Source organism: Salvelinus sp. IW2-2015, linkage group LG11 (genome assembly GCF_002910315.2).
Source record: "Salvelinus sp. IW2-2015 linkage group LG11, ASM291031v2, whole genome shotgun sequence".
Lineage (NCBI taxonomy): Eukaryota > Metazoa > Chordata > Actinopteri > Salmoniformes > Salmonidae > Salvelinus > Salvelinus sp. IW2-2015.
Window position 1 is genome coordinate 14,217,119 of NC_036851.1, and position 61,469 is coordinate 14,278,587.

Consider the following 61,469-nt stretch of genomic DNA (forward strand, 5'->3'; position numbering starts at 1 on the left):
CTACAATAAATGTGGTATTATTTTGTCCCAACCTCAAATTGAATTTCAGGATCAATGTACATTCGTTTTCTTTCTCTGTCACAATGACTCAGATACAATAGAGAAGTGATTTAATGTTTCAATGTATGTACATTGGTTTGCTCCCCAGTGATCCAAGCCCAGAACAGGGCCTAGACAGGAGATCAGGGACAACGGCAAACGTTGAAGAGGATGGCTGACGGCCGGGAGGTCTTGGGGTCTCGGAGTTCAAGAGGAAAACAACATGTTATGTTTTACTCCTCAAGTCCTCAGTTAATCTGATAATTGGCCTCCTTGCTCTGCAGGACGTCATTTGAATTGGGTGCAAACCCAGGCCAAGCCAGGCCAGGGAGGTGTTGGGCACTTGTGCTCAGGGCATTATCACTCTGTCACGCCCTGACCTTAGAGATCCTTTTTATGTCTCTATTTTGGTTTGGTCAGGGCGTGAGTTGGGGTGGGCATTCTATGTTTTGTGTTCTATGTTTTCTATTTCTGTGTGTTTGGCGGGGTGTGGTTCTCAGAGGCAGCTGTCTATTGTTGTCTCTGATTGAGAACCATACTTAGGTAGCCTTTTCCCACCTGTGTTTTGTGGGTAGTTGTTTTCTGTCTTTGTGTCTGTACTAGACAGGACTGCTTCGTTTCGTTTCATTCTCTTTGTTATTTTGTTTAGTGTTCTGTTTTTAATAAATTAACATGAACACTTACCACGCTGCGCTTTGGTCCGATGATTCCTCATCTTCAGACGACGAACGTTACACACTCCATCTGTTAAATTTGTTATATCAAAGAACATCTTATTATTTCCTGGATGGCTCACTTGATATGTGTCTGACAGCATTCCTCACAAAAGCACAGTGTTGGATCTCATAGCTGTGTCAGGATAGGGGCAGGAGAATGTAAAACGAACTATGATCAGTATAAAAATTAGAATGAAATTATGGGCTTACACTGTCATATGATCATTTTTGTGTCGTAGAATGTCTATTTTTACGTAAATATACCTTACCTCCACCTGACCCTTTCCCTCAGGCTTGCCTGAATTTCAAGGCCTCATTTGACACATGACCCTCATTTTATTCCAACACATTACCTCCTGTATTTGCTCCTGTGGAGCATACAGGAACATGTGGTGTTTTATTTACATTTTAGTCAGAGTAAGTACATTTTTCCTCAATTATGTAGCAAAGTCAGAGCTAGTAATAAATAAAAGAGTAAAGTGTAAGTGTTAGTTCACGAAAGGCTTAGTTTTTTGGGGGGGGGGGGTGCAGTGGGATTATTTAAGATATTCTTTGAAGATGTTTTCGGAAGATGTGCAGGGACTCTGCTGTCCTAGCTTCAGGGGGAAGCTGGTTCCACCATTGGGGTGCCAGGTCAGAGAAGAGCTTGGACTGGGCTGAGCTGTAGCTGCTCTCCCGCAGGGGTGGGACGGCCAAGAGACCTGCGGTGGCAGAACGGAGTGTTCGGGTTGGGGTGTAGGATTTGAGCAGAGCCTGAAGGCAGGGAGGGGCAGTTCCTCTTGCTGCTCTGTAGGCAAGCACCATGGTCTTGTAGTGGATGCAAGCTTCCACTACAAGGGGTGACATGGGAAAGGTTGAACACCATGAGGGCTGCAGCGTTTTGGATCAGTTGCAGGGGTTTGATGGCACAAGCGGGGAGCCCAGCTTTTATTGCAGGCAGTCACCCCTAAATTGCTCAATAGAGGGAGATAACTCAATTTAAATGTAAGTGCAAGCTCTATTATACAGTAATAGAGATTCAGAAGCATTCTTTCAGACATCTGTGGTTTGTCCAGACTAGACTGCTGTTTTGCCCAGGCTCTTTCTCTGGTATGAGCTCAAGGCTCGCTGACACGAACCAGATGCTCAGTTATTGAAGATGCATCATGAAACTGATACTTGTCAAAAGAGATAGATAAATCACTGTGATACTGACGGATGATGACTCGGCTTGCCTTGATCTAAAGTAAACTGAATGTGTCTTACATTTAAATAAAAAAAATAAAAAAATCAATGCTAACCTTTGTTTGTTTAGTCCTCTCTCTCTCATTCTCTCTCTCTCTCACACACACACACACACACACACACACAATTAAATGTCCATAGGGGTAAATACCAAAAACAACACTATTAATATCAATTAATGGTACAGTGTCCTTCCTAACCTAGCTGAAATGCATGCACACGCACATGGAGGCACACACACTCATGCATGCATGGGCCCACAGACGCACACATACACACACACACACACACACCCTGCTCCTCCGTTCTGTTTAGCCTTCCAGGAGCGACATTGCCACCCCCCTTCCCGCAGCAGGTATTATTAGTCCTCAGCTGACAGGTTGTACTGTACAATTACACCCACAGAATGGCCCATGTGACGTGTAAAATTGACATTATGATTTCAGACTGATCTACTAATAGAGCTTACCTCCTAGTTCAACTGCATTATCTAAATGAACTACAAAAATAATTATTCATCTTATGGTGTTTTAATGAGGATATGGTTAGGCCCTGTATTCTGCATGAGTTTTAATGTGATGACATGGATCATGGATCATTTGAAATGGCATTGCTTGAATATGGAAATGCTCTCATGTGGGTGATGCATATTTGTTGACAGTTGACTTGTTCCAGACTAATTCAATCACAGAAATCAGTCCCTTTCCTCATTGTTGTCTCTCTCTCTCTCTCTCTCTCTCTTTCTCCATTATTGTCCATATGTTTGGTGAACTTGTTTTCCACTGTCAGAGTGATAAATGACTGGTGTGTGAATGCCCCTGTGCTGCTCAAAGGGACAGCACACTCTCCCCTCCCTTCCGTGGAAACAGCATACACTCCAACATGCATCAATACAGAAAGATGAAGGAAACAGTCTGACAGGAGACTTGCATATGATGCCATGAGAATCCTAAAGTGATATACAGTAAGTAACTCAACAGCTCCTCAGTAGTTGTTTGCAAGGGATGAGTTGCTGTTCCGGAAAGCTTTCATTTATTTCTGTCTTTTGGGGTAAGAAAATAGTAGATGCTTAGCTGTGTAGTTAAGGTGCAGCGGGCACAGCTTACATGAAAAGGCACAGTTCCAGCTTCGTCAAAGTTGAGCTGCCTCATGGAATACTCATCAGTTTGCCTCAGATCTAACGCTGACACGCCTTTTGATGTGCCTGCAGCTTACACTGATCAGCTGTGAAAAAGTTTCTCTCATTATAAATTCTTGAAACTCTCTGCTTCAAGTTGCATTAGTGGAGTATGACAGCCTCCCCAGTCATGTAGGCCACACAGTAAATATAATGCATAGAGCACATATTTTATTCAACTAGGCAAGTCAGTTAAGAACAAATTCTTATTTACAATGACGGCCTACCCGGATGATGCTGGGCCAATTGTGCGCTGCCCTATGGGACTCCCAATCACGTCCGGTTGTGATACAGCCTGGAATCGAACCAGGGTCTGTAGTGATGCCTCTAGCCCTGAGATGCAGTGCCTTAGAACGCTGCGCCACTCAGGAGCAATGAAGGACTGGCTTCGTAAGAAGCATTTCAAGGTCCTGGAGTGGCCTAGCCAGTCTCCAGATCTCAACCCCATAGAAAATCTTTGGAGGGAGTTGAAAGTCCGTGTTGCCCAKCAACAGCCCCAAAACATCACTGCTCTAGAGGAGATCTGCATGGAGGAATGGGCCACAATACCAGCAACAGTGTGTGAAAACCTTGTGAAGACTTACAGAAAACGTTTGACCTCTGTCATTGCCAACAAAAGGTACATAACAAAGTATTGAGATAAACTTTTGTTATTGACCAAATACTTATTTTCCACCATAATTTGCAAATAAATTTATTAAAAATCCTACAATGTGATTTTCTGGATTTTTTTTCCTCATTTTGTCTGTCATAGTTGAAGTGTACCTATGATGAAAATTACAGGCCTCTCTCATATTTTTAAGTGGAAGAACTTGCACAATTGGTGGCTGACTAAATACTTTTTTGCCCCACTGTATATACATACATATAAAGGAAACTATGTATTGGTCACATTACTGTATACCCTTAGATAAAGTTACTGGTGTGCACAATAACATATTTTGCTTATTAGTTTGCTTACCTTTTTATGTCAGTAGACACAGACTGTCTCCACACACAGCGGATGAAATTATAGTAAAACCCATGCCATTGAAAGCTAGTGAAAATCATTGCAAGGAGAAAAACACATTTCTGTGACAAAGGTTCCAGGATGTTCATCGCAATCAGGGTCCAACAATTTATGGAAAAGGAATTGCTGGTGAATCACTTAACGAGTGCTGTGAGTCCCCTCTCAACTCCATCCCAGTCTGCTGTCCTCCGGGTGTATCCACAGCCCCACAGTGGTCAACTCAAGAAATACGACAGCAATATGTTCAGGCAGTTGGTTTGATGCTGCTGCTTCTGCACAGTCACAACAAAGTCACAATAACGTTCTGGCTTGCCAAGTCAATAATGCATGTGGTTGCGTTAATAATTGATCAGGCACTTTATATAATTGCTGTTACTCTGTGTGTTGAATTATTGAGAGGATGGGGAGGATTCTGTCTATTTCTCTGTCTGGCACCTGAGGGTTCCTCTCAACATCTGGTCTGTTGAGGACCACTGGCATGAATGTCTGGAGACTGGGAAAACAGATATTCTTTCCTCCTCCTTAGATGCTCCACGAGATGTTTGGAAACCTTTAACCTAAATGTTACATCATTAAGCAAATGCTGCTGCCGTCTCAAGTTTTTGTACATACAGAATTCTGTACCGGATGACAGTTCGTACTGTATTCTAACATACGCACACGCGCACACACACACCCACACACACATTTGTGGAAATGCACATAACAGAGTTGGGGTAAATTCCATTTCAATTCAGGAAGTACAATCAAATTCTAACTCAAATTCTAATTCTCTCCATTGCTTTTCAATGACAAAAATGTGGAAATAGAATTTGCTTGATGTTCTGAATTGACTGTAATTGAAATGGAATTGACCGCAACTCTGTCACATATTATCATAGTGAAGGGATTACAAATCTGCTGATAATGCTTTGTGACCAGATACCAGACTCAATTCATATGACCAAACATCTACAATTCAACCAATATTAAAAGACAATTATTGTGATGAAAAGTGATCCTGAAAAGACACATCTCTACCCAATCCAAAATTAAACACAGCTAATTTACTATTCCTCTTTGCTTCCTTTGGACTCTCTCCAGTAAGAGTATAGCCTATTGGACTCTCTCCAGTAAGAGTATAGCCTATTGGTCTCTCTCCAGTAAGAGTATAGCCTATTGGACTCTCTCCAGTAAGAGTATAGCCTATTGGACTCTCTCCAGTAAGAGTATAGCCTATTGGACTCTCCTCCAGTAAGAGTATAGCCTATTGGACTCTCTCCAGTAAGAGTATAGCCTATTGGACTCTCTCCAGTAAGAGTATAGCCTATTGAGGCTGTTACACTCTTAACTTGATATTTCTATGAGATTTTGTGCAAACAAATTACACGGCCCCCGTCACACCCTGACTTGTTAACTGGGTGATATCTCCAAGTTGTAGACACACCCACACATCGAGACACAGACACCCTGGAGCCGTGACAAGACTCACATCTGCCAGGACGCCTAGCTGACGTCAGAGACAAGGAGCTGTGGGGAACGCAGGCCCAAACAACGCATAATTATGTCCTAAATAGTAGGCTCCTTAAAGCAATTTACAGCAGTATTACGGATGGTTTAGTCATTGATGGGAAAGCTGCCAGACTTGGCATCCATTTATGTGATATTAGCAGTGTTGAATTGCAGCGATGACAGAGCAATAAGCGTATTTCACAGGTGGGTTTTTTATTTCGGTAGAGTGTTGAAGTGGGCAGCAGTGAGATTCAGGCTGTTGACAGCTCTTCTCCCTATGGTTGCGCTTAACCTTCACACACAAGACAGCAACAGGGCATACCTGCTCCTACACACACACACACACACACACACACACACACACACTGCCATCTGTGCTTAATGCTGCAGGCCCTTCAACTATGGCTTTATGGGCGCTCATCACCATCACTATGTCATATCCTGTCTGAGCTGCAGTCCATCACCATGGGGGCTCCAGACACAAACATATGGTGTTTATTTATCACAGAGAGAGAGAGAGAGAGAGGACCCCCCTGGCCTGTTGGTAACCCCTCTACATATGATGTCTGTAGTGTTTGCAGTTATCACATGCTTTTACACTGCAGGGAGGCTGACTCAGAGTAGGTGGGTTGGCTCTCTGGACATACTGTACACTGCAGTGCATGGGCATATATGTTTTGTTTAAGGGTGTTACACTGGATGTAACATGGGATAAATTCCAATAATTAAATGCACAGTAACGTAGCTCATGCTCACTCACATACTAATATACAATGCTATGTGTACAGTTCTATGCTACCGTCCTCAAATCAACCGTTCCTATGAACCGTGAAGCTGCATTGACAAGGAAGGTCACCCAAGAACAGGACAGAATCCTTTAGCAGAGAGGAAGGCATCCAATTTGGGAATTTTTATCATCTCCCTTTGAGACAGGTTGACCAATATAAAATGCGGCATTGCACATTATCATCTGTGGGTGTTGATTGTTCAGGAAAAGCAATAAAAACTCTGTGAAGTGATATGGAACTATTTGAGCCAAATGTACAGTAGGCTCTGCACATTGATGCGTTATATCAGCGATTACCAACCCTCTCCTGGGGCGCCACCAGAAAATCCACATGTTTGTTAGAGCCCTGTAACTCATATAATAAAAGGAAACAGTGGAGAGAACAGGTATTTACCATCATGGTATTATCTTGGATTGACTGGGTCAAGATATCAAATACATTTTCAATACAATTTCCATCATGAGAAGAGTGAGCAGAGCATTCGACTATAACGTGCTGTGAAATAAGATAGCTCCATTCAAGGACAACATATTCCCTTCCCAGTTACATTTACCGACCAAGGAGGAAAGAAAAACAATATCAGCTATGACCCGGTTATGTTTAGAAAAATTGCTTAGGTCGGTGTAAGTAAAATGTTTTTGACAGTACATGATTAATGTAGAATACTTCACACTTGGATAAGAACAAATTAATCAAATATAATTATTATGGGCAGTGTTATTCATTTATCAGGGAGAGCAGAAGGACTAGAACCCAGCATGCACTATTCCAAACGTTTTTCTTGGCTAAATCCATCAATTTAACCATATCTCAGAATGTACACTATCTGTAATTCTTACCATTGTTTCGCATTCATTAAAACATTTCATTGTGCACAGTGCAGTCCTGTCAAATCAACATTGATTTACGTATTTGAGCAGAATTTACTCAAATTTGCCGTACTGAGAAGTAAATACTGTCTTCTTCATTTGTGCTGCTTGGATTGACTGCTTGGAATTATTCTCAGCATATGTCTGAAATGTGGTTAAGCTGCTTCCCATTTAAAACTCTTTATGACATTTCTGTCATAACAGGTTTGGGTTTCTAACTATGAAATTCCTTCACTTAGAAAAGCAGTAATGTATAACATCAACTATTCCTCGCACCCAGCTGATACCCTACAGACACTGCCACACAGCCACTACTTTGTAATCTTTCAGCATTTTTGCCTTTTAGCCCAGTCATCTATTTTGAGATGAAGGCAATGTGCCTCAGGGTTCTTCTTACGCTGTGACAGACATATCACCACTGTTTTTCTTTGAAAGTCGTTGGTGGGACTCTACAGTGGAAGACGACGTTTGAATTTCAAAAGGCCTGACAGGAAGGCATGGGTTATTTTACCAGAGGTCCTCCTGTCTGCAAAGTGCCTTCAGAATGAATAACCACAGATGACAGTCTTCCTGAGCAGGTTGACATCTTGTCCTGGAGGCAGAACTGAGTGATTTCCCCTTAGACAGGCCAGCTGCAAAGTCAAAATTGACTATATTTGAAAAATGTATGAAAACAAAAAAAATTGCTTTCTGGTCTTCATTTAAGGCAGACATGTCAAGATCAAGATCACTTTCGCAGTCAAAAAGCAAGCCGAGATCTACCACTCAGATGTTCTTTTTTAGATGACTTACATTTTTTTACATTAACCTAATAAGAACATTTCTGAAGGAATGAGGTTTGTGCAGTAGGCCTAATACATTATCACAGCATATTGTAGACTTGCGAGGCATAGCTGAGCATAAATTTAATTTAATTTTTATTTAATTTTACTCGACTGATGTTACCTGCATCTGATGGTCATGGTGCTTTCAAGACAACTGGGAACTCGAGAAAAAAACGAGGTATACGAGTGATCTTCAGGTCGGAAAGTCAGATCTCTAGAAAGATACCCAAGTTTCCCAATTGGTGTTCCCAGTTGTCTTGAACGCACTGACGTTGGAAGTCTGAGGTTTCCAACTTCCAACTTCCCAGTTGTTTTGATCACGGCATTAGTCTTAGCAGAGGGAGGGAGAGAGCAGCAGAGTGTCCGCCTCACATGGTCCCTGCTCTCTCCTTCTTTTCCTCCATAGAGAGGGGACAACTTCTTCCATCTGATTGCGAAACTCGAGTCGCACTGCATCTGTCTCATGCACTAATTGATGTTGTTCCTATGACCAGAGAAAGTTTAACATTCCTCAATATTAAAATGGACACGATGAGCTGCTAATAATAATAAAAACACAGGGCTGTCGATACACTTGGATACTCATTCATTGTAGTGATAGTGGAAGTAGGGAGAAGTGCGTTATATGTTTTCTAATAGTGTTAAATAAAAATAGTGTTGACAGTGCTGGCATTTCACATAGGCTAGTATCAGTCATAATGGCACCGAAGGAGATGGCCACCATTTTATGATTGCAGCGGTCTGAGGCACTGCATCGCAGTGCTGAGGTGCAACTACAGCCCCGGGTTCAATCCCATGCTGTGTCACAGCCGGGCATGACCGGGAGACCCATGGGGCGACGCACTATTGGCCCAGCATCGTCCGCGTAATGGGAGGTTTTGGCCGACCGGGATTTCCTTGTCGCAACGTGCTCTAGTGACTCCTTGTGGCGATCTGGGTGCCTGCCAGCTATCTTTGGTTGACAGTTGGATGTGTTTCCTCCAACACAATGGTGCGGCTGGCTTCCAGGTTAAGCAAGCAGTGTGGCTTGGCAGGGTAGTGTTTTGGAGGACGCACGGCTCTTGACCTTCGCCTCTCCCGAATCCGTAGGGGAGTTAAGACAAGATAAGTGATAAGACAAGAGGGGGGGGCAATTCTGATTTTGTGGCTTTGCCAGCTAGTGACCACTCTTCAGAGCTGCCTCCAAAACAAGATTCATGATGAAAAACACTAGCTTGCCTCTTCCTGGAGGCAGATGCAGCATCTTCTCGACAGTGAGAAGCAGAAAGGATGTGTAGGCATTGTGACTAGATGAGTGTTATGGTACTGAGTAATAAACACTCACAGTGAAACCTCAGAACACAGGTGAGTCCCTTCCTCCCATTGGTACACAGTTTTTAGACCAACCTGGCAGAGACAAAGGTTCTGTATTATATTCCCAATAATACGATCCTTGCTGTGAAGTCAACCCGTTTCTAGGTATTTTCTATTGATATACATTTGGTTAAATTCGTCTTATTGTGAACAATACCGCCTTTTGAAATGTTCAAATATGTCATTTTTTTAAGCGCCCCGGGGATAGGTAAAATTATCTGTATAAAAGCAACCTATGGCCCTGACATATGTGTCTCGTTTCAGGAAACTAGGCGTATGTCACACGTCACTACTTCACAAGAGAGCCATTTGAACGTAAACATTTTTTTAAATCAAATGCCTTCTGGAACATGTGAACTTTCATGTGCCTTAATACCAAACTTGTATTTCATACATAAAGATTAATAAAATTGTTAAATTACGAGCCTAGTTGGTTTAGCGACGGAAAAAGGTAGGAACCTTCCCACTAGACATGATTGGCTGAGATAATGAATGGGCTGGACATGCCGGGAGATGAGTTTGGATTGGTCTGCCATGGAGAATGCTTCTGTCTGTAAAGTGAGGTATTAAGTATGTGTTAATAGTCCTTTCTACCACGCTATTTTTGAAAGATATAACATTAGCGATCGAGAACTACAAAAGTTTTCCTACTTTTCTCAACAACATTGATGCCCTGAATTTAGAAGGCGCTATCCACAGATCAGTCATTAGCTAGCTACATGTCTAAACAAAAGACTCCACTTCGGCCGGATTATTACATGACCCATCAAATTAACCAGGGGTGTCTTGGGGGGATTACCGCCATCTATTGTATTTGATGAACATGTGTACATGTCTAGACAATAGTGACCCATCCACTTCGCTGGAGGGTGGTTATAGCATTTCCTTCACATGACCCATAAATTTAGACAAGTGTGTCAGGTAATCATCATCCAATAATTATAAAATATGTATAAAATATTTGTGTCTGTACAATTTCTGTTTTTGATATTGCTACTATGCAAGTAACCATTTCAGTGTACCATTTACACCTTCTGTATCTTGTGCATGTGACAAATTAACTTCGATTTTTTTTGATATAGCGTGTTTCCCACAAGGCTTCACATGTGAATCCTTAACTTCTCTAGGGTAGGGGGCAGCATTCGGAATTTTGGATGAAAAGCATGCCCAAATTAAACTGCCTGCTTCTCGGGCCCAGAAGATATGATATGCATATAACTGGTAGATTTGGATAGAAAACACTCTAAAGTTTCCAAAACTGTTAAAATAGTGTCTGAACAGAACTGATATGGCAGGCGAAAACCTGAGAAGAATCCATTCGGGAAGCAGTTTTTTTTGTGGTTTTGTAGTTTTCTATTCAATGGCATTACAGTATCCATTGACTTAGTACTCAAATTGTAGTTCCTATGCCTTCCACTAGATGTCAAGAGTCTTTAGAAATTGTTTCAGGCTTGTATTCTGAAAAATGAGGAAGTAAGAGCAGTCTGAATGAGTGCACCCTAAAGTGTCACAGAGTTTTTACATGCGCGCGACCGAGAGAGTGCCTTTCTTGTTTACCTTTTATATTGACGACGTTATTGTCCGGTTGAAATATTATCGATTATTTAGGCTAAAAACAACCTGAGGATTGAATATAAACATCGTTTGACATGTTTCTATGAACTTTACCAATACAATTTGGATTTTTTTGTCTGCCTGTTTTGACTGCGTTTGAGCCTGTGGATTACTGAAGAAAACGCGCGAACAAAACGGGGGGTTTTGGATATAAAGAGACTTTATCGAACAAAAGGAACATTTATTGAGTAAATTAATGTCTGCTGAGTGCAACCATATGAAGATCATCAAAAGTAAGTGATGAATTTTATCTCTATTTCTGACTTGTGTAACTCTTCTACTTGGCTGGTTACTGTTTGTAATGATTTGTCTGCTGGGCTATGTTCTCAAACAATCGTAAGGTATGCTTTCGCCGTAAAGCATTTCTTAAATCTGACACCATGGTTGGATTCACAAGAAGTTCATCTTTAAACCTATGTAAAATATGTTTTGTTTTCTGAATTTTTATAATGAGTAATTCTGTATTTGAATTTGGCACCCAGCAGTTTCACTGGCTGTTGAAGAGGTGGGACGCTAACATCTTACGTACCCTAGAGAAGTTAAAGAGATGGGTGGGGCTAAGGCTTAAGAGGGTGTGAACGATGCTGAATGGGTGTAGACAAAGAAGAGCTCTCCAGTAGGTGTACGAAATTATTCAAGGGAGATTTTCTCTGAAGTGGGGTTACACATTTATCAACTCAATTTATGCAATTTTATAGCTCTGAGTCTCTACTTTTATCCAATGTAAAAAACACTATTTCAAATTTTGCTACATAAGACCGAATTGAGGCGGTCTGTCACATAGGACACTACTCTGAACCAACAGAAGCCCTCCAGTCACCATCATTATGAGCTAATTAGCCATCATTAATGTGGATCTGCTTCCATTTATACTCACTTTGATTTACTGGCCTTTCCACATTACATCTCCATGGTGACAATGCACATTTTTATAGACCGTCTCTGGCGCTCATGCAGTAAATGGTGCTATAAAATAGCTTTTATAACTGCTTAGTACCAGTCAGGCGCCTCTCATAGGACAGCTTTCATATGTACAGTACCACTTTATATGCAGCCTCCTCATTAGCCCCCAGATGCTCGTCAGAACCGATCCAGATGACGACCATACAAAGTTAATATATTTTATTATTGGGACCAAGGCCTCTTCATCATGTCTACAAAGCCTGTTGGGTTGTCTGTTTGTTTACCACCACCTGTAAAACATTAGGCTTTCTCAAGGCTTTTTTTAGAAGAGGAGATGAACTGTGTCCAATCTCCATCAAGCCTTCCTGGTGTTTGCGATCTACATGATGGAGTTTTCTCTGCGACCCCGACAGCCTGACCCTACAGCTCATCTGCTGCAGTAATATCAATGGTCTGTTTTAAAGGAGTGATTCACACTCATGCTTGCAGTGCAGAGACCTCTGCTTCTCTCTAGTTCTCTCTCTCTCTCTCTCTTCTTGAGCCGAGGCACCGACCATGCGGGGGTCCAGTAAATGGTATCAATCTGCAGGCGAGGGACTGACACAGGCCCCATCGCTCACATACAGCCCTGCTCTGGTCGTGAAATTAAGCTGCGGGATGATGGGTGGAGTGTGACAGGGAAAGCCAAGGAGGAGTGATGGGGGCTCTCCAGCAGAGGCTCTGTCAATGCACTTTCCTATTCGACTTTAAGTCCCCAAAAAGAATTTCGCAAACTGCCTCTCACCAATTCCCATTTCCTGGTCCCTTGCTGAGTGATAAGAGGTGGGAGATCAGTCCGGTTCAAATGTAATTTTAGCTTAGAAGAGGGCCAAATGATTTTCTCCAGTATGAAACCAAACCAAAATGCACATACTGCAATAGAATAGAAACTCACATTAGTAACACAGCGATCTATGTCTTACTATATTTATTTTCATTTCCATCTCTATCTTGAGTTATGGTTGTGACATAGATGGATATTATTTTGGTTGCTGCCTGTTTAAATTCTCTCTCTCTTTGCAGACATCCATCCCTGGCTGTTAATGAGAAAGTGGTTCATTCAGTGCTGATAAAAGTGAACGGCCTTGTGAAGATCTCCTTGTGGGAGGAAATCAGTTGCTGCTGATACAGTCAACCTGGAATGAAACACTGTCTCCTGCCTGCCTGCCGCATCGCAGCGCTCGCTAATCGCCTGATCACCAAATCTCATTTGCTGTTAATTTAAATGACCTTTTTTATTCAATCAAAATGATAACTCATCTGGTGTGCACAGCATTCTAGGCCCATCTGGGGAGATTAGATAAATATTTTTGAAACACCATTTTATCTCTCTAGATTTTCCCTGACGTCTCTCTAACATTATTCTAAGGCAAAAATAGAGCAAAGATGAACACTGCTCAAAATATGCTTTTAATCAAAGTCTACCAGGTACATCTTCATTTTTGGAGAAGAAAATAGTTATATATTCCATTGAACATGCTGTATAGTATACAGCTACTGTCACTGTGTACTCTCTGACGATCTGTTAGACATATTCTCTATCCCATCTTTGACCTCTCTCATGTCGAATGAAGTTCATGATGGTTGGTTATAAGGAATGTAACTTCAATATTGAGTATCTTCAATATAGACAGCCTTCATTCAGGTCAAAATAGAAATGCATATTTATTAGAAATAATGTGGAATCGGCTCTGTCCATAACCCAAAGCACTGTGGAATATCTGTTCAGCACGCTTCCACTTAGGCCCTCCTGTTGTCAATAACAGAGAGCAGGAAGTTACCTCAACTAATGAATATGCTACATGTCATTCTGTATATGGACAGTATTGCAGATGTTGTAGAGTTGGCTGTCAGACCATAGTGTTCGAGGGAGCCCAATATGCCTCTCTAATCAAGGAACTAACCTCAGAGGCCCTTACTCTGTATTACATCCACCCAGAGACGGCGGCGAGAGCGTAACCATGTCAACCACACTCCGTCACAAACTGGCACCTGTGGTTTATTGGCTTGGACAGCGATCCATCTCTCCAGGAATCAAAGACACATCAGAGGGCCGAGGAGCCTGCTACAGTGTGTGCCAGGGATTCAAAAAAGCAAACATACTTTTGTGTGCGTGCATACACACGTGCATACACACGTGCACACACACATCACAAAGGTGAGTCTGCATCCCTGATTTTCTTTTATGGTACCATAAATAACCTTTTACTGCCGTGGGCTAAATCAGGGTCACACAGAGAGTTTCTTGGTAGTCTTAAACAAATACACCTGACACACATGGTTATAGGCTTTAAAACAAGAAGACACCTGTACCATGTCGGATATAGAGTTGAAATGTATTACATTTTGAGTTTGCATCCCAATATTACACTTTATATACAGTACATCACAGAAGACTAAAATATAACAAAACCGTTTGACATAGAAACATCAGATTACCGACGTAAAAAAGTATAATACATGTTTATTAATTATGAAATTATGAAAAATATTAATAACATTCCACCCATGAGGCCACTAGGTCATTTGAGTGCAGGAAAAGGACAGGTGCATCAGCTTCCCTCATCCAACTCTGAAGTCCAGCTGTAGAAGATTGTGTCAAAACAATGCACAATGTAACTTTAAGAAACCATATAATTAACGCTGTATAAAGCACTGTATGTCCTGTTTTAAAGAGGATCACTGTCTATTCTTCTCATACATATTTTCATCTAGGATTTTAAGAGTGCCTACTACACAGTATCTGAGAATTGCCTTTACGTTAGGTTAAAAAAATGTCTACCCTTTTTAATTACAATTTTAGCCATGTCTTGAGCTCTAAGCAGTGAACTGCTAGTTTGCATAGACCATAGAGAAGAAAATGTATGTTTGAAGGGGATTTGGTATTTCTGCATTAGTGTCAGAGACGTTTTTGTGTTGGGTAGCTGGAGGGAAAGCCTCTTATTGGAGGAGCAGAGGAGATGGAGTCCCAGAGGGAGGTACGGTAGGTTTATGTCTCCAGGGAACATTTCAGCTTCAAGTCCGGGTCGTATGCAGCTGAAGAACTATCACAAAGAGTCAACATTTTTAATCTCAGGTCACTTTTACGCTCAAGGTTTTCAGTGGTTGTATCGTTGGTCAAATGAAAAACAAATACTTCCCCTGTAGGGATGTGGTGTCATGATCGTTAGAATGAGTGGACCAAGATGCAGCGTGATATGGTTCCATCCTCTTTATTAGTTAGTGAAACTCAAAGAAAACAATAAATCTCAAAAACGAAACGTGAAGCTACTATAGTGCTCACAGGCAACTATACATAGTCAAGATCCCACAAAGGGGAAATGGCTGCCTAAATATGACCCCCAATCAGAGACAACGATAAACAGCTGCCTCTGATTGGTAACCATACCAGGCCAACATAGAAATATAAATCACCTAGATGACCCACCCTAGTCACACCCCGACCTAACCAACATAGAGAATAAAAAGCTCTCTATGGTCAGGGCGTGACATGTGGAAAGACAGCTGTCTAAATCATGAATTAAAGTTGATGGGTCATTTACAATAAAACTTTTAGATTTTTCCTATCATTTCAATAACTATTTCACTAGTAAAGTGAAAAAACTCAGAAGTGAAATGACAAGAGTGAAAAAACAAATTTTTGCATAAAATCTCTAATAATGAAAGAGAAGGATTGCTGTTTTAAATTTGGTCAAGTTAGTGTCGGGGAGGTGGAAAAACGATTGTTATCCATCAATAATGATAACCCACCAGGGATAGACAACCTTAATGGGGAACTATTGAGAATGGTAGCAGACTGTATTACCACCGCTGTTTGGTATATCTTTAACCAAAGCCTAAAGGAGTGTATGTGTACACAGGTGTGGAAGGAAGCTAAAGTAATTCCACTGCCTAAAAATAGTAAAGCACCCTTTAGTAAAGTCTAACAGACACCCAATCAGTTTGCTGACTGTATTTGGTAAATTGATGGAGAAAATTGTGTTTGACTGTCACGACTCCCACCGAAGGTGGCTCCTCTTCCTGTTTGGGCGGCGCTCGGCGGTCGTCATCACCGGCCTACTAGCTGCCACCGATCCCTTCTCCCTTTTCTGTTGGTTTTGTCTTATTGGTTACACCTGTTTCTTGTTTAGGTTTTAGTTGGGCTATTTATGCCGATGATGCCCGCCAGCTTTTGTGCGGGCTTATTTCCTCTGTTCGTGTTTGTGGTTGTGCGATGTTCTTGTTTTTCTCCGGACTGGTTGGGTCCTGTTTTGGGCCGGTCTTTGTTATGCGCCTGGTGTTTTGGCGTGACCGTTTTCCTGCGCCGGAATAAAAACAATTGTCCTTTACCCTCTGTTCCCTGCGCCTGACTCCGCACCCACTACTCATAGCAGTGCGTTACATTGACCAAATTCAATTAAAAAAAATAAAAAGTTAACTATTGACTTTCAGCATGCATATAAAGAAGGGCACCCAACTTGTACTGTACTGACTCAGATGACTGATAATTGGTTAAAATAAATGGATAATAAGATGATAGTTGGAGCTGTATTGTTAGATTTCACTGCATCCTTTGATGTTATTGATCATAAATTGTTATTAAAAAAAACTCACTTGCTATGGCTTTACATCACCTGCCTGCACATGGTCGGAAAATTATTTATCCAATATAACCAAGAGAGTGTTTTTCAATGGAAGCTTCTCTAACATCAGATATGTATAGCATAGTGTCCCTCAGGGCAGTTGTCTTGGGCCGTTACTCTTCTCTATTTTTACAATTGATTTGCCACTGGTCTTACACAAAGCTAGAATGGCTATGTATGTAGATGACTCCACATGTCTATTCTAAATAAGGAGTTACAGTCAGTATCAGAATGGTTGATAAATAATAAACTGGTTTTAAATCATCTAAAACTAGAAGCATTGTATTTTGTGGTATCCCAGGAGGTCTACCCCGGGGGATGGTAATAGAGGGGAGGTACGTGAGGCGATGTTGGCTCCCTCTGCTGGGAATACGGGAGCTGGGCACCCGCCACGGACAGCTAAGTGGAGGTAATTAGAGGACAGTGCCAACCAGCCGTGGAGGCTAAATAAAAGGAGCACGATGGCACACCGCGGGAGAGAGACGGACACCAGTTAAGAGAGAGAAGGAAGACCGAGCAAAACCAAAGTTATTTCTTTGATATATTTATTTTCTGTCTTAGTAAATTGTTTTTGCGGACTAAAGCCTCTCTGTCTCTGTGTCAATCTCTGCACGCTCAACCCAACACCCCACAGTTTACCACAATTTGTTTCAAAACATTCTCTAAGACCTAAACCTCAACTGGAGTTGTGTACAAAGGGTGTGACCACTGAGCAAGTTGAGGAAGCTAAACTACTAGGTATAACATTGGATGGTCAATTATCATGGTCAAGTCATATTGACAAAGTTTTTGTGAAGATGGGGAGGGGTATGTCTGTTCTAAAAATATTTTGACACAAAAATCAATTGTACTAATTGTTCAGGCTCTGGTCTTGTCCTATCTTTACTACTGTCTGGTAACATGGTCAAGTGCAACAAATAAAGACCCAGCAAATCTGCAGCTGGCTCAAAACGGAGAAGCACGCCTTGCCCTTAACTGCACATACAGAACTAACATCAACAATATGCACGCCTGTCTTTCCTGGTTGAGGGTTAATGAGAGATTAACTGCTTCTCTTCTAGATTTTATGAGAAATATTATTGTAATATTATTGAAAATTCCAGATTGTCTGCATAATCACATAACATACAGCTCGGACACCCATACATACCCCACAAGACATACCCCATACATACTTCACAGTCCCCATGTCCAAAACGAAATAATGGCAACGCACAATATTATACAGAGCCATGATCGCATGGAACTCCCTTCCATCTCCAATAATTGAAGCAAACAGCAAATAATGACATTTAAAAATTGTATCAAACAACATCTCATGGCACAATAGGGGCTGTGAAATGACACACACACTGACTGTTCTTGTCTATCAGTGTATCAGTTTTTGGTTATTGCTCGGGTTTTATGTTTTTTGTGTGCCCTCCAGGAACAATAGCACACTCCCGGTTCTAGCTTGTATGCAACAATATGCAACAATATGTCTGTGAAACTATATATTCACAGTATTATGAATGAATTGGGCTTTATTTGGTAGCATTTCGTAGTGTGACTGATTTTACTAATTGCATTAGCACTGTACAAAGTTAGAGGTGCGCTATTTGAAAGATTCCTCCGCTCCCCCTACCTCGGACTTCCAGTGGGGAGACCTGAGGTCATCCTACCCCCGCCCCCTCCCCATCTCGTACTTCTGAGTGGGAGACCTTCCCAGGCAGTAGCCTGCCTGGCTCACAAACTAGAATCAGTGCACCCACTCCGACAAGGTTAATTGACCCACAATCCTACACGGTGACATGATATCATTGACGTGATGTGCAAATGAGCGATAGAAAACCGATCGCGCAAATGTCACCATTCCAAGTTTTTTTGTGCGGGCGCCCCGTGCCGCCCCCTGAATTGATGCTAGACAGAGATACATGGGACTCCTACTGCTTACAGACATTGGAAATACTATTTGTCACAGAACTTTGTGTGGAGCTGAATTAGTTTAATTAAGAAGGCTTCTGGTAGTAGAACATTGAATTACATTATTAGAATAAACAATGAGAAAGAGAATATGGGAATTGAACTTAGTTTACCACCAAAAGTAATCATAGAGAAATATGACGATTTACCTGTGTCACGCCCTGACCATAGTTTGCTTTGTATGTTTTATGTTTTGTTTGGTCAGGGTGTGATCTGAGTGGGCATTCTATGTTGTATGTCTGGTTTGTCTATTTCTATGTGTTTGGCCTGATATGGTTCTCAATCAGAGACAGGTGTTTTGCGTTGTCTCTGATTGGGAACCATATTTAGGTAGCCTGTTTTGTATTGTGGGTTGTGGGTTATTGTCTATATGTTAGTTGCTTGTGTGTGCACTGTTTATATATAGCGTCACGTTCGTTTGTTGTTTTGTAAGTTTGTCAAGTGTTCTTCGTTTCTTCTTTAATAAATAGAAGAATGTATTCACTTCACACTGCGCCTTGGTCCTCCTCTCTTCCACATTACAACGAACGTGACAACCTGTAATAAGGTCTTTCCTACCCTCCCTGATCAGATCCTTCACATGGTGTCATCAGAATCTGGCGCTGAATTGTTCAATCAAATTCATAAGGTTAAAGTTAGAACAGCTCAGTGGAGAAAATGGCCTCTTAGGAATAAAAATGGACACGAAAGGTGGCCTGTCTAATGCAGAAGAGACACTATATTTGTATTTTGCGCTCACATAGTTCTGCTGCCTCAGCACAGTGAGGTCTCAAGGAGAAACAGACACACTTCCTCTGTCCATGGAGGACTTTTGCCCACTGCTTTGAGGCAGCCTCCTCTTTTTTCTGCTGTGTATCACAATTGCACCCTGCCCTCCTACCTCAGACACCACTCAGGTACAGGCACTGCAGAATAGTGCGAGATAAATCTGGATCTCGGAGAAGCATTCTCCCGTGTGTCTGAGATGATACTCCCCACATGGGGCTCCCATAGTCACAGTGAGTAATGTGTTGCTGTAGTGGCCTATGGATGGGGAATACAGACGCATGGTGCCGTCAGAGATTAGATATACTGCAGAAGATTAATACAGTTTATGCAGTGATGTAGTTTCTGTATGCTTATGTCCTCAGGGGTCTGGTTTACACGTTGATTGTAATTAATTGCAGTTGGTTTTAGGGGAAACTGCACTGCAGAGAGCTGATGAGCTCCGTACTATGTTGCTGATTCTATCTCTTTCTTACCTTCTTGAGGGGTTGGACCTCACTACATTTGCCTTTGAACTTTTGAGTTGCACTGGCCTTACAATTTGTTGGCTGTTTATGAATGGCTGAGTGATTAGGAAATACTAAAAAAGCTGCTATCTAGAACCTAAAAGGGTTCTTTGGCTGTCCCCATAGGAGAACCATTTAAAGGACCCTTTTTGGTTCCAGGTAGAACCCTTTCCACAGAGGGTTCTACGTGGAACCCAAAAGGATTCTACCTGAAACCAAAAAAGGGTTCTAGCCAGAACCAAAAAGGGCCCTCCTATGGGGACAGTTGAAGAACTCTTTTGGAACCCTTTTTTCTAGGCGTGTAGAGCTGTATTGTGATGCATATCACTCTGATGTCATTAGTAAGTAGTATGTCACTGTGCCTCCAGCCCTTTTGTATGCAAAGGTCACTGTAATCAATTGCCATTCGGAGACAGTAGGGCCTTTCAAGACTGAAAATTAAATTCCCATCATAGTATAAAAAATCACTTCCCCACGAAATACCATGCTGTGCAGAACAGATCATAGGCAGAGCATAAATAGCCATTTGAATTATGGATGGCAGCCATTTCCTTTCCATTTTTCACTGTGATTGTTTTTCTCTGCCTGGCATGGGTATAAAGGTTAATTGCATTATGAAGTGGCCATCGCTGCTTTTGTTTTCCAGTGCACAAGGCACCAGAGTACAGATTATTCAGTATCATTGCACTGTTCCCCATCCCTCAATAAACCTACTCATATCACTGTTAGTCCTGGTTCAGGCTTTTCCCTGTTGGAATCAGACTGGGACCAGGCTCTGTGGGAAACGAATGGTCATGCTGGTCCATGTCCCCTCACCACTCAAGACTACTTGATCAGCTTTGTTCTCTTAGCTGATACTTCAGGCTTCAGCTTGAATGGTCAGCATTGTGGGTTTTACTCCTCTCTGTTTGTATCTTCATCCATCACCAACCAACATGGCTTATTGAAAAGGTGACCAGGCAGGCAGATGTTCTAAACTATAAGAGGCCTGCACTCCACCACACTCTGAATACCGAGTCTCACTGGAGGCATGAAGATCATGCATTTTTCTCCCATGCATGCCTGGGATAAAGCGCCTCACACAGGGCTCTACCGTGGCCTAGCCCATCCCCATTCACTCCCCATAGAGCCCAAGATCAGAGTCCCACGGCAGGGTCAACGTGACAGGTGCTGGATCATGAATATGGATGGAGCCTCTCCATCTGCTCCACGGCAGTCTGTAAACAAACAGACAGCACTGGCTGGCCTCTGAGGCTCAATGGGTAGCACTGCCAGGCCAACATGGCATTGGTTCAACATGTTGGCCTGGGAGTTTGGCTATTCAATAAATGTTTAGCAAAAGTGCAATGAACAGACATATGAATATGTGATTACACAACAATGTAAGATAATAAATAAATCACTACAGTACTCAAAGCAAAAACTTTTACCGTGAAAATGTTAAATAAAAAGCTATGATAGTTTATAATGTGACATCTTTTGATGTATGCCTCATCTAGGCCTCTACATGTTGTTCACTGCTTCACATTGAGTGGGTGTTAAGAATGTGGGAGATTGTTCATGTAATTGCTGGGGAGATTTGTTTCTTCGATAACAGTCCCCCAGGGACTTATCAGCCTGTGTCTAAGTCAGCCTAACTTTCAGTCCTTTTCTATCCAGCTCGGTTTAGTCACCTGATAATGATGTGGGAGGTACTTGATGGCAGTATAAACAACGGAAGATCATCTGTGTTGTTTAAAGTGTAATAAAGGGAGCTCTGTCGAGCATAAATAGTTTGCAGTACACATGGGGGTGTGTAGAGAGAGAGAGAGAGAGAGAGAGACACAGAGACAGAGAGAGAAGAGGAGAGAGATCATGATGCTTATAATAAAGGATTTTAGAGATAGTACTTAATTAAAGAGAACTGGTTTTGAGGCTTGGTGGGTGAGGAAGCCAATCAGACCAGCACTGTCTGGCGATCTTGATAAGATTTCAAGCTGTTTTCCATGGGGTTTAATGTTGGTTGTTAGTTGGGCTCTCTATGTGTGATCCCCATGGGGCAGGGCTCTAAGCTCCTTCTTTCTGAAGTGCCAGTGAGGGGAGGGGACTGAATACATATGCAGCCCCCTTTGCAAATGTCACCACGATGTGTTTAAAAGAGCAGCATTGTGTTCTCCCTGCCGAGGAGCAGCAGGTGTAACAATAATCTGCTTTGTACAGCGTTTTCAAGCAGCTTAGTGGTAGCAGGGTTTTGCTATTCATACAATACAATGGCAATCCTCAGACTTCCTTCAACAGCTTTCTTATACCCCAAATGTCTGGGCATTATTCCAAAGCGCATTTTCCACCAGTAAGTGCAACTTCTGTCAATTTCAATTGATGTTTTTTGTTGTTTCTTTCTTTTGTTCAACTTTCAAGCTCAAATGTTGGTCAACCCCAACAGAAATGTCAGAGGACACAGTCCCAATTGTAATTATTATTTTTAGTCTCTATATTTTATAGGCCCACTGTTAGCTTACGTCTTTGTTGAGCTCTTTTGGAGTAGCTGTTCTTTCTTTGCTTGTGAGTTTGTGTTCATTAAAGCTTATATTCATTCGGAAACATGCAATGCCCAAACGTACCTACTTCAATCTAAGATAAGCATTGAAAAAGAGAAGAACAGATAATAAGATGTTGACTGAAATCCCAAACTAGAGTAATAATCTGGGGTTTGGACATTATAATAGCCACAATAATTTGGGCTTCTACTGCAGTCCTCTGTAGCACTTGGTAATCAGTCCCACTGGAGGACAAATAACAACCCATGAAGTATGGTCATGGCTAGAAGGGATACAACTTTTGTCAAACCTGATGTAAATTCAAATCTGGCAAAAGCTATATTACATCTAGTCAAACCCCTGAGGTATGGCCAAATCTAGAAAGATGACCCACTCACTGTTCAATTGAACAGACTTATTGTTTGGGCATCTCAGTCTCTAATGATCAACACTACACTGTGCGACAAGTAGGAGGTGAATAACACTTCTCTATGTTGAAATAGAGTTGTAGTAGTTGTAGAGCTGTGGTTGTAGTAGTTAGAAGTTCACAATTGACACACTTCATATTTTTATTACCAAAGGGAATAGCTAAATATGGTTTTGGTTTGTTATGTTTTCATGATGAAATTAGTTAAAAAGCTTACCACATTTTCCTGAACCTTTGTAGTATGATATTTCAAATAGGGAGAAACTTCTCTTAACCTGAGTGCTGCTCAAATAAAGAGAGTTCCTGCATGGTGTTCCCTGGGGCTTACACTTGATGTTCTTTGAAGAACACGTTTAAAACGCATATCCAACTCAGGGTTTAATTTCAGCCTAACAGCAGCGATGGGGATCACTGGATATTGTTCATAATGATGAATAAATGACAAAAAGATCCTTACCACTGGCTGTGACTGAACAATTCTAACCTTTCAATGTATATTACTGTACATTCAATAAAATGTATGGGCTATGTGGATGACATCTATAAATGAGAGCTGGTACAGATACATTTTGCTGTATTAACAATTTGACATTGGCAAGCAGACACTGCAGAGTATAGACATCCTGGTTGATCCTCTGTAGCAATCATTCCACTGGATATGTGATGGAAACAGCGTAAAAACAAAAGAACAAAAGGAACAATCAAATGAAACAAAACTAAAAGTTTTCAGTGCCAGACTCCCAGCAGACATAATCTTTCAATGATCAGATTATAAGCATTACAGTATGTTGTTTAGACAACATTAAGTCTTTTAAGAGGTTTTCTGGTTGGTATACCTTATTTTGGAAAAAATAAATTCTCCATAATCTCTGAGACGTTGGGGTATTAATAGAAATATCATAATACATACTATAGGGTTTATGGAATGGAATGCTATGATAGTAATATAATTTAGTATTTAAAACGCATTACCTTCGGGATTAGTGCTAGGAGTGTGGGGAAAAATCCTGTGTGTACAATATGTGTTTTTCATGTGCGCATATTAAACATTCATACAGATTCTCTCATACTCCCAAAGGAAAATTCATGGGGATGGTTGAGGTAAAGTTGAAGTCTGAAGTTTACATACACCTTAGCCATATACATTTAAACTCAGTTTTTCACAATTCCTGACATTGTGTAAAAATTCCTTGTTTTAGGTCAGTTAGGATCACCACTTCATTTTAAGAATGTGAAATGTCAGAATAATAGTAGAGAATTATTTATTTAAGCTTTTATTTCTTTCATCACATTCCCAGTGGATCAGAAGTTTACATACACTCAATTAGTATTTGGTAGCATTGCCTTTAAATTATTTAACTTGGGTCAAGTGTTTCGGGTAGCCTTCCACAAGCTTCCCACAATAAGTTGGGTGAATTTTGGCCCATTCTTCCTGACAGAGCTGGTGTAACTGAGTCAGGTTTGTTTGGCCTCCTTGCTCGCACACGCTTTTACAGTTCTGCCCACAAATCTTCTATGGGATTGAGGTCAGGGCCTTGTGATGGCCACTCCAATACTTTGACTTTGTTGTCCTTAGGCCATGTTGCCACAACTTTGGAAGTATGCTTGGGGTCATTGTCCATTTGGAAGACCCATTTGCGACCAAGCTTTAACTTCCTGACTGATGTCTAGAGATGTTGCTTCACTATATCCACAAAATTTTCTGTCCTCATGATGCCATCTATTTTGTGAAGTGCACCAGTCCCTCTTGCAGCAAAGCACCCCCACAACATGATGCTGCCACCCCCGTGCTTCACGGTTGGGATGGTGTTCTTCAGCTTGCAAGCCTCCCCCTTTTTCCTCCAAACATAACAATGGTCATTATGGCCAAACAGTTCTATTTTTGTTTCATCGGACCAGAGGACATTTCTCCAAAAAGTACAATCTTTGTGCAGTTGCAAACTGTAGTCTGGCTTTTTTATGGCAGTTTTGGAGCAGTGGCTTCTTCCTTGCTGAGCGGCCTTTCAGGTTATGTCGATATAGGACTCGTTTTACTCTGGATATAGATACTTTTGTCCCTGTTTCCTCCAGCATCTTCACAAGGTCCTTTGCTGTTGTTCTGGGATTGATTTGCACGTTTTGCACCAAAGTACGTTCATCTCTAGGAGACAGAATGCGTCTCTTTCCTGAGCAGTATGACAGCTGCGTGGTCCCATGGTGTTTATACTTGCGTACTATTGTTTGTACAGATGAACATGGTACCTTCAGGCATTTGGAAATTGCTCCCAAGGATGAACCAGACTTGTGGAGGTCAAATTATTTTTTCTGAGGTCTTGGCTGATTTCTTTTCATTTTCCCATGATGTCAAGCAAAGAGGCATTGAGTTTGAAGGTAGGCCTTGAAATACATCCACAGGTACTCCTCCAATTGATTCAAATGATGTCAATTAGCCTATGAGAAGCTTCTAAAGCCATGATATAATTTTCTGGAATTTTCCAAGCTGTTTAAAGGCACCGTCAACTTAGTGTATGTAAACGTCTGACCCACTGGAATTGTGATACAGTGAATTATAAGTGAAATAATCTGTTTGTAAACGATTGTTGGAAAAATTACTTGTGTCATGCATAATGTAGATGTCCTAACCGACTTGCCAAAACTATAGTTTGTTAACAAGAAATTTGTGGAGCGGTTGAAAAACGAGTTTTAATGACTCCAACCTAAGTGTATGTAAACTTCTGACTTCAACTGTATGTGTGCACATAGGATTTTGCTTAGTGTAAATAGAGAGGCAGAATCAACTCTAGTCTCTATTAGTCCCCTTTTACGTGCCCTTTGCGGTCCTGATACAGGCGTTTTCAGAGGTGAACTTCTATTAAATTTGCCCTACAGTACTTGTCTACCTGTGTCCGTGGTGCTAATATCACCATGAGAGACTCATGCTGGGATCCATAATTGTGTGAGTGCTGTGCAGCAATTTCTGGAAGAGGTTACAACAAATACACACTGGGAGTATAACAACCTCACAGCTGCAGTCTATATTTTACCCTACAGGCCCAGGGTTATTACGTCTATACACATTAATACAAAAAATGGGTCTGGACAGGAGAAGTCAAAGCCAGAAAACAAAACTGGTAGGATCATGATATGTCTCATGGATCCAGTAGGAGCGTATTCGTTTAAAAAAAAAAACATTTCTCTCTCTCTCTCTCTCTCTCTCTCTCTCTCTCTCTCTCTCTCTCTCTGTCTCTCTCCTGTCTCTCCTTCTCTCTGTTCTCTCTGCTCTCTCGTCTCTCTCTCTCTCTCTCTCTCTCCTACCTCTCTCCTCTCTCTCTCTCCTCTCTCTCTCTCTCCTCCTCCTCTCTCTCTCTCTCTCTCTCTCTCTCTCTCTCTCTCTCTCTCTCTCTCTCTCTCTCTCTCTCTCTTACTCTTTCTCTTACACACTCCCTCTCTAAACCATTAAGCAGGAAATAAACCCCTCTCAGGCTAGACATCTCTCAAATCAAATCAAATCTAATCAAAGTTTATTGGTCGTGTCCACAGATTTGCAGACGTTATCGCAGGTGCAGCGAAATGCTTGTGTTTCTAGCTCCAACAGTGCAGTAAAACCTAGCAATAAATACCAATAAAAAATACACACATAATCCATTAAAAAATATATAATAATAATGATATATATATATACAGTGCATTCGGAAAGTATTCAGACCCCTTCCCTTTTTCCAAATTTTGTTACGCCTTATTCTAAAATGGATTAAATGTATTTATTTCCTCATAAATCTACACACAATACCCCATAATGACAAAGTGAAAACAGGTTTTTAGGAATTTTTGCAAATTAAATATAAATAAATAAAAACGTGTTTATATAAGTATTTAGACCCATTACTATGAGACTCCAAATTGAACATCCTGTTTCCGTTGATCATCCTTGAGATGTTTCTTCAACTTGACTGCTATCCACTTGTGGTAAATTAAATTGATTGGACATGATTTGGAAAGGCACACGCCTGTCTATATAAGGTCCCACAGTTGACAGTGTATGTCAGGGCAAAAACCAAGCCATGAGGTCTAAGGAATTGTCTGTAGAGCTCCGAGACAGGATTGTGTCGAGGTACAGCATTGTGTCGAGGTTTGCAGCATTGAAGGTCCCCAAGAACACAATGGCATCCATCATTCTTTTAAATGGAAGAAGTTTGGAACCACGAAGATTTTTCCTAGAGCTAGCCGCCCGGCCAAACTGAACGGGGGAGAAGGGCCGTGGTTACGGAGGTGACCAAGGACCCGATGGTCACTCTGACGGAGCTCTAGAGTTCATCTGTGGAGAAGGGAGAACCTTCCAGAAGGACAACCATCTCTGCAGCATTCCACCAATCAGGCCTTTATGGTAGAGTGGCCAGACGGAAGCCACATGACAGCCCCCTTGGAGTTTGCCAAAAGGTATCTAAAGGCCTCTCAGACCATGAGAAACAAGATTCTCTGGTTTGATGAAACCAAGATTGAACTCTTTTGCCAGAATGCCAAGCGTCACGTCTGGGGGAAACCTGGCACCATCCCTACACCATCCCTACCACCCTATGCATGGTGGTGGCATCATCATGCTGTCGGGATGTTTTTCAGATCATCCGTTCACCTACTCCGCATCACCCAAAGGCACGGTGGTTGGAACCAAAAATCGCAAATTTGGACTCATCAGACCAAAGGACAGATTTCCACCGGTCTATTGTCCATTGCTCGTGGTTCTTTGGCCAAGCAAGTTTCTTCTTCTTGGTGTCCTTTAGTAGTGGCTTCATTGCAGCAATTCGACCATGAGATGTGTCTGTTACTTGAACTCTGTGAAGCATTTATTTGGGCTGCAATTTCTGAGGTGCAGTTAACTCTAATGAACGTATGCTCTGCAGCAGAGGTAACTCTGGGTCTTCCTTTCCTGTGGTGGTAATCATGAGAGACAGTTTCATCATAGCGCTTGATGGTTTTTGCGAATGCACTTGAAGAAACTTTCAAAGTTCTTGAAATTTCTCTCATTAGAAAAGTAGTCTTGTTGGAGCGTGAATGAGGTGCGCACTCTTCGTCATTTATCTTCCCTGTTGAACATACTATTCTCCGTCTTAAATATGATCGTTTATTTAGATATTAGAGTAGGATTAATTAGAAACATCGTTTGACTTGTTTGGACGAACTTTACCGGTAACTTTTTGGATTAGTTTGTATGCATGTTGAACGAGTGGATTACTGAGATCATTGGCGCCAACTAAACTGACTTTTTTGGATATAAAGAAGGGCTTTATCGAACCAAACAACCATTCATTGTGTAGCTGGGACCCTTGGGATTGCAAACAGAGGAAGATCTTCAAAGGTAAGTAATTTATTTAATCGCTATTTATGATTTTGTGACGCCTGTACTGGTTGAAAAAGTATTTTGATGTGGGGCGCTGTCCTCAGATAATCGCATGGTATGGTTTCTCCGTAAAGCCTTTTTGATATCTGACAACACGGTTTGATTAACAAGAGGTTAAGCTTTTAAATGATGCATGACACATGTATTTTCATGAATGTTTAATATTACGATTTTTGTATTTTGAATTTCGCGCTCTGCAATTTCACCAGATGTTGTCATAGGTGTCCCGCTAGCGGTTCATTAACTTTTAACAAGGAACACCTGTTAATTGAAATACATTCCAGATGACTACCTCATGAAGCTGGTTGAGAGAATGCCAAGAGTGTACAAAGCTGTCATCAAGGCGAAGAGTGACTACTTTGAAGAATGTCAAATATAAAATATATTTTGATTTGTTTAACACTTTTTTGGTTACTACATGATTCCATATGTGTTATTTCATAGTTTTGATATTCTTCACTGTTATTCCACAATGTAGAAAATAGTAAAAAAATTTAAATAAAAACTTTGAATAAGTAGGTGTGTCCAAACTTTTGACTGCTACTGTATATATACATATAATGGTGTATATAGACAGTATGGAAAGTATATGACAATAAAAGGTGTGTACCGCAGTAGTTAAATAGGATGAACCGTGACTAGAATACAGTATGTACATTTAATGTGGGGGAAACAGTATGTAAACATTATTAAAGTGGCCAGTGTTCAATGACTCTATGTACATAGGGCTGAATTCGAAGGTACAGGGTAGAGTACCATATGGTAGCCTGCTAGAACAGTGACTAAGGTTCAGGGCATGGTACTGGGTGAAGGCCGACTAGCAGTGGCTGTTTAACAGTCTGATGGCCTGTAGATAGAAGCTCTGTCTTAGTCTCTCTGTCACGTGTGCTCCCTCTCCGACCTCTAGGTTACCAGGCTGCTCGTTATGGCGCACACCTGTCACCATCGTTATGCGCACCTGCGTGTCGTCAGACTCACCTGGACTACATCACTTCCCTGATTCCCTTCCCTATATATGTCACTGCCTTTGGTTCCTTCCCCAGGTGTCATTGTTTCTGTTTCTTGTCTGTGTGCTGCTAGTGTTTCTTGTTTTGTATTATATTCTGTTTATTTTATTAAAACATTTACTCCCTGAACTTGCTTCATGTCGTTACACTCTCAGTCCCAGCTTTGATGCACCTGTACTTTGTATTCGTATTAGCTGCTGCCAAGGCATCAGCTACTCTTCCTGGGACCAGCAGAATTAAGGCAGTTATTTTGCTTCGCATGATGTATTGCTTTCTCTACCTTCTTGCCCTTTGTGCTGTGGTCTGTGGCCAATAATGTTTGTACCATGTTTTGTGCTGCTACCATGTTGTTCTGCTGCCATGTTGTGTTGCTACTATGTTGTTGTTATGTTGCTACCATGCTGTGGTAGCATCATTCTTTATGTAATTTATCTTAGCTTCATTGTGTAGTTTCTTCTTTTTATTCAGTTTAGTCAAATAATTTCTCAATTTGCAGTACGTTCGCCAATCGGTTGTACAGCCAGACCTATTTGCCATCTTTTTGCCTCATCCCTCTCAACCATACAATTGTTCAATTCCTCATCAATCCATGTGGTTTTAACAGTTTTAACAATCATTTTCTTAATGGGTGCATGCTTATTAGTAACTGGGATAAGCAATTTCATAATGCATATTTCATAATGTGTCAAGTGCAGCGTCTGGTTGCTCGTCATTACACACCACAGATCAACAAATATTATTCACATCAACAGCATAGGAATCACTACAAAATGTTTTGTATGACCACTTATACACAAGGCCCAGCCTTTGAAACTTTGGTTTTCCTAGATATGGCTACTAAACTCAGCAAAAAAATAAACATCCATTTTTCAGGACCCTATCTTTCAAAGATAATTCGTAAAAATCCAAATAGCTTCACAGATCTTCATTGTAAAAGGTTTTAACACTGTTTCCCATGCTTGTTCAATGAACCATAAACAATTAATGAACATGCACCTGTGGAGCAGTCATTAAGACACTAACAGCTTACAGACGGTAGGCAATTAAGGTCACAGTTATTTAAACTTAGGACACTAAAGAGGACTTTCTACTGACTCTGAAAAACACCAAAAGAAAGATGCCCAGGGTCCCTGCTCATCAGCGTGAACGTGCCTTGGGCATGCTGCAAGGAGGCATGAGGACTGCAGATGTGGCCAGGGCAATAATGGTCGGATTCGCGTTTATCGTCAAAAGAATGAGCGTTACACCGAGGCCTGTACTCTGGAGCGGGATCGATTTGGAGGTGGAGGGTCCGTCATGGTCTAGGGCGGTGTGTCACAGCATCATTGGACTGAGCTTGTTGTCAATGCAGGCAAACTCAACGCTGTGCGTTACAGGGAAGACATCTTCCTCCCTCATGTGGTACCCTTCCTGCAGGCTCATCCTGACATGACCCTCCAGCATGACAATGCCACCAGCCATACTGCTCATTTTGTGCGTGATTTCCTGCAAGACAGGAATGTCAGTGTTCTGCCATGGCCAGCGAAGAGCCCGGATCTCAATCCCATTGAGCACGTCTGGGACCTGTTGGATTGGAGGGTGAGGGCTAGGGCCATTCCCCCCAGAAATGTCCGGGAACTTGCAGGTGCCTTGGTGGAAGAGGGGGGTAACATCTCACAGCATGAACTGGAAAATCTGGTGCAGTTCATGAGGAGGAGATGCACTGCAGTACTTAATGCAGCTGGTGGCCACACCAGATACTGACTGTTACGTTTTATTTTGACTTTGTTCAGGGACACTTTATTCAAATGCTATTAGTCACATGTCTGTGGAACTTGTTCAGTTTATGTCTCAGTTGTTGAATATTGTTATGTTCATACAAATATTTACACATGTTGAGTTTGCTGAAAACAAACGCAGTTGACAGTGAGAGGACGTTTCTTCTTTTGCTGAGTTTATATCTTGATCACTACATCCGATGGATTTGGATACTGCTTTTAAACTCATTTCTGCGGCATTAGTAACATATGATCAATACATGTTGATGATTTCATTTCGGTACTGTTTGTAATTACCATGCTACGTTGATTGATAACCTGAACAAGGTTGTAGCACTAGTTACAGTTTGAAGCTTTCTCTTGAGTGGGCAGCTTGATGCAAACCAGTCAATATTTAAATCACCCAGAAAGTATACCTCTCTATTGATATCACATACATTATCAAGCATTTCACACATGTTATTTAGATACTGACTGTAAGCAATTGATGGTCTATAGCAGCTTCCCACCAGAATGGGCTTTAGGTGAGGCAGAGTAACCTGTAGCCATATTACTTCAACAGTATTTAACATGATATCCTCTCTAAGCTTTACAGGAATGTGGTTCTGAATATAAACAGCAACACCTCCACCTTTGGCACCACTTTATAATCAAAGGTATTTTTTAAGTTTTTCAGAGACTGTCAGAATATGAATGTCATCTGTTATCTGTTTCTTCAGCTACAAATGTTAACGTGGGGTATTTTTAACACTTTTCTGGGATGCTTAATTTTGTTTCTTGCTTTACTGGGAAGTTTAGCAGAGGTAGACATATTCAGGTTATTTTATTAGTGCAGGGTGAGCTGCACATGGTGGACTTCCTACTAGGGCACACCACCTTAGTAGTAACTGCATACAATAGCTGCAGGATCAGCCGAGGCCTTCCGGGCAGTAAAAGGGACATAAATTAGGATAATGGCAGCCTTGTGAGGGTTAAAAAGCTTAAATGCTTTACTCATGTCGGCCACGGAAAATGAGAGCACACAGCCCTCGTCAGCGTCGGGGCTTGATGATGTTTTCCTCGAAGGGGGCGAAGAAGGTGTTTAGCTCGTCCATTGTCTGGAGTCCCTGCCACATACGTCTCGTGTCTGAACCGTTGAATTGCAACTCCACCTTGTCCCTGTACTGTCGTTTTGCATCTTTGATTGCCTTACAGAGGTCATAGCTGGTATTTTTGTACATGTCCATATTCCCAGTCCCCTTGCCAAATGCAATGGTTTGCGCTTTCCATCTTCACAAATGCTACCATCTATCCATGTTTTTTGTCTTGTTCTCATCATCACAGTGGGAACAACATCCTCTATGCACTTCCTGATGAACCCAGTCGCTGCGTCAGTCTATACATCGACACTATTCTCAGAAGCAACCGAGAACATTTCCCAGACTGGGAAATTAGCAATGATAGCAATGATCCACGGTCTGTGTTACGCATGTAGCACAGGAGATGTGTGGATAGAATTTCGATAGCGTTTTCCTTAGATTTCCTTTATTAAAGTCCCCCGATACCATAAATGCGGCCTCATTATATGCAGTTTACAGTTTGCACATAGTCCCTTCAGAGCCGTTGCTGTGTCGGATTGGGGGGGGAATATACATGACAGCGAAGATGACCCGAAGAAAATTATGGACGGAGAACCCTGTTGGCTGAATGAACGGGGACAATATATTCGTAAAGTGCCATGATTCCGTAAAACAGAGTATGTTACAGTCCCTGATGTCTCTCTGGGAGGAGATCTTCGCCCTGAGCTCGTCTACTTTATTGTCTCACTACTCTGTGGGAGATGGCCGTACAGTATAGCAGCCCATAAAAGGCACGTGTGGTTACTAGATAGAGGTTATTCAGTATTTAAAAGGCATGGTCCTGTGCATGTGCTGAGTAAATTAATTTCTGCCATCTCCAGTGATGCAGAGGTAGTGGACCTTCCCCAGGAGAAATGCTGGGGGATTCCTGTGGATGTTTAACTGATAACTACACTACCACCATCTCTTATGAGTGACAGCTTACAGCAAAACTCTCTTACTTGATGTTTATTTATTGAAATACTCAGGTACTGAGGTGTATGGTTCACTTCCAGCTCCTCCATTTTTCTGAATTTACCTAACCTGAATATTTCTGTTAGCTATGTATTGTGTGTGGTGGGTTTGCATGCGTTTGTGTGTGTGGGTGTGGTGTGTGGTGTGGTGGTGTGTGTGTGTGTGTGTGTGTGTGTGTTGTGTGTGTGTGTGTGTGTGTGTGTTGTGTGTTGTGTGTGTGTGTGTGTGTGTGTGTGTAAGACAGAAGGATAAAAACCTTTTAGACCTGAGGAGAAAGAAGAGACGTAGGCAAGCAGAAGAGATGAGATTCCCCCAGTCAGGGAAAGGACAGGCTGCATAGCCAACGTCAAGCTATCAAATCTGCCTGGCAACTGTAGCAACGCACGCATTATCAGTCTATCTGCGATATCTCCTCTCCCTGCCTGCTCTCCTCCATCCACCCTATCACACACTACACTACCCCTGCCTTGTTATCCCCAGACATCCACTTCGTAATCTCACTTTTGACCCACAGTCACTAGCCACCACATTGCCTGAGACAGAGCCATTCTGAACTCAGAACACATACATTTGGTATTTTCCCTCAACGCACACTGGGTGGGTATTTACTGAAAGTGAGAGCAGTGAGGAGGGGTGAGGGGGGGGGGGGGCGAGCGTGAGATCTCATACCTAGAGGCAGACAACTTAGATGTACTAACATACGTACAGTGCCTTCAGAAAGTACTTCACACCCTTTGACTTTTTCCACATTTTGTGTTAAACCCGGAATTTAAAATTAAATAGAGATTTTTTTATCACTGGCCTACACACAATAACCCCAAAATGTTAGTGGAATTCTGTTTCAAGATTTTTACATATTGATTAAAAATGAAAATTGAGCGGGTGTCACGTGCAGAGCCCTCTCTCCCTCAGTGTCCAGCTGAGGGAGAGTCATTAAGTATTCAACCCCTTTGTTATGGCAAGCCTAGATAAGTTCAGGAGTAAACATGTGTTTAATAAGTCACATAAGTTGCATGGACTCGTTCTGTGTGCAATTAACATGATTTATGAATGACAACCTCATCTCTGTACTTACAATTATCTGTAAGGTCTCTCAGTCGAGCAGTGAATTTCAAACAAAGATTCAACCACAAAGACCAGAGAGGTCTCATAAGAACAGCACCTATTGGTAGATGGGTCAAAATCTGAAAAGCAGACATTGAATATCCCTTTGAGCATAGTGAAGTTATTAATTACACTTTGGATGGTGTATCAATACGCCCAGTCACTACAACGATACTGGCGTCCTTCCTAACTCAGTTGCTGTAGAGGAAGGAAACTGCTCAGGGATTTCACCATGAGGCCAATGGCAACTTTAAAACAGTTACAGAGTTTAATGGCTGTGATAGGAGAAACCTGAGGATGTATCAACAGTATTGTAGTTACTCTAAAATATTAACCTAATTGAAAAAGTGTCAAGAAGTGTCACGTTCCTGACCTTATTTTCCTTTGTTTAGCTTTGTTTAGTTGGTCAGGACGTGAGCTGGGTGGGCAGTCTATGTTATTTGTTTCTATGTTTAGGTTCATTGTTATTTAGCCTTATATGGTTCTCAATCAGGGGCAGGTGTTTGACGTTTCCTCTGATTGAGAACCATATTAAGGTAGGCTGTTCACACTGTTTGTTTGTGGGTGATTGTCTTCCGTGTCAGTGTATGTACCACACGGGACTGTTTCGTTTGTCTAGTCTGTTCCTGTTCGTGCGTTCTTCGTGTTCTGTAAGTTCTCATGTTCAGGTCGGTCTACGTCGTTTATTGTTTTGTAATTTCTCAAGTGTGCTTCGTGTTCGTCTTGTTTAAATAAATTCATCATGTATTCCACACAAGCTGCGTTTTGGTCCGATCCATGCTCCTCCTCAGACGAGGAGGAGAACAATCGTTACAAGAAGGAAGCCTGTACAAAATATAACTATTCCAAAATATGCATCCTGTTTGCAACGAGGCACCAAAGTAATATTGCAAAAAAATTGGCAAAGCAACTCACTTTTTGTCCTGAATAAGAAATGAGTTCCACTCTCCATATTAGTGGTGGATACATCATTTTATGTGTATTCGTGTAATAGTTAAGGACTGAGGAGTTTCTCAGGATAAAAAATAAACGAATTGGACCTAAGCACAGGCAAAATCCTAGATGAAAATTTGGGTTAGGCTGCTTTCCACCAGACACTGGGAGATGAATTCACCTTTTTGCAGGACAATAACCTAAAACACAAGACAGCAGAGTTGCTTACCAAGAACACAATTGTCACAATTCGTGTGTATAGGTGGCAGGGAAGTCAGGGGCAGGAGAATTAAACTTGGTAAAATGGAGTAATTTAATAAAACATAACTCCAAAACCATAAATAAAAATGAAACAAATTGGGTACGAGGACCCGTCGCGCACCAAATACAAACACGACACTGAACATAAAACAATCTCTGACAAAGACATAATGGGAAACAGAGGGTTAAATACACAACAGGTAAAGAATGGGATTGAAACCAGGTGTGTAGGAAGACGAGACAAAACCAATGGAAAATGAAAAATGGATCAATGATGGCTAGAAGACCGGTGACGTCGACCGCCGAGCACCACCCGAACAAGGAGAGGCATCGACTTCGGCAGAAGTCGTGACAACAATGAATGTTCCTTAGTGGCCGAGTTACAGTTTTGACTTAAATCTGCTTGAAAATCTATGGCAAGACTTGAAAATGGTTGTCTAGCGATGATCAACAGCCAATTTGACAGAAAAATGGGCAAATATTGTTCAATCTAGGTGTGCAAAGCCGTTAGAGACTTATCCAGAAGGACTCTGTAATAGCTGTAATCGCTGCAAAAGGCGATTCTAACACTTATTGAATACTTATCTTACCAAGATATGTTAGTGTTTTATTTTTAATTGCAGAGTATTTTGTGTAGTTTGTTGACAAAAAACAATCAAATAAATTTTAATCCCACTTTGTTACAGAACATATGGAATGTGGAAAAAGTCAAGTGGTGTGAATACTTTTTGAAGGCACACACACTCACACATTATTTTTGTCATGCTAATGTTATAGATGCTCAGCTGGAATATGAGAGCTCATGAATCTAGCATGTGTCATGTTCAAGTCCTGTGACTTTAAATGGAACTAATGTTACCAGATTGTTTATGTGCTGGTTAATAAGTAACAAGTATACAACTGTGGATTCCTCCAAAAGATGAAATGATAGCCTAACCTTCTTTCTATTGGCCAGTGCTTTGAAACTATTATGTCTAAACTGCCATAATCCTGCTTCCTTTATTACAAGCAAGAATGGGACATTGAATGGAAATTAAATAACTTAACAGTAACGTATCTGCAATTTGCACTACCTCTGCCTCAGGTAACAGATTAAGAGGACAACTTGGCCTCAATATCCTGCAGACGCGCTGTCTTAAGCCTGCCCTACATTCTTATTCTCATCTCAGAGTGAAATATGAACAAACTTCAATCAGCCAGTGGAGGAGAGCAGTGTGGTGCGAGGCTCGACAGTTGTAGGAAAAGGTCTGGAAGAGCCTTCAGAGCTATGCAGAGCAGAAAAGACCTTTAAACAGAAACTAAAGAGGAAGCGAGACACCCCCCTCCCTGTTTTTTTTTCTCTCTCTTTTTGGTTCAATGAAAGTCAATGAATTAAGTAGACCAGGCCCAGCTGCAATTGCATTGGTGTCTATGGGAGACACACCCAGTTGGGTAGACCTTAGTGAACTATCTTCATTTATCCACCACCTTTGCTTTGGACAAGTCTGGGAAGAGCAGGGCTGTGCTCTGTTGCAGGAAAGACAAGTGTGATCTGTGGTGGAATTTGTGAAACAAAGCAACTTTGCTGAATGTTGAGAAGATCATGTTCAAAGAGAGAAAGGTCACGATGTATTGCAGTGGGACGATGTTTGACTTGTCTAAGAGGAGGAGTGTCTGAGCTCCTTCCCACTGGATCACATTCAGTCAGTAGGGCTGCAGGGTGAAGAGAGATACTGTTGTTACTTCTGTAGAACAGTTATATGAGGCTGAGTGAATGTCTCCATCTGGTGCTGCCTCCTCAAAGTAGTGTCAGTAGGCCCGTACATGGCTGACGGTCAGTGGTCCTGACAGGCTGACCTCCTGGCTGACTCACAGCTAAATGCCATGTCACTCTGGCCAGGCATCATGCTCACAGTCTGACCAGACTCTCCCACAGCACCTCTCACTTCGACTTGACACATCATCCTGGAAATGAGTAACGATCAGTCACATTAATCACACTCTGTTATCACTGTCCATCATCAGACATGTGAAGTTTAGCCGATGGAAACAAATTCACTTGATACAGCTATCTATATCAACGCACTCCTAAACAGTATTAGTTACCAATAAGTATTCCTTACATGGTCCATATTCTGAACTGTTTACGTTTTCTCCTCACACCCCCTAACATTTCACATAAAACATCACAGTCATTCAGTTGCAGCTGGCAGCTGTGAGTGATAGCTTTTTGGCCATTCCAGAGACTGTCCCTTTGTGAGATTAAGGGATATTCGAAACTGAGACACCAAGCACAAATGTGTTTGTTGTTTGTGCTCCCGAGCTCCCCTTTAACGCTTGTTATGTGATGTGGACTTTAGTATTCACAGAGAATCATCCTGGAAGCAGATGACAACGCCTGATAAACCACACTGTTTACCGCACAAGTTAATGGGAGGAATCAATACCAGGCATCGATACTGTGAATACAAAATCACTGGAATTAAAGCAGGACACGCTCTCCAAAGAGTCTATCACAACTGGAGCAACTATCTGTGTGTCATGATCTTACTGAGACAATATAGTCTTTATCGCCATTATATTCTCTTGTGTGTGATAGGCCCATTTGACTACACCAAGGACCTTGTATCAAGACCTTCAAGAACTACACAACAAGACCTTCAGATCTACTGTGATGACCGGTGGGAGATGTCCCTTCGAGAAGTTCCTCAATGAAAAGGCTGTGAAGTTCTCATGAGTAACAATACATCATAATTTTGCTTGAATTACAAGCAGTCGATGCCTATGATCACCCCAATGTTGCATTTTTCTGATATGAACAGACATGAATCATCAAAAATTAGCTCCACTGTCATATACCACCACAATACACCTGGAAGAGGTAGCGGTGCAAGATGGAGCCTTCTTCCTGACATTCCTCACTACCTTATTTGGTCAATCCATCTCCCCATTCAGCTCCAGACAGCCTGTGTTTTCACTGCAGCCTCTCTCTATCAGGGTCAGAGCTGGCCATCTGTCTTCATCTCTCTCCGTGGACAGGGACCGACAAACAGGGCCCTGGGAGGAGTCGATAAGAGCTTTCCTCCCTACCTGCCTCCTCCCTGCCCACCTCTCCTGTCACCTCACCAAGGGAGGCTTTGAAGCCATGGGTCTTGCACAGTCTGCAAGATCTACCTCCTGGTGTACAGCTAAAACGGTTTAGTTTATCTTTCCAGAAAGGATGATAGCTCAGTCATTTTTTAAAGGCTTGGTATCAGTCCTTTTTGTATCATGTTTGACCAGTCAATCAGTTCACAAGCACATATGTCTTTTTATGCCTAGGGATCGTAGATCGAGGATAGATTAGGTTCAGGATTAAATCTTTAAACCTGTTATGATTTCAGTCTCAAACTGATGTGTTCACTTTCAACTGGAATGAATCACTGAGCATAGACTTGGAATAGTTAATCTTGCCAGTCATGAACCTTAGATTTCAAGAGTGTGCATGTCTCATCTATCTCATGTTGTGGAGTGCATTGGGATCAAGGTGCTTCAAAGTGAAGAACACTCAAGGAGAGCAGTCCAAGTGACATCAAGCCTCACTTTCTTGAAAATAAATTTGACTTTTTTTACATTTACCGAGCAGGGTAAGGGGTGTCTACCAGAAAAACATTTAGGTCTACTGTATTCAAAATGACATGGATTGCCTGGAGTGTATAGTTATTGTTCTAATAAAGAAAAGTTCTCCAGCAACACATGGATGTGAAGAGAGCAGGAGATGGATGGAGAATAGAGGTGGAGGAGCAATTATTCATGCAGGTCTTCCACTTCAACCCTTTCAGCTTTCACTTGGCTCCCCTCTGGTTTTTTGCCATGTACTTTGAGACATGGCAACAGGGTTGTGTTGCAAGAGCAGGTTCACTCAGCCTCATGTGTTCCTGTGCCTGGAGTGGCTTCATGTGGGTTCAACCCTCACTAAAAGGATTCTCAGCATCATTCATTTTTTATATTTTTTATTTCACCTTTATTTTAACAAGGAGTCAACACTGAGACATGTTCTGGTGCCTAAGTGGCAACAGAACACCCTATTTTAATAAGATCTGTGAATTCTTCCAGCAGTGAGGTGCATTAAAACTAAAAGTGGATTTACCTAATTCAGTGGAGACCTGCGGAACCTCAAGAGTTAACCAACCCTGTGAACGTGTTTTGTAACTCGTGTTTTTAGACTTCAACACCGAAGTTAGGCAAGTCTGAAGCTTGTTAGGGCCTAGCAGAGCTTGGTAAACAAAGAGGGAGTAATGCAGTGACATACAGGACATTAATGAGAACCAGCCAACCTTTTGATACAGGACGCAATGATGCATACTAAAACTGTCCCCTGTGATAAATGTGATGCCATCATACACTATTGCGCAAATCTTAATGCTGAAACTACAACACTGAATGATGTGTTGGGTCCATTACATCTGAGTCACTGCCTAGGGAGACCTGAAAAGATCTGGTTTAGGATTTAAATCATTTTCAGGTCTTGCTATGAACCTAGGGTTCTGTCTATCTGGTCTAAAATAGGTGAGACTGTCAATAATGAATCAGCCAATTCAACTTTGCTGAAGGTCTGCAATATATCTCTATTCAAACAAAAAGACCCCTCCAGTTATTGCTGACATTTGTTAAAAGTATACAATGTTACAAAGCTCAAGTGGAGCAACAAATAGAATGAGTTGCATATTAAACAACTTTAATCAGAGCAACTTAACAACAGCAAAACAAAGAGGCACATTGTCTCCTTGTCAAGCTGGGGCAACAGACGTAGCATTGCAGTCTGGATGACGGAGGGGGCCGCAGGCAGAAGACTTTCTCACAAGGAAAATCAAGAAAAAGTGCCCCCCTTTGCGTTTCTCTGTCCACTCCCCTCGTTCTCCAACTGCGCAGCCCTAGCGCCTGCCTTTGTCCCCATCACAACAATCATCGAACAGATGGTGCTATGCTTGGGCGAGAATGACAGGCACCAGCCAGCAGCCAATCGCGTAGTCAGGAATCAGCTGACTCGTCTGGACAGCGCCAGGTGCTGTTTTCATATTTTCCTTGAAGGAGCAGTGGGCTACGGGCGAAGAGTAGAATATCGTCAGGCAACTAGTCATTGTGGCTTCAGTTGGCGTTTGGATGTCTCTGCAATCTGCACTATGCTCTGCTCGAAGGTTAGCTTACCTGAGTTGCTGCTTGAATCACATGGAATAGAGGAAGAATAATTGTACATTATCATATTTAAGGAATCCGTTCAGGCTATCTATGTATTTATTGTATGCATTTGTTGGGGATGTAGGCTATTGACGCATAGAGGTGAAGGCTATTTGCATAAACCTCACTGATGTCCAAAGAAACTGGATGCAACTGAGAAGAGAGGGGATTGCATGTCAACGAGGTGAGGCCAATACTTACAATTATTGCTTTAATTAGGCTAATGTTTGAACAAAGTCAGAATATATTAAACGGAAGCTGTTTATTTTGTAGCCTGCCATGCTCTTTCGAGGTATTTTGCAGTAGTAGGAGAACAGGTGGACGTGGATGTTATGAAAACTGGAACTCCGTGGCTGTGCACCGATTGTCTGACACTTACCTTCACAATAAGGTTAAACGTGGCCAGAAAAAACAGGGGTCATAGTATCAATTTTTCTGTGAAGGTGACATTTCCTTAACAAAATTGTATTTGTTTGCCAACAACCTACCGTTACTGCATCACTGCCAGGGCATGGCTTGCTGTGCATGGGGTGGAGGGACCCAAGGCAATAGCCTTTTATACGAAATAATAACTAATAGGCAACCGATTTCTATAATAACGTAATATCAGGCTATCTATATAATTGATCAGGATTAAGACTACTCTGCCTGTTGTTTTATATCTACATCTATTATTCTTGTAATTTATATTCCGGGCATTCACAGTCAGAATTATACAAATTTCAACATTTCAATGCGTCAGATAACGTGCTCGGGAAACAAACTTTGATCCTCGTGTGGCTCACCGCTGCGCATAAATGTAGGTAGGCTCGCGTGGTTAACGCAACGTTAGGAAAATGTGATTTGCATATAGATGCGAATAGCATGTGGGCAGATGTCCTCGATTATTTAATTAGTCTATATCGGCAGAATTCGAACAGGCAACCGGTCTGTAAGAAAAAAAAGTCCAATGTTTCAAGAATATCTAAGTGAGAACAGGTTGTGAAAGGGGGGGCAAGGAGTGGGGTAGCCTATTGTCATTGTATATACGCGTCTGCTGTTTTGCAGCTGTTGCTCCTATGTAATAGCTGAGGTTATTAACTTAAGACTATTGTCTCAAAAGCTTCTTATTCCCCCTTTGTATGACCAACAGTTTTTGTCAACACTAAGGCTAGGCTATGGTAGTGGAGCAGTATCTTTGGCACTGTTTTAAAGCAGTAATCAACAGTAGAAACAATAACAAAGATGATCCCCGCCCATACTTCGGTAAAAAGCTGAGGGATGGGGTTGGAGAAATGTAACCACTCTCAAATTCATAGACAGAGCTATGTATTCAAGGACTGACCATCCAAAATTATAGTTTTAACAGAATCCAATTTTGTTATCGGTCAGTCTGTTAAAGTTGTAATTTGTTATCACTTAGATACAGACTTTCATGGTTTTATACGATGTCACTCATTGCTGTGGTTTCAAGTTGCCTATGCTAGAATTGTCAAGTCATCACTTTGCCTACTGAGCCTCAGTCAGTGTTGGCAGTATGACATAGGCTGTCTGAGTCTAGACTGAAAAATAAAGTGTTGAGGATGACCTTTTTCATACAGCAGTTCAAATAAAGAGATGTGTAATTCTAAAGACACAACACTTGACCTTGTTGTGAGCCCTATGTGATATGTCAGGTTACAATCCAAGACCAGATTGGCAGTGACCAAACTGACAGGGAACAGCGGGCAAATACATTTCTCAAAACTCAAAGAGCAAAGTATTAGAGGAGGGGCAGAAGAGTGGCAAGGTGCCTGATGAGGGGTCTGGCCTTTTCTTCTGTCTACCCCGGGGGTATAACCCCTCCCCCTGTCCCTCCCCCTCCACACGCAGCACGCCGCAGCACAACACAACACACACACACACACACACACACACACACCACACAAACACACACACACACACACACACACACACACACACACACACACACACACACACACACACACACACACACACACACACACACACACTGTGAGAACAGTCCATCAGGCAGGGTTGTTAGGAGTCAGTGAGAAAGCCACAATGCCCTCCACCATGGAGAAGTGAGTTCCCTTGGGGCTGGGGATAGGGGGGCTGGGGAGGGATGGGGAGGGGTGGGTGGAGGGTGTTGCAGCTCAAGCTTCTCCCATTATTCTTGTAAAAAGGGGCAACACATTAGTCTTTGTGTGGATCTCAGAGATAAGGCATGGCACAGGCTCAGCAGCTGTTCAACTAATTCTGTCCTCATAATCAGCTGAAGAAATCATTCTGTGCAGAATGGAACTTTTACAGTGGGCTTAGGGGCCCAAACACCCCAGGCTTAGTGGTGGGACTGTTCTATTTTCTCAGTGCGTAGGGCACAGGCTACAAATACAAGCATACATTTCAGGTAACGCTTCACTTTACAGTGTTCTTAATACCGGAAAGACTCAACACACCTCTCTCATAGATATCTTATGACTACAGAGATGTACAATGTTAATAGCAATAATTAATAGCCTACAATCAACATGCATCTTCTCATGTTGACAGGACATGAAGAGGCTGAACCATTTAATGCAGGACATAACTTAAGCCGGCCAGTTGATTCTGCTCCTCGCATCATACTGTACAACATACTTCCCTCCCAAACCCTCCTGTATGTAACTTATTTCACCTCTCCCACCCTTTCAGGGGAATATAGTTATTTTAATACTTACTGTTCTTAAAAATCTTCTCTGTGCTAGCTACCAATTTCCTTTCCCAATCCCAGCCCACCAGACTCTTACGGAGGTGTAAATGTTCATGGGCTTTTAGGAATCAGAATAATAGATTCTGAGCACCCTTCAAGCCTGCCCCTTCGAGTGCCTCAGGGCTTATCAACAGTTTTCGTTATCTTCGACTTCATGTTTACACTACTCAAATGAACGAGTGTGTTGAAAATCTTCTTTCTCATTTTGTATTGCTCATTGTCACTCAATAATAGAGTTAGCATAGGTCTCCCGACTGGCGCAGCGGTCTAAGGCACTGCATCTCAGTGTAAGAGGCGTCACTACAGTCCCTGGTTTGAATCCAGGCAGTATCACATCCGGCCGTGATTGGGGGTCCCGTTGGGCAGCGCACAATTGGCCCGGGTAGGCCATTATTGTAAATAAGAATTTGTTCATAACTGACTCGCCTAGTTCAGTAAAGGTTACATTTGAATATTTAAAAACATTTATTTGACCGTGAGTGTCCATTTAGATCAAGGGTGTCAAACTCATTCCATGGAGGGCCTTGTGTCTGCAGGTTTTTATTTGTTCCTTTCAATTAAGCCCTAGATAATCAGGTGTGGGGAGTTCCTTACTAATTATTGACCTTAATTCATCCATCAAGTACAAGGAAGGCAGCGAAAACCCGCAGACACTCGGCCCTCCGTGGAATTAGTTTTTTCACTTGGTTTAGAGGGAGTTCTAGAGGGATTGGTGATGGTGGAGAATTTACTTAAATGTTATTGTCCCTAAGGGAAGCCTTATCTTGTTTATTTAGATGTCAGAATTATGGGATGGGATTTCATATCTTCTATTGCTCACATCTCTGTGAGTAATATGCACTGTGTACACAGGATTGAAAAGTAAACACCCTTCTCATGGAAAAATGGATTTCACTCCTCATTACTTATCAAAGACCTGGGAACAAGCAAATCCTTAACCATCAGCATTCAAAAAGAATCCTGTAACTCAAATATTTCTCAATTGTCAATTTGTATTCATGTATTCTTCGCATGATTCAGTTTTATCTGACAACTAGAGGTACTGTAGTGAAGTGAACCATTAGATTTTCCAGCACAGTCTCTTCTATTTGATTACACAGATTTGTATTGTAATGTGTAACTATATAACAAGAGTACAGCTAATATTAGATTTTTTTAAAGCTCTGTGTTGTGTGTCTATAATGTGTCGTCTGAGTGTCTGTGTACCAGATATTTATTGTGCGGTTGTCCTCTTGGGGTTTGTTTGAACTATTGTATATACTGCAAATGTTGAATTTTCCCATACATACTCTTGTTTAGTTTACCATCCATTCAAGGACACCCTTATTTCCATGACCATCCATTCAAGGACACACAGTCAGCCCATGAACGTCATTATTTTGTCGCAGCCTCTTTATATTTAAAATGGAGTACATCAGATGAAAGCCAACATGGAAACGTTCACGTGAAACAGAATAGCATACTGTAGTAACATTGACTGCAATAACTTGGTGTTGAAATCATATTTTTGATTGACACTCTTTTGCAATTTGACATTCAAATCAAATCAAAGTTTATTGGTCGTGTACACAGTTTAGCAGATGTTACATGTTATAGCAGGTGCACCGAGGTAGAAGTAGTATGTGTTCTTGACAAAGGACAGAGAGTTTTCTGGATAGACAATGGCAGGTGTATCGCTCATAAATAATCATTTTCGTGGTTGTCATATGCCATTTTGGCTCATAGCAGACAAGCTACGACTACTGTGCATACCAGTAACCACTGATACCCAAGAATCATGTATACCAAGGAGTTTTGCACTTACATATCATGTGCTAAAGTAGCTTTGTACCCATATGAATTCATACACACACACATCTCAGGCTGTACTACAATATCACAGAAAATGGTGATCTTCAAATCACTTACCCATAGGATCACATAGTATTAACTGTGACTACTGTATTTAGGTTAAGTACCCCCCCATTGAAAGATACAAAGGCTGCCGTGATTCAAACTGAATAGTTTTTCTTTCCTTCCACGTAGTCTTGTTTTCTTCCCCCCTGCTGTGTGGCTGTGGAGGCCAGGTTTCAAGGCTGAGTTTCCTCTGGCTCCGAGCCCTCTGGGTCAGGAGAACACGGTCAAGGCTGTTTCAGGGAAGTGTCAACGCGGCTTTACAGCTGTTTATTAACACAGCATTGGCCAAGTTCACAAGCTCTCTTCAGCTGTATTGTCATGGTTCCAGGCAGTAATGATACACCCACCCCACTTAAACGTTCATATACATTTCTTAAATGTCCCCCCCCCCCCCCGCCCGCCCCACCTGCCCTATGAAACTAAACCGTTTCCAATATAACCATTTTGATACTTGTACATGTTTAATGACACTGTTATCTCTGTCGGACAGTTCAAACTGGACACAACAATATTTGTTTTGTTTTCATCGGTTTCGACTGTTGTCAGGGAAGCTACGAGTAAAAGAACCAAAAGCGTGTATGTGTTTAATCTTTGGCTCAGACCTTTTAGATCATATTTAAACTGAAGCCCTTGTTTGGAATGCCAAGTCTTACATGAAATGATGGCCTCTTAAATGTCACCTCTCACACTGAAATGGTCCCATCTCTAAGGTCGTTCAGAGTCATGAACAGAATCTCAGATGAACCCCATTGTGATAAATGGAGGCATTATGAGAGAGTGCATAACTACAGTAGGAGTAAATTGAAATATCAGATTTAAACCAATGGTATCAATGGGAATCCTTTAGCTTGTGAAACCTTTCTGGCTCCATATTTATTGCCTTGAACTTCAGGATTTAAGAACTTGCATAACTTTGTCACTTTTATGTGTTTTTGAGGCATTGTGGGCTACTTCTAAGCCTATTTAAGCCTATCAGTAATGGCTGTCTGAGGACTCTCTGTTCAGGCTCAACCTTTGTCTCAAATGGTGTGTTCAGAATACATACACTACTATCATGCTGTAGTGCATTAAATGCATTGGTGCAATGACATAAGAGTCCAATAATAAGCAGTTTTCTTACATTTCAATAGAATGGTTTGAATATGTTGCTTTTCTGTGAATAGTCAGTGAGTAGTCAGTGAATAACATAACATGAGATAGGCTACAGTTGTTTTTAATTAAAGTAGTTACACAGTGAGCTGTATCTCGGGGCGGCAGGTATCCTAGTGGTTAGAGTGTTGGGTCAGTAACCGAAAGGTTGCTAGATCGAATCCCCGGGTTAACAATGTAAAAATATGTCATTCTGCACCTGAACAAGGCAGTTAACCCACTGTAAATAATAACTTGTTCTTAACTGACTTGTGTAGTTAAATAAAAAATCTCTCCCGAGGGTTTCAACTGTTACATTTCCTTGGATTGATCTCTACTTCTAACTAACCACTCACTTATTCTGCTTTATCTTAAGGAACATGTCTGTATTACCCTTATTTCACCCTGTCCCAGGAGAACAATCCCCTGTGCAGGAAGAGCTTAAACTTGTTTCATGTCACCCTTGCTCTGTTGCCAAGCAGTTTTGCACTCCGATGAATTAGTCAGCTCTTTAGTTCCAAAGCCTATTAGCGAGTGTTGACCACAGACTCTGTTAGGTTAAGAAGGCCTATGGCAATGCAATACTCACTCACTGAGATTGATACCTCCTTTAGTAAATTCACCTAATTAGGTTACAGGATTTCTTAAGTGTTGCTCAGATTATAATGCCCTACAGGATTCCACCATGGTAGAGCCAGCTAGCCCATCTACATTCTATACTTTTACTACACATACAGAACAGGTTGGTACTCGAAGAGTTAAGCACTATTTCAAATGGTCTGAATGTTCCGGTAGTTACAGGGAGGAATCAGTCCTTATTGATTTCCACTTGCCACATTCAGAAGTCAATTACAGAACCTTGTAGTTGCTCAAGTGTGCATATGTGCCTGCCTCTCCTCTGCAAAATCACTAACACTCTTTAGTGATGGGAGCAAAAGCCTAGGAACCAACTCAATTGTCAGTGAAATCATTATGTTCAAGAACATTACCACAATTAAAGTCAATGTTAATTGATATCACATATTAACTTGAGGTTTAATAGTATTGTGGCCTATTTTTTAGTCAGCACTGTATGGTATGGCAGATGCCAGTGCTCCTGTTATGCTCCTCACAAGACTAGATTCTGGATTTACAAGTCCTTCTCCTGAAGTCCCTGTCCTTGAACAAAAGTAGTTCTGGATGAATAACTGACTGTTGCGGCTGAGGAGAAGTGTGATGTATGCTTTTTACAAAATACTGTACTTGCAATGCTCACTGAAGGCTTCTCTCAGAAATACACAACATATGTTAAAGAAATCCACCATATTTCTGTACCTAAACCAGGACACAGTGGCTCTTTCATTAATAATCTAGGAACATATTTTTGCCATCATTTATTTTCTTCATAGGCATGGAGAATACTGACATATCTCAGAGTATTTAATGATGTGCGGAGAAGCTAATGATCTATTGCTGATGGGCCTGTTGGATAGATGAAAGCACTCAAGTGAATTTGATCTGTGTCCAAGTATATACAAGTTTTTATTTTTTTTAATTGTGCCTGCGTTATAATGATCTGATTTAGCATTTTTCCTCAACTGATGATGCTGCATAATTCACATTAACAATCTCTCAGGGAGATGTAAAAGATGTAAACGACAGCCAAACAGAAGGTTTGCTCTCAACATCATCATGAGCTGTGTTACATTCATGTTCTATTTAACATGGCTGACATGTAACTTTTGGTTAACATGATATGACGTATGATACCCTTACATTTACTCCAGACACTACTTTTCACCAACTCCCTGTCTCATAAATCAAATTGTTTATGCTATACAGTTGAAGTCGGAAGTTTACATACACTTAGGTTGGAGTCATTAAAACTTGTTTTTCAACCACTCCACAAATTTCTTGTAAACAAACTATAGTTTTGGCAAGTCGGTAAGGACATCTACTTTGTGCATGACACAAGGAATATTTCCAACAATTGTTTACAGACAGATTATTTCACTTATAATTCACTGTATCACTATTCCAGTGGGTCAGACGTTTACATACACTAAGTTGACTTTGACAGCTTGGAACATTCCAGAAAATTATGTCATGGCTTTAGAAGCTTCTGATAGGCTAAATTACATAATTTGAGTCAATTGGAGGTTTACCTGTGGATGTATTTCAAGGCCTACCTTCAAACTCAGTGCCTCTTTGCTTGACATCATGGGAAAACAAAAAAAATCAGCCAAGACCTCAATAAAAATGGTAGACCTCCACAAGTCTGGTTTATCCTTGAGAGCAGTTTCCAAACGCCTGAAGGTACCACGTTCATCTGTACAAACAATAGTACACAATAAACACCATGGGACCACGCAGTCATCATACCGCTCAGGAAGGAGACGCGTTCTGTCTCCTAGAGATGAATGTACTTCGGTGCGAAAAGTGCAAATCAATCCCAGAACAACAGCAAAGGACCTTGTGAAAATTCTGGAGGAAACAGATACAAAAGTATCTATATCCACAGTAAAACGAGTCCTATATCAGCATAACCTGAAAGGCCGCTCAGCAAGGAAGAAGCCACTGCTCCAAAACCGCCATAAAAAAATCCAGACTACGGTTTGCAACTGCACATGGGGACAAAGATCGTACTTTTTGGAGAAATGTCCTCTGGTCTGATGAAACAAAAATGGAACTGTTTGGCCATAATGACCATCGTTATGTTTGGAGGAAAAAGGGGCAACTCACCATCCCAACCGTGAAGCATGGGGGTGGCAGCATCATGTTGTGGGGTGCTTTGCTGCAAGAGGGACTTGTGCACTTCACAAAATAGATGGCATCATGAGGAAGGAAAATTTTGTGCATATATTGAAGCAACATCTCAAGACATCAGTCAGGAAGTTAAAGCTTGGTCACAAATGGGTCTTCCAATGACCAAGCATACTTCCAAAGTTGTGGCAACATTGCTTAAGGACAACAAAGTCAAGGTATTGGAGTGGTCATCACAAAGCCCTGACCTCAATCGTATAGAAAATGTGTGGGCAAAACTGAAAAAGCGTCTGCGAGCAAGGAGGCCTACAAACCTGACTCAGTTACACCAGCTCTATCAAGACGAATGAGACAAAATTCACCCAACTTATTGTGGGAAGCTTGTGGAAGGCTACCCGAAATGTTTGACCCAAATTAAACAATATAAAGGCAATGCTACCAAATACTAATTGAGTGTATGTAAACTTCTGACCTCCTGAGTATGTGTTGAAAGAAATAAAAGCTGAAATAAATCATTCTCTCCACTATTATTCTGACATTTCACATTCTTAAATTAAAGTCGTGATCCTAACTGACCTAAGACAGGGAATTTTTACTAGGATTAAATGTCAGGAATTGTGAAAAACTGAGTTTTAATGTATTTGGCGAAGGTGTATGTAATTTTACGACTTCAACTGTATGTGTTCCTGGTTGTCCATGCATTACACTAAACTGTACAGTAACCCATAGTCTTTTTTGTCTTTGTTTTACAGACTCACCGTGCAGTACTGAGGTTTTGATGAAAGAAACACTCTGAACAGTGGGAGGCTCACTGTAACTCTGGAACTGTTTCACTGGAACCCCCTGCACATCTTTTCCCACCTGGACCATTTTATAGGGATACAACTACAAGTCAGCAAAACCTCTGGTTAATGACAATAACACAGCTCTCTCCAAGGTCATCAACCTTTTCTGGTGTCCAACCCTCTGTGGGTTTGGACCGGTGAACACAGACAGACAGCATGGCTAGAGGGAGGTTCATCTACTGTCTACTAAGGCAGTTGTTGGCTGGCTTGATTCTGGCGTCCGTTGGACTATCCTCCATCCAGAGAGATAATGAGTGTCCCCAGCTGTGTGTGTGTGAGATCCGACCCTGGTTCACCCCCCAATCCACCTACAGAGAAGCCACGACGGTGGATTGTAACGACCTCCGTCTCACACGCATCCCAAGCAACCTGTCCAGCGACACTCAGGTGCTCCTCCTGCAGAGCAATTACATCGCCAGAACCAGTGAGGAGCTGGAGCAGCTCTTCAACCTGACCGAGCTGGACCTGTCTCAGAACAACTTCAGCAGCATCCACAATGTGGGCCTCACCAACATGTCCCAGCTCACCACACTGCACCTTGAAGAGAACCAGATTACTGAATTGCCTGACTACTGCCTACAGGACCTCAGCAACCTGCAAGAGCTCTACATCAACCATAACCAGATCAACATAATCTCCCCAAACGCCCTCTCTGGTCTGCACAATCTGCTCAGGCTTCATCTCAACTCCAACAGGCTCAAGGCCATTGACAGTCGCTGGTTTGAGTCAACGCCCAACCTTGAGATCCTCATGATCGGGGAAAATCCTGTTGTTGGCATCCTGGACTTTAACTTCAAGCCGCTTGTAAACCTGAGGAGCTTGGTTCTGGCTGGAATGGATTTAACAGACATCCCTGGAAATGCCTTTGTGGGACTAAACAACCTAGAGAGTCTCTCCTTCTACGACAATAAGCTAATTAGAGTTCCTCAGAACGCCCTTCAGAAACTACCTAACCTCAAGTTCTTGGACTTGAACAAAAACCCTGTGCACAAAATCCAAGAGGGGGACTTTAAGAACATGCTGAGGCTGAAAGAGCTGGGCATAAACAACATGGGGGAGCTGGTCTCCATTGACCGCTTTGCCGTCGATAACCTCCCTGAGCTTACCAAGCTGGAGGCTACTAATAACCCCAAATTTTCCTACGTGAACCGCCAGGCTTTCCGTGACGTCCCTGCCCTGGAGAGCCTCATGTTGAACAACAATGCCCTTAACGCCCTCTACCAGTCCACTGTGGACTCCCTGCCCAACTTGCGTGAGATCAGCATCCACAGCAACCCCCTGCGATGTGACTGCGTCATCCAGTGGATGAGCTCCAACAAGACCAGCATCCGCTTCATGGAACCCCTCTCCATGTTCTGTGCACTTCCAGTCGAGGTCAGAGGTCAGCATGTGAGGGAGTTGCTCCAGCAGGACTCAGCAGAGCAGTGTCTGCCCATGATCTCCCACGACAGCTTTCCCAACCACCTGAACCTGGACATAGGCATGACTGTGGACCTGGACTGCCGTGCAATGTCCCAGCCTGAGCCAGATATCTACTGGGTCACACCTCTAGGGAACAAGGTGATGGTGGAAACCCTGTCTGATAAATACAGCCTCAGTAGCGAGGGAACACTGCGTATCTCTCAAATCCAGGTCGAGGACTCTGGCAGGTATACCTGTGTGGCCCAGAATGCTGAGGGGGCGGACACTCGGGTGACTGCTATTAGGGTGAATGGTACTCTCTTAGACAGCACCCAGTTGATGAAAGTGTACGTGAAGAAGACTGAGTCCCACTCCATTCTGGTTTCCTGGAAGGTCAACTCCAACGTCATGACCTCCAACCTCAAGTGGTCATCTGCCACCATGAAGATAGACAACCCTCACATCACCTACACAGCCAGGGTCCCAGTGGATGTCCATGAGTATAACCTCACACACCTACAGCCCGCCACCGAGTATGAGGTATGTCTCACCGTCTCCAACATCCACCAGCAGACACAGAAGTCCTGTGTCAATGTCACAACGAAGCACGCTGCCTTCGCTGTGGAGATATCTGACCAAGGCACTAACACCGCTCTCGCAGCGGTCATGGGTACCATGTTCGGCATCATCAGCCTGGCCTCTATGGCTGTGTACATTTCCAAGAGGTGGAAGAGGAAAAACTACAATCACTCCCTGAAAAAGTACATGCAGAAAACATCCTCCATCCCCCTCAATGAGCTCTACCCTCCCCTCATCAACCTGTGGGAGGCGGACAGTGAGAAGGAGAAAGAGGTTTCCTCCTCATCAGAGACCAAACCAGGCCAGGTGGACACAACACGGAGCTACTACATGTGGTGAAAGCTACTACATGTGGGGTAAACCATAAATAACACATTTTAGGAGCACAAAGTCACTTATTTTGCTTCTTTGTGTGACAGTAATATGAAATATATTTTTTGCAGTTTTCTTCTTTGCTCATTTGAGGCGAAGAACAGACAGATATTTCAGACTTTTTAGTATAGTGTATTGCCTTTCTCCTCTTGCCCCCTTTTTGACAGTCAATATGGCAGCTTTGTTTAGCTCCCAGGACTTGGTAGTCATTGTGCTTTATTTTGAGTACTTGTTTTGATATCATAGCATGGGTATTGTCATGGATTCAGTCTGGATCAACTTGCTGGAGCTGGAATTGGATCCATTTTGATTTCTTTCTCTGGAAGTATTCTTAGCGATTACACATTTTTTTTCTCATAAAACAGTTTAAGTGTTAACTGTTGTACAATGCAATATATAAACCAATTTGTCTATGGACTACAATATATGCTGACAAAGTAAGTTTAGACTTGATATACTGTCTATTGAATAATGTTAGCAATTGTTCTGTAATGTTGTATCAACTATAATTTGAATGACTTTTTTGACATTAACAAACAGTAATTTTTTATTAAGAACTTAAGTTTGCAGAGAAAATACCATAAACCAGCAATAGAAATATGAATGTTTAATAACTAGGTAAGTAGACATAAAGCTTTTTAAATTCTCAGAATATTATTTTTTATTTTGCTAGAATCATTCAACGATCACTGATTTTGTTGTGATTTACACACGCAAATACTGTATGTTGTATATTGAGGAGCAAGCAAAAATAAAATACTTTTTTCCTCATATTTTTTTATACCATTTCCAGACCTTGTGTCATTATTTGTATGTTACATCATATATAGTAAAAACAGGCTCTGGAAAAATATATTCATTTCAAACCTTAAGCATTTACTTTGACAACAAAGGTGTTTACCATAATTCCATATAACTAAAATGAAAACTTGTAATGCGGGGGAGATGGAAAGATGTGTTTTACATTATGACATTATGGTAAATGATGCATTATATCAGTTTGACTGTAGGTGTAGGCACAGTGTAGATTGTGATAAAGAGAGATGGAGTGGAGAGATACTAACTACAGAGGCTGAGATGCTGCAAAAGCAATTATCAGAGCGTAATTAAAATCTGCCCCTTTAGTCTCCAATTATTGCTGCAAAAATCCTTCGAGGAGCAAACAGCCCTCCAAAACCACAGATGAAAGATTTTGGAAACCAGGAAGAGGACATATGGGAGTAAATGGCAAGACAAGCCTCCCAAAGTGATGAAGACCACCGGGCACAGAGGACAGATCTTCAGTGTTCACACTGCCATTTAATGACATATAGGGCAACAGTGTCCTCCCTTGCCATGCCCACTCTCCAGGATGAGATGAGATGGGTGTGGGCAGCATTGACGGGAGGAATGAAGTGGCTGAGCTTAAATCAAAGGAGGATGTGATTATGGTAAATGGGCACTATTAAGCAGCACAGAATGCTGCATTATCTTACAGTTAGCAACCCGGCTTTAATCAGAAAGATGCTAGCAGCTCCCAATTCTCTGCACCCTCATACTGTATGAGCGGAGCCTGTTCCAGGCATAAGCGACATCTCGGTCTCTTAGGGCCCTGGCCACTCAATCGGGTCTCAACTTACTATTGAGAGTAAGAAGAGTAGAATACACCAGGTGCAATCATAGATTCCGATTGGTTAGACCAACGTTGAACAGTCCTTACAAAGGGTGCTGCCTGTTTAAGTTTCTAACTATAGGTGGGGAGGAGCAGAATGGAGGCATGATCTGATTTGCCGAATGGAGGGCATAGAAGGGGCTTGTAGCCGTCCTGGAAGGAAGAGTAGCACTGATCAAGAATTTGTGATGTGTGTGTGTAGCACAGGAGATGTGTTGATAGAATTTCAGTAGCGTTTTCCTCAGATTTCCTTTATTAAAGTCCCCAGAGACAATAAATACGATTTATGAGATATGTGGTTTACAGTTTGCACATAGTCCAGAGTATGTTACAGTCCCTGATGTGTCTCCGGAAGGAGAACCTCGCTCTCAGCTCATCTACTTTATTGTCCATGGACTGAACGTTAGCGAGTAATATATTCGGAAGTGGTGGATGGTATGCACACCGCTTGAGTTTGTCTACGGCCCCACTTGTTCTTCACTGTCTTTGGAATCAGCGTTTTGGTGCAGGCCCTGTGATGAATAAAGCTGCCTCTGGAAGTTCAAACAAAGGACCCTGGTCAGGGAAGTAACATTTTTGCTTGAATTTCTGATGAGTGACCGCAATCTAATGTCCAAAAGTATTTTTCGGCTGTAGGTAATAATACAAGGAACTTTCTGAGCAAATAATGTAAGAAATAACAAAAACATTTAAAAGAATACTGCAAAGTTGGCTAGGAGCTAGAAATAGGGTGACCATGTCTATTGGCACCATCTTGTTATAAATTGAGTAACACGAAGTGACACTTTGGATGTAGACACACCAAAGTATCAATAGAATCCTCAAAGTAATGACATACTAAAAGGAAGCTAATAATTGTATTTAATATAGACCCCTCCCCCGATAACAGTTTGCCACTGGGGGGAATGCTCAAGGTCCTTGCATATCTATGTAATGAGTGATTTTCAAGATGGCGACATACAACTGAGGGACAGACAGTAAAATCAAATGTTTTTTGAAAACGTAATTTTTTATGTTTTTACTCCAAATACAAACAAATACACCAAATTACAGACGCACATAATAATACATATATTATCACCTAATATTGTGTTAGATTTTTTTTATCAACTTAAGTTCTTGTGAACATTACAAGTTTTGAACTTCTATTTGCTATTTATGGCCTGTAGGCCTCATTGACCTGAGCTCATACAACTCGCTTTTGAGTTAAAAAAGCATAATGTATGGATTATTTTGACTATAACAAATACTCAGATGAAACATATTGTGCTATTTATCACAGACTACTTTGTGTCAAAGTTTAACAAGGACTCTCCTTCTCACCAGTGTCATGATCAAAGGTATGATCAAGAGCCTCACATACAGTATATCGTTTGGTAATTGTGCTGCCACAGAATGAATTGTGAGCAAGGCCTCAAAAAAGCTTTATATACCAGAGCAGTGAGAAAAGGTCCATATATTATTGAAACAATATTGCGATTGTTCGTGAGAATGTCAACAGGTGTGGTTCCCGTGGGGGAAAGATTATATTGGGGAAAGATTCCCGTGGGGGTTGCCATGGAAGCCAAGAAGAGGAGTGAGGTGTGTGTGTGTGTGTGTGTGTGTGTGTGTGCTCAAACACACATGCATGTGGGGGTCTGGGAGAGGAAGTGTGTCCATCTGATGAATGGGCATGTGCCTGAACTCAATTGTATACACTAATTGTAGTTTCACCAATTCATTTTTAATGACCGGTCATTTTGATTGGGAACACCACAGGTGTACAAAAGTTAAATAAAACACCCAAAATGTAATGAAAATCATCAAAATGTATTTTGTGTGTTCAGATGCTCTGTGTGGACAAAGTCATGGAACCTTATGACAATCAGATTACAGGAACTACATTTTTCAGAGAGAAAACTTGGAAATCGGTCCAATTCGACCGGAACACAGTAAGAGGGTTAAAAGTATGTTTACATTGTAATACCTTCTAACTTTCTAGCTCCGTCCATAACTTCTGGACTTTATTGCATTCACAGAAAGCATTGATTAATTGAGTATTTATTAGTTTTACACTTATAGTAAGATATGACTCTGCCGTTGTTCTGTAGATTATGTGAATTTTGTCTCTTGTATAATAAATCGATACGTTAGTTTAAACTGGAATAAGTGTACATTTTAGTTAACTGTAATTTTGTTAGTTATGCTTCAACTTTCTCTCCATCTTGTGACAACATCAGTTCTTTTTAAGTCTTGGTGCCAATAGTTTATATTTTTTTCTAAGAGATTGTCAGTTGGATATGCTCTTTGCATGGTTTTATATATCTTCACAATCATATGAGTATCCTTTTCTGATTCAAATAAGATTCCCTCAAGGTTGCTCTGACGTCCAAAAGATTTAAAATCAAAATTTCATGAAATGCAACTTTTAAGTTGCATGTATTTGAAACTATCTACATTGGTCAGTCCAAAATTACTTTTTAATTCTGTCATGGTAACACATTTATTTCCTGTTACCGGTTTATATTCCTTTAGTTTTCCATGTAGACCAATTTATCAATGAATTCTGAAAAGCTATCCAAGGATTGCTCCATAAGGTTTTGTTTTTAGGGTGTTATATTGGTTTTTGAGAATACGTTTAATTTTCTTCCATGTTGTTATAGTGTTCTTAACTATGAAGTTGTTAATGTTCTTAGCTTTATCCTTTGAAAGTAGAATAAAATATATTCTGGGATGAACAGGTTTAGCCTCCTAGCAGAGGCAACAAGGTTTTTGGCTAAAATGCGTTGGTACTTGGTAAAGTTCAAATTGCCATTGACCTTAAAAAGGACCCTGGGCCAGTGGAAGCAAAATAGTCCCATCACATCTAAGATCCACGACCATATTTTACAGTAGGTAAGAGGTTGTTTTCTGCATGTGATATCCTTCTTTCGACACCAAACCAACCACTGGTGTGTGTGGCCAAAGAGCTCTATTTTCATGTCATCTGACCGTAGCACTGTTTACAATCCAAGCGCCAATGTCATTTAGCAACCTCAGGCAGGAATTTACAATTCTTGGTTGCTCTAAAGAATTTTACAAATTCTGGCAACCTGTAGGGGGTGCGTACTGGTAGCAGAGAAGTCAGGCGCAGGAGAGCAAAAACTGATTTACAACGGCCCAGTTTAATAAACAAAACCACCGTAAACAGAACAATAAATCAATGGGTAAACAAAACCCATTACACACCAGCATAACGTGCACAAGCACTACAATAAACAATTCCGGACAAGGACATGGGGGGAACAGAGGGTTAAATACACAACATGTAATGATGGAATTGAAACCAGGTGTATGGGAAGACAAGACAAAACAAATGGAAAATGAAAGGTGGATCGGCGATGGCTAGAAGACCGGTGACGTCGGCGGAAGTCGTGACAGAACTCTTCCAAATAGGCTATTGACTTTGAGGTGGCATCTAATGCTAGATTTGGAGACTTGGTGAACCGAAGATGCAACCAAGTTCTGTAATTCTCCAACTGTGGACCTTGAACTTTTCTTTGCCTCCCAAACTATCTTCCTCACTTTGCGTAGGGACAAGATACACATGCGTCCAATACAAGGCAAATTTACCACTATTCCAGTGGTTTTAAACTTCTTACTCGTTGCCCTAATAGTGGTAAGTGGTATATTTGGATTTGTATACCTTTTTTGTACCTACTGTCTGATTTATGAAGGTCAACAACCATTTGTCTCTTTTACTTTGTGAGTTGTTTGCCTTTTCCCATGGTGATAGTTGACAAAGGGATTTTACATGCGTACTGCCAAATGTTTATACCCTCAGTAAAACAAGGAATCCATGGAAGGCCATAATACAGTTCCTTAAACTGAGATAGTTTTTTATTTTTGTGAATATTAATTCAGATTAATTGTTGTTTGCAGCACTGTACATACAGTACATAAAAACACAATTGGAACTGAGGAACTGTTTTAAAACTCTATACAGAGCAACTGGTGGGTATTTTCTCTTTTGTTTTTAAATCCTCTTTGGATCAGCAACATGTACCTATGCTCTGGAAAACTTTACTATAGTACCCATCCCCAAATTGACAAACGCATCTGTAATAAATGACTATAGGCCAGTGGCATTAACATCCCTGGTTATGAAGTGTTTTGTGAAGGGGATTAAGACACAGCAGCGTCTTAATTGCCTTCAGTTTGCTATTGTGACTGGTAGGGGGAAGGGGTTGTTGATGCCACCCTTATGCTACTGAACCTTATTGTATCTACAAGCACCTAGAGGGTCAAATGCCATGCTAAGGTCTTATTTGTTGATTTCTCTTTGGCGTTTAATACAATCCATCCCTCCACCTTGGCTCAGAGACTCATAGACAATTTATCATTGGATGGAAGCCTGGTGCTGTGGATCCTGGATTTCCAGAGCAATAGGACACAGCAGGTCAAGGTGGGACAGTGGATGTCAGACAAGCGCACCACTAGCATGGTCTCTCCTCAATGGTGTGTGCTTTCGCCGCTGCTTTATACCAATGACTGTAAAAGCTCCTACCCTGGAAGACAATTGATTAAGATTGCAGACAGCACAGCACTGGTCAGGCTAATCCAGGATGAGGAGAAGGAGCACTGGCCAGTCTTGGAGAACTTTGTTAAGTGGTGTGATGACTCTCACTTAGTGCTGAACACAAAAAAGGAGAAAAGAAACGCATATTGACTGTAGGGAAAACATAACACCCTCCCCACTGACTGTTGTTCAGTGGCAATACATAGAGGTAGTGTAGGAGTATAAAGATTTGGGTGTTGTACACAGGGTTGGGGAGTAACGGATTTGTAAAAGCATTACAAAAACCGGTAACTGTAATCTGTTACATTACCAGCAACAATTGTAATCAGATTACAGATACTTTTGAAAAACTAGATGATTACTTAGAGGATTACTTTTAAATTCAGAAAGGATGTTTGCAAAAAAAATTGTTGTTGACATTTCTCTTTTTTCTCAATGGCATTCAAATGAGCAATGAAAAATAGCGTAAATTTAAGTTTGTTCCATCTGAGCGAGTCTGACCACAAGTCAGAGACCACTATGATGACACACCAAATGTGTTTGATGGATCGAGGGAGAAGAGCAGGAATAGGCTTTTGTAGGATACAGTCCAAGCTATGTCTTCCAATGGTGCGACTGCTGTCGGCATCCAAAGATTATCCAACTTGAATAAACGCTTGGAGGGAAGGATGACAGCAGTGGTGTAGTCTATGGCGATACGGATCACTTATTATTTATATCTACATAGCGCATTGATGTGAATCACACTGCTGCTCTTTCATTTAGCTATTTGCCGCTTACGGATTGTGGTTGTAGATGGCTGTTCACAAATCAAAAAGTTTATTTGAACCCAATAATGGTTGAATTCACAAAGTTTAAACTGCAAGTCAATCATTGTTTTTGAAACCAGTGGACAGCCAGTGAAAAATGCGATCTTGCACCAGCTGCATAGTGCGATCCCAACCTATAGAATAAAAGTGGGGATTTTATTGCTCAATCTAATTCATGCTGATAAAAAATGTATAATCTATAGGCCTAATAGAGACATGCTCAAATGCACACACTGTTGATAGACTTAAAGGGGCAATCTGTAGTTGCTACATCCATTTTTGGACTTATAAATTATATATATTAATGTAAAGATATAACTGAATCGTATTGTTTTATGTAGTAGAAAGCGATGGGTTAGAAGAAGCCTACATAACCAACCCATAAAGTAAAATGTAACATCCGTACATGGCCAGCTATGTAAACTTTAACCTTGATTTATCCTGCAATAGATGTCGTTCAATTGGTAACATACATTTTTGTATTTTTCTAATTCTTCTTACGGGGAAAGTAATCTAAAAGTAACGGAACGTAATCAGATTACGTTGCTGAGTTTGGCTAATCCAAAAGTTATGTTACTGATTACAATTTTGGACAGGTAACTAGTAACTGTAATGGATTACATTTAGAAAGTAACCTACCCAACCCTACCTGTGCATCACCACAAGCTACGTTGGGGAAAATGCACAGCACTGATGTTTAAGAAAGGACAGCAAAGGCTCTACTTTTTAAGGAAACTAAGCTCTTTTAATGTTGATCGTGTTTTATTGTCACTGTTTTACAAGTCCTTCATTGTCTTAACATTTTGTATCATCTGGCTGTGTTTTTGCCCCTCTTTTTAGCACTTTGCGTCAATATATTTTATTAGACAAAATAAAAAATGTGGCACTGCCACACCTGATTAAAAAGTGCTGTGGTAAATGGCGCCTCGCCACACATTTTCCGGCAGCCCTGCATCAGCCTTTAAATCACTGACTACTAATCTGCCTACAAGTAGCTTTACCTATGAAACAGCTAACACAACAGAATCCTGATTTATCAGCCTCTGAGGCTGAAATGTAATCTGACCAGCCTGTCAGAAATGAAGCTCATTAGTGAATGATGGGGAAATGCTAGCTAGCTTTTACCACCATATGTTTTTACTAATTAAAATAATTATTGCTTTGAGTCTAAGAATGTTAATAGAGGGAATAGCGGCCGTTTTACAGGCTCCTGACCAATTGTGCTATTTTGTGCATTTTTTTACATTATGTTTCCACCATAATTTCCTATGACTGAAAAGAGCTTCTGGACATCAGAACTGCTATCACTAACCTCGATTTGGAAGAGGACTTCTACCTCAATGAGTCGGAGGCGAAACCAGGCCCAAATCCTCGACAGTCAAATAAGGAGGAGACAGCGCTCTACAGGCTACCTGACGAGACTACGTCGCAGAGAGGTTAAATTGCCAATCACTGGAGAATAAACTGGATGAGTTCCGTTCAAGACTGTCCTATCAACGTGATCTGAACAACTGTAATATCCTATGTTTCTCAGAGTCGTGGCTGAACAAGGATATGGTAAATATAAATCTAGCTGTTTTTTCTATACATTGGCAGGACAGAACGGTGGCGTCGGGGAAAGTCAGGGGAGATGTTGCGTGTTGTGTTTGTTAACAACAGCATCTTTAATATTAGGGAAATCTCAAGGTTGTGCTAGCCTGAGTTAGAATAACTCATGATAAGCTGTAAATAGTATGGTTTACCAAGATATTTCTCGTACCTGTCTATTTACCACCACAAACGTATGCTGGCACTAAGACCGCACTCAACAAGCTGTATAGGGCCACAAGCAAACAAGAAAATGCTTACCCAGAGGCGGCACTTCTAGGGGCCGGTGACTTTAATCCATAAGAGTCTATTGACGCACCCCTGCTTCAATCTAAGTAACATAATAAAAAAATCCTCATCAAAATCCGTCATCTGCAGTGGAAGGTGGCCGAGCTACAGCAGTGTTTGTCAGATCATGAGACGTCCCGAATTTCGGTCTTCCCACAAAAACGTTTGTAGCGTCACAAACTCGATGGTGTTCTTCGTTTTGCTCTATGACCCCCACAAGTGTCACGGGACTTGTCTCAAGGTAACCCATACAAACAAATGGAAGTATGGAGGTAGTTTCATGACAACAAAAATATTTTGTGAGCTTTCTTATATCTCCTATATATTGTATACTGTAGGAGACACTTCAAAACCT

The 61,469-nt window shown here is 41.5% G+C and overlaps 1 protein-coding gene across 1 annotated transcript; it reads left to right on the forward strand.

The window, feature by feature from the left end:
* Window positions 1–40,336: 40,336 nt before the first annotated feature.
* lrrn1 (leucine rich repeat neuronal 1) lies at window positions 40,337–53,023 on the forward strand. Its single transcript, XM_023996183.2, has 3 exons — window positions 40,337–40,508; window positions 40,634–40,732; window positions 49,798–53,023. The coding sequence occupies exon 3, from the start codon at window positions 50,047–50,049 to the stop codon at window positions 52,207–52,209; it is 2,163 nt and encodes a 720-aa protein (XP_023851951.1). The 5' UTR covers window positions 40,337–40,508; window positions 40,634–40,732; window positions 49,798–50,046; the 3' UTR covers window positions 52,210–53,023.
* The last annotated feature ends 8,446 nt before the right edge of the window (window positions 53,024–61,469 follow it).

Bases quoted from the DNA above. Each gene is read 5' to 3' on its own strand.
- lrrn1 (XM_023996183.2), top strand. From the start codon at position 50,047: ATGGCTAGAGGGAGGTTCATCTACTGTCTACTAAGGCAGTTGTTGGCT.